The sequence below is a fragment of the Lolium perenne genome, chromosome 4 (assembly GCF_019359855.2).
Source record: "Lolium perenne isolate Kyuss_39 chromosome 4, Kyuss_2.0, whole genome shotgun sequence".
Classification (NCBI taxonomy): domain Eukaryota; kingdom Viridiplantae; phylum Streptophyta; class Magnoliopsida; order Poales; family Poaceae; genus Lolium; species Lolium perenne.
In genome coordinates this window covers 394598101-394670189 of record NC_067247.2, presented here as the reverse complement: position 1 = coordinate 394670189, position 72089 = coordinate 394598101, and positions in this window count along the sequence as shown.

Genomic DNA, 72089 nt, shown 5'->3' with positions numbered 1-72089 from the left:
AGATGCCGGAATCTATATAGAAACAAGTTTCCCAAAGTCTAGCCTTGCGTGAAGATCTACGAGTAAGAGGAAAAGCAAAAGAAAAGAGAAAGTAAATACACTACCGGCCCAAGAACAGAAAAGCGAAAAAGAAGGGGGAAAATAGGCATTGGAGCTCACCTGAGGTGGCAGAAGATGTGAAGAAGAAGGTCGCCGGAGACGCAGCAGGCTCGCAGTCGTTGACGAAGGCCGGCGGCGAAGAGGAGCAGAGGTAGCCGTCGAGAGCCCGATGCAGCGACGTCGGAGGTGCTTTGGAGGCTCTCTGCGCGGCGGAAAGTCTCGGCGCAGCGCGAGAAGCGGCTGGAGTTTGTCGGAGCAGCACTCTGGCGGAGACCGGCGGCGACGGGAGCGCGAGGGGGCGAGAAGCTCTGTGCGCAGGAAAGGGAGCAAATGCGGAGAAGAAGATGAAGTGGAACCGCACCCCAGTTATATAGGAAGAAGGAGAAGTGGGCCGGCAACCGCTGGGCCACGGCGGTTCGGTTCGTGGGCCACCACGTGGCATGCGGATACACGCGCCAAAAATACGAGGACACAGGGAGGCCACACGGATCCGGAACGGCAGCGCGGGTCCGGTGCGGTGCCATAAATGCTGGCACAGAAGACGAACCGAAGTGACCACTGACACTGACGCGCGCCAGGCACAGTGCGCATGTCACTGACAGGCGCGGTACCCGAGATATTCTCGACTTCGTCGAGGAGAGGTTTAATGACAGAGATACCGGAGAAAATCGGTACAAAGACATAAGTTCGGCAAAAACGCCGAAGAGTTTGATTCGGATTCCGGAAGGGTTAAACCGGTACCTTGAGAAAAGAGAACCTGGCATGGTCCGTTGGATAGGATCCACCGGACTATACCAGCTTCGGGGACTAATGTTGGGGGGATGACCCAAGGTATGTCAAAGGCATGCCAAACCGATGGTTTGAGCCATCAAAGTACCGGTTTAAAGGTTGTTCCGGATAACGAAGGTTGATTCAGAGAATCATACCGGTATCCCAGGAAGGGGGATGCCGGAACTGGCTAAGAACGTACCGGAATACCGGAACAGGCTACACTGTAGCACGTCGGCAAGACTGGTCAAAGATGCTCTCCAGAGCTAGAAGACAAAGATGAGCGAAGCACTTCAGCTTTAATCGAAGCCCTGACGCCAAAGGCGAACGATGACGTAAAAGGTGCCGGAGGATTGCACAACTCCTGATTAAAGGCATACCGGCATCACCGGTAGCTAAAGTAGCTTTGTAAAGTAGTTTGTCTAGTCAAAGATCCCATTAGGGTTTCTTCCCCTGTAAGCCACCCTCTCCCCTATATAAGGAGAGGGGGCACAACCCTTCGCGGGCATGCTCGATAGGCTCACTTGTAACCAGAAACTTGAAAGCACTTGTGATCAAGAAATAGAGAGATCTTGTGCAGTCTTTGTTCTTGAGTTCATCATCTTCTACCTTCGGCCAAGGCCAAGTTCTTGAGGAATCCATCCGGAAACCTCTCCATCTATACCAAAAACCCTCCCCCGAATCCTCTAGCGTCCATTCGGCCCCAAGATAAGCCATCCCATGGCATCTGTCTGTTCACCACGACATCAACTTTGCACTTGCAAGAATATTAGCTTGCCTTGAGTGGGGTAGTGATCAAAGTTTTCTTCCTCCTCTTCTTGGTAGAAGCTTTCCTCCTCTTGGTATTCTCTGGTACTAGCGTCTAGAAACGAATACGAGGATACAATCACCAAACAACACTTAGTAGACTTAATTAGCCTTAATGGCTCACTCAAAATGATCTAGCATCATCACTTAACATTGCTACCTGAAATTTATACTAGGGTTTTCTTACTTAGGGTTAGAGAAATAATTTCCTCTCATTGAAATGTGGATTAGGGTTTCTCTTTAAGTCTTTGGGGGAAATAATTGCCTCTCATTGAATCTTGTTAGAGCATCCCCACTCGTTGGCGCTCCCCACGCCCAAATCCGGCGAAATTTTCGTCCGGATTGGAGGAAGATTTGGCGTGGGGAGTAGTAGTTTCCCAGCCGCGTGCCCAGGCGAAGTCGACGATGCGAATTTAAAAAACGGAAACTTGACAAACTACGGCTAAAAACGGGTGAATATAGACTAAATTTAATGATATTTATTACATTACGGGAGGAGTTCATACATAGAGGCCGAATTCGACTATATTTCGAATTCGGCTAGGGGAATTCAAACGCTAATTTTAAAACACGGCGCTCTACATGCCGAAATGGCGGTAGAACACCGTGTAGTCGCCGCCATCGTCGTCGGAGCCGTCGTCGTTGGCCTTCGCCGCGCGGCCTGGCTGCCGCTGCCCTGGCCGGCGTCTCCCCACCCCGGGATGGCTTGTACCCGCCGTCGTCGGAGGACTCGAGGTCGACGACGGGGACAGCGACGCCGGATGGAGGTGTCGCAGGACGGCGGTACCGCACGACATCGTCGTTGGCGGTTGGAGCGGCGCGGGCGGCGAGTTGGCGTGCGGCGGCCAGGTCCAGCAGCCGCCGCTGCTGCTCCGCCTCCTGGCGCTCCCAGTCGCGCCTGGCCCAGTCCAGTGCGGCGTCGTCCGCGCGCTTCTCCTCCTCCATGTCGTGCAGCGACCTGGCGATCGCCTCCGCCATCGCGGCGTCCTCCGCGCGCTTCGCCTCCTCCTCGGCGAGCTGGCTTGCGGCGGCCTCTTTCTTCGTCTTCTTCCGCCGCTCTGCGGCGCGGAAGGCTGTTCTCGGATGACGAGGGCGCCGCTGCTGCGCCCTCTGGTCGCCGGCGGAGACGCCGGCTCCTTCTTGACGCGCACCGGCGTCGAAGGCGACGTCGCCTCCTCCCTCTTCACCGGCGCCAAGGATGACCTTGACGCCGATCCGGAAGACGACGAGCTGGCAGCCATGCGCCGTGGCTGCCAGACGCTTCCCCGACGGCGGCTCGCCGATGCCCTCGATGCCGATAGAGGGGGCATCGTGAGCACCGGGGAGTTGCCGCCCTCGATGTGCGCGATGACGTTCGCCAACGTCCTTTCCGGCGCGCTCCACCACCGTCGGCGGCCCGCGGCGTTGTTGCGCGCAGGCGGAGGCGGCGGGCCGTCGTAGGCCGCCAGCTCCCGCTCCCACCGCTGGAGGAAGTAGGAGTTCCACCGCGTGTAGTTCTCGGGGTGGTGGCGCGGGTCGGCGCGCTCCTCGTCGGTCATCGTCATCCTCGCCTCCTCGATGGCGACGTCGAGGGCATGGCCCCGCGGCGGCGGCGGGATTGGAACGCCGCGCACACTTAGCCGCCAGCCGCCTCCGGGAGGCCTCGTGTCCGGCGGGCAGGGGTACCCCGCCTGGTGGAGGAGGTGCCCCTCCCACGCGTGGAGCGACCGGCGGGGGAAGCCGTTGTTGGCTGCGCCGTCGTCGTCGTAGAACGCCATCTTGAGAGTAGAGGGAGAGTGGAGGGAGAGTGGAGCACGGGGGTACGCTTCGCGGCGAGTGGACCGGCGTATATAGGCGTGGCTGGCGCGGGGATTAAATGCCGCGTGGATTGCGACGCGTCCGCGGCGAGCTGACCGGCGGCAGCCTTTAGTGCGCGCGGAAGACGATGCATGCGCGGAAGACGACGACATTAACTCGCCGCGTGGCCGGCGAATGCAGACCGGCGGCAGGCCTTTACAGCGCGCGGAAGACGATGCGATGAGGACGACGATCGGTTTCTCTCGCCGACAAGTTGGGGCCACCAGACGCGCGGGAAGTTTCCTCGCCGTTTCGCGTGCTTTCGTTTCGTCCGGAGTCCCCGAGAGCTCCCCGGGGGGCCGGGGATGTCGTGGGATCGCCGGATGAATTTAGGCCCAAATCCGGACGAAAACGAGGAACCGGGGGCGCGACTGGGCCGAATTACGCCGTCCGGATGGAAAAAACGCTCGCCGGGGGCCTGTTCGGGGGGACGAGTGGAGATGCTCTTAAGATTTAATCTCCTCAAATGAATAACCTATGAATCCATGTTGACCAAGGTCAACCCTTCCTAATCATCATTTGAGAAAATGATTTAAATGAGGTAGAGCACCTCATGCAATTTCACACTACCATCATTATGATTTAATATCACCAATTAACCCAATATGAGATTATGTAAACCATGGTTACTACCTCATATAAAGTTACTTGGGACAAGATTTAAATGAGGGCAAACACCTCATGGGATTTATTATATAGTTTTGGACAATATCACTTGACTAGAAATAGCCCTATAGTCCTTTATTTACTTTAGGCCATGATCACTCAAAGTAACCCTACCATATTTTTGCATAATCAATTAAATCATGTGAAATGTGATCTATGACAGTTGAAATCAACTCAATAGCATTTTTGGTTGATTTTTAATAATTGTTTGAAGTTGTAAAAGTCTCTGACTTGTTGTTTTTGTCACATTTATTCTACAAAGAGATTAAATGTGAGACCAGTGGGGTTGTTTAGATAATTTCATAGACTTTCCAAAGATATAAAATTTGTTGAATTTGGTGCAGTAGATTTGAAACCATTTGAATTTGAATTAGACACCAGTTTGCATTTTAAAAGATTTGATTTAAACCAATTTTGAATTAACAGGCCACGCGGGAAAATTAATGGGCCAGCGAGGGAGAGAGAAGTGGGCCGGCCCAGCAGTGCGTCTCGCACACACGGGCCTCCTGATAGGTGTGGCACGCCTGTCAGTGGGTTTTAAAACCCGAAGAGGTACGGGATGATGTGGGCCGTTGGATTAAAAGGCGATCGGACGAGCGAGGCGCGTCGTCTTCTCCGGCGAGAGGGACTTACGGGCGCGGCGAGGCTAGGGGGTTGACGGCGATCAGGGGCTCCGGCGATCAACACCGTCGATGCTGCTGGTCGTTGTCGACGACGGCGAGCTCAACGGTGGTCGTGGGAGCTCCGGGGATGGACTAAATCGTTGGCTTGATCTGCAACAGCGCACGGGCGGCGATGGTGCAATTAGGCGGCTGTGGTGAGTAATGTGGAGCGGAGAGGGTGCGAGGAGAGGCAGAAGAGAGAGGGGAGTGGAATGGCGTGCTCAATTTGTCCAGGGGCGTGCGCCTTTTATAGTTGCGCGAGGTGGCCGTGGGGTGCGGCAAGGTCGACGGTGGCGATGGCGTTCCAGGGCGCCAAAGGGCAAGGCGACGTGCGCAGCAGCTTCCTGGTCTCCAGGCGGTTATGGGGAGCATGCTGGCGAATCTAGGCGGCGTCTACCCGTGTCGGGTGCTTGTGAGGCTGTGGCGGAAGGGCGGCGATGTTGTCGTCGGCGACAGTACACGCGCGTGCAGGGGAGCTTGTCTGGCGGGCGGCGGTCGTCCAGTGGAGCTCGCTGGAGAAGGGAGAGGGCGAGAGGGGGCCCGGGTCGACGGCACTCGTCGTCGCTCTGTGGCGTCAAGGGCATCTCGTTCCCGGCGGTGGCGGGTTCCTCTTTGATCATGGAGGGCACAGGCGTGTTTAGGGGAGCCAGGGGGAGCAGAATGGCAGGGTTGGCCGAGCTAGAGAGGGGAGGAGCTAGGGTTGGCTAGGGCTAGATGCTCCATGGCCGGCATGGCATGGCTATGCCATGTTTGGCCTCCATCTAGGGTTGCTATGCCAGGGTTGGGTGTAGAGGGGACCAGGGAACATGTAGAGGCAAGGTGGTGCACTAGGTTGGCAAGAACACTATTGCAAATAGTGTTTTGGGATTTGTGCCTATTTGCAATTTCAAGTTTTTGCCAATTTTGTTCTATGTAATGTAGTTCGAAAATTTGAAAATAGGTTGGTTGGATTGGTTGCAAATGACCAGAGACTCACAATGGTGGTGGTGGAATTTCAAAAATAAAAGAAATGCAAAATTTGCAAAGTGGGGTGATGTTGATGTTGTTAAAAAGTCTCAACTTTGCTTGAGCATAGTTTTTGAATAGTTTTTGATCCAAGCTGAATTTGATATGGTGGTCTTTACAAAAGTTGTTCACCTCTATGTGTACTTGGATGAGGTGCAAAGAATTGGATTTGTTTGGTTTGAAAATCTCAAAATACAGGGGCTCAAAGTAGTGACCAAACTGAAATTGGCAGATTTGACCATCATTTCATGTGATCATAATTTGAGTTCAAATTTGATTTGATTTGAGTTTCTTTGATTTCAAAAGTGTTAATAAGTGTTTAGTAACATAATCTATACCTAATACTCCCTCCGTTCCTTTCTATAGTGCCTATTGTTTTTTGGCACAGAAATTAGCGCGAGCCATTTTTTTACACAAAACCCCCTAGCGATATCACACACAAAATAGGAAACTGAAAATAGATCTCAGAAATACATGGCCAGATCAGTTTCCAGATTTTCTGGACTTGACCTGATCGGTGGAAGGAGTTCTTTGCAAAAAAAACATAGCTTTACTCTTATATTCTGGAACAAATGTGAAAAAACAATAAGCATTATAGAAAGGAACGAAGGGAGTAATAAAGAGCCTAACATTTCCATAGTTTGGTCCGTTGCTTTGCGCTTTAGTCCGTCGCAAAGTACGTTTTCGTCCGTTCAGTTTCCCTCCTATACACGTACACGTACAAACTACAGACTCCTATCCGAACTACAAACTGCCTAGCTAGCCAGGTCTTGCCCTCCATCAAGTTTCTATTTAGTTGCCCCGCGTACTGTCCCTAATCTGCTCGATTAATTAGGTTTTCGGCCCAAATAGCTATTTGGCGGAATCGATTAATTAGGTTTTGAGCACAAGACCAACTCTCGATGCGTCAAACAATGGCGGTACCGGCGGGAGCCGACATGGCCGAGGCCGGCACGGACGTGCGCAGGTTCGCGGAGAGGGTAAACTGCGTGGACGTGATCCTCACTGTGCACGGCGCCGGGATGACGAAGAACCAGATCTTCCTGCCGACGGGGCCATGCTGGTGCAGATCTGAGTTCGTGACGCGCAACCGGTGCCGGACATGCAGATCCGGTATGTCGAGTACTACGTGGTTGAGGAGGAGACGATTGATCTAGGAATCTAGCCAGCAGTGTGGATTACGTTCCGGCCATAAATTAAGCCTCCCGAATATTTCTCCAATTGATTCATGTTACAGGCGTGTGGTGACTGGTGAGGACTAGCATGGCCGGGTGCGAGGTCGCTGCCTTGCGCTTTCTTCCTCCGGCGCCGCCTCTCACACCCCACAGCCGGCCGCGCCACGTCGAAGCTTCTCGCGTTGGTCGCCCAGCGGCGGCGGCTCTCGCCCGCATGTTAGGCCCAGCGAGCTCCCTCTCCGCCAGTAGACTGAAGCCCCCTCGCCGCCACAGTCTATGCACCGACCTCCAGGACTTGTACCTGTCCATCGGGCGAGACATAAATTTTGTTATGAGCTATATAAAAGGTCTAGCTGAAAGTTGCAATGAGATGTGTTAGCTTAACTAAGTACCCCTGCTCAGAATTTAAGTATCTTCTACAATGAAGAATTTGGGCCTCTGTTCCGGAGTAAAACATGTGATGGCAACGAGAAAATCGTTGAAATTTATCCTGCAAACTTCAGTTGCTAAGCTTAATCTGAAGCACCGATGGGTGGAGTATGGTATGTGCAGAAGATCTATTGCTGACAATACGAATTGGAGTATCTACGAGAAAGAATTGTCACCAATAGATTATTTAAATCTGCAGATGAAGTCGTTGACGCGCACCATGTTGTGAAGTATACAAGTAGATTGTCTAGCCCTTTCCATCAGTTCGGACTTTTGGTTCAAGTGGCTAGTGCATGAAGCTTAACATGGTATCAGAGCCCTAGGTCTCGAGTTCAAATCCTGGTTTTTACATGGTTTTCGCAATTAAGCCTAAAAATTGTTGTTGCCCCCCTCTTTAGCCACCGCTGTTTCGGTGTGATCTTCTTCTTTCACGTGTTGACTTTCTCTTCTCTCGTCACACGCGTGTGGGGGTATTGTGAAGTGTATATGTGGATTGCCTAGCCCTTTCCATCAGTTCGGACTTTTGGTTCAAGTGGCTAGTGCATGAAGCTTAACATGGTATCAGAGCCCCAGGTCTCGAGTTCAAATCCTGGTTTTTACATGGTTTTCGCAATGAAGCCTAAAAATTGATGTTGCTCCCCTCTTTAGCCACCGCTGATGCCCTGTTTTCACGTGTTGACTCTCTTCTCCCGTCACACGCGAGTGGGGGTGTTGTCAGACCAAATTGACGCGCTATATGGATGTATTCTCATCTTTATTTTGATCAATCCCTGCATCAAACATTATGCATATGTGCAATATGTATACTTTTCGACCGTCTAAGGGTGGTCTATGGAAAGAGACGCATCAGCGGGATGATGCGAGTATGGTCGCTTCCTTGACATGGTGCAATTTAAGATGTTAATTAGGCTTATTCATGCATCATCAAATTGTAGTTTGCCATGGAAGACCGTACATATGTAGCTCAATTTGGATAAAGAAGTTGGGGTGCGCTAGAGATAGAACAAGAGATCAAATATAAATCGCCAATACCGCTTATCTCAGATGGACACGGGCATTAGGACTGCACGGTAGAATAAGGATGTATTTTAACAGAGGATGTCACTACGCAAAAAGATAGTTTTAATGCTATATCACTCAAACGGTTGTAGGATGAAGCTGTTGACCACCAAAACCCACCGGCGAGCAGCGACGGGCAACACGTAGAGCCGGGAGGCTCCCAGAACTGCGGTAGGCCCTGGTCCCTCGAGCGACGGCCCGCAATGCTCCGGCACGCACGTCCGATGCTGATGCAAGGGCGTGCCACCTGACCTATACCTGGTCAGGAAGGTGATAGATTGCTTCGCTTAGTTTCTGCATGGCGTACACGTAAACATTAAATACGAGCCTCGATCGGCTCTCAAAGTTGTCTGTGAATCGGCTCAAGGAGCCGATCCACCCATGATTCGTATGAGATCTACGATAACATGGTGGTCATGCTTGATCAATACTAAGTTAAAACGATCTACGATGATTTAGGGTTTTCACCACATAATCGGAACGTCCTACACGTGATTGAGCCTGGCAGCCACGCAAGATGACAATAAACCAGCCCTAGATAAGGCCTAAAAACCAACATGGAGTTGATTCCCGGAACATCTTCTCTAGGGCTAGCAAACTACACCCTACGTACTACTGGATCCTTCAACCCGTTTGCAAGGCCTAACTATGTAGATATTAAACTAATCCTTGAAGAACAAGGAGCAATCACAACAGATCGGATCTACTAAACAAGGATCAAGCAAGCTGCTGCCCTTACACCTAAGATAGGTGTAAAGGCAGCTAGACGTCTAGGGATAGCATAGATAAAAGCATGTATAAAGGTAAAACAATGCTAACCCTAACACATCTACGATAATTACGTTGCTCGCCATCAACAAGGCTTCAGCACGAGCAACGCATGAACAACGAATAAACTCGATCCTGCCTAGATCACGAGATGCGATCTAGGCAGCATGGTGCTTACCCGGAAGAAACCCTCGAAACAAGGGGTGGCGATGCGCCTAGATTGGTTTGTTGTGAACGTGATCGTCCTCTTTCTCAATAACCCTAGATACATATTTATAGTCCGTAGACTTTCTAACGTGGGAATAATCCCAACCGTGCACGAGCTAAACTCCTTTAATCCTAACCGACACGTATCCTACTATATTTACAGATACACGGGCAACTTAGCCCAAACTCTTGTACAAGGCCGATTCATGCATATTTTCCGTGTATATTATCCAAGCCCATCTTAATCACGGCCCACCTCTGATCCGTTTAAATTCTGGTGATAACACATGCCCCCCTGGTTTTGGTAATGATAATTCCAAAACCACTCTGCCTTTTCTTCGTCGGGTCACGTCGTGGCAGAGCAAAACCGTCGCAGTATCCTTCATCATGATGCCTTGCCTTCTCAACTTCTCCGCGTGATTTGACAGTTTTTTTCTTTTCTCTTTTGGCACCACTTCCTCGGAAACTGCTGTGGCATTAAATCCACTATATCCCCTTTTATTTAACCGCGCCTAACAGTTCGCCTCTTCATCCCCTTGCTCTGTTCTAGCCATCGGCACCAGAAATCCCCCTTCTCCTGTAGCAATGTCGTCCTCTTCCTCCTCCTCCGCCTCGTCGGATCTTTCCTCCCAATCCTTCTCTTCCTCATCTTCCTCCTCCCGCGAGCCCACGCCGGAGTGGGATCTGACGGCGGCGCACAACCAGCGCGCCCCAGAAGAATGGGACCAGGAGGACCACAACTCCTTCGTCTGGTCTGAGGACGATAAGTCCTTGACCAGCGGAGACGATGACCTCCAGTTCCTTGCCGATGGGGAACTGGAGGCGGGGAGCGAGGACGACTCGTTCTCCTGGGACGACTACACCTCCTCCGAGGAGGAGGAAGAAGAGGAGGACGACGACTCCCTCGAAGATTACCCGCCGGCGAAGCGCTTCCGCGCCGGGTCAGATGACGATGACGACAACGACGACGAGGAGGAGGGGGCTCCCAATGAGGGCTATGGGAGCAGCGACGAGGAGCCCGCCGGCAGCAGCGCCGACGGCAGCTTCAACGACGACGACGAGGGCAGCGACGGCCCGTAGAGTAGCATCTACTAGTATAGGTCTAGTAGTAGTATCAGATTGGTCAATAGACCTTTCTTTTGTTCTTCCTCCCTTGAGCAATCGGCTCTTCTTTGTAAGAAATCTCCTTTATTATTAATGAAGAAAATATTCCTCTGCCGATCTTGCTTTCTCACCAACTTTGCCGATTGCCAAAGTAAGTCAACGCGCAAAGAGCCGATGGCAGGGCATCGGCCTTCACCAATGAAACGCGATTAAGGCCAAATTAGTTGCCTATTTACACGGTCATCTGCAAACTTCATTTGAGAGAATAAGATCAAATCTCCAAATTGCCGTCCAAATAGGTCCATTCTGTGTCCGCATCAATCTTAAGTCTCAAACGCACAGATTCAACTCCTCAGCGAATCCAATGGGAGAATCATCCCAAATACCACGGTCTCTCCTGAACTGATCCGTTAACTGCTCAATTGAGCTTGTTCCTCTAGAGTCGATGACCATGCATCGGCTTTTTTTATTATTCTGAAGTCGATGTCCGTGCATCGGCTGTTCTGATATCCATATTTCTAAAGTCGATGTCTGTGCATCGGCTGTGAGTTGTACATAAATTTTTTTTTACTTGCCGATTTTATGCATCGGCCCCCATATTTCACGGTTCGTCATCCCACATGCTTGGGAAATATTTCTTGAGATGTTGACCATTGACAGCTACTGGGAATTTAACACCGTTCAGCTGCACAAGCATGTATGCATTACCCTTCAAAACCTGGTCGACTCTGTACGGACCGTGCCAATTAGGAGACCATTTGCCATATGCTTTATCCTTAGTTCCTAACGGCAACACAGCTTCCCATACCAGATCACCAACCTGAAACTCCTTTGGTCTCACCTTCTTATTGTATGCGCGAGCTACCTTGGCTTTGTTCTCTTTAATCTTTTCCAACGACCAAAGTCTGAGTTCCATTGCATCCTCAATAGTATCACTCATCAGGGCTGCATATTCTTCAGCTGTTAGATCATTCTGAAACGTAACACGTCTCGATCCAGCCGTAATTTCCCAAGGCAATACGGCTTCCTGCACATAGACCAACTGGTATGGCGAAGTTTTTATAGCTCCATGGCATGACATGCGATAGACCCACAAAGCTTCCGACAATACCTCATGCCAACCTCTAGGGTTCTCGTCAATTTTCCTCTTAATCAGCTTTATAAGGCTCTGGTTGGACGCTTCAGCTTGCCCGTTGGCTTCAGCATAGTATGGAGATGATCGGATCAGCTTAATTCCCATATCGTCGCAGAACTTTCTGAATTCTTTAGAAGTGAAGACCGAACCTCCATCGGTCGTGATGGTTTGGGGAATCCCGAACCTATGAATGACGTGTTCCTTCACAAATTTGATAACATCTTCCGATTTTACTTTCTTCATAGGGACGGCCTCCACCCACTTAGTGAAGTAATCGGTAATGGCCAAAATCCACTCGTGGCCTTTGCTCGATGCAGGATGGATTTTACCGATCATATCCATGCCCCAACCTCGAAATGGCCAAGGCTTGATGATGGGATTCATTGCTGATGCGGGTACCATCTGAAACGTCCCGAACATCTGACACGCTTGGCATCCTTTGTAGTAATTGAAGCAGTCCTCAAGCATGGTGGGCCAGTAAAACCCTGATCGCCTGATCAGCCACTTCATCTTATGAGCCGATTGGTGAGTTCCACAGGCGCCTTCATGCACCTCGTGTAAGAGCCGATTAGACTCGGTTGGTCCCAGGCACTTGAGCAGTAACCCTTCCAACGTCCTGTAGAACATGTCATCTCCTATGAGGACATACTTCATGGCCTTGTACCTTATCCGTTTAGGTGCCCCCCGAGCCGGATCCTTCAAGTAATTGAAGATATCGGCTCCCCAATCATCCTGTTCCAAGAACTGCACCTGAACTTCTGACCCGTCTGGTATGTCCTTGTAGCCCGACGCCATTTGTGCGAGATCGTTGGCCTCGGTATTTTGAGATCTTGGGACCCAATTGAAGTTGATGTACCGAAATTTTGCCATCAGCTCGCGGCATTCCATCCAATATGGGAAGAGTGACTCACTCTCGCACTTGTATTCGTCCGTGAGCTGGGAGATCACTAACTTCGAGTCCCCAAAAAGTTCCACCGCTTCTGCCCCGGCTTCCAAAAGCAACTCCATTCCCTTGCGTATCGCCTCATACTCAGCGACATTGTTGGTGCAAGGGGTAGATAGCCTGATGGAGAAGGAATATGTTGCCCCCCGAGGCGACACGAGCAGAATGCCGATGCCACAACCATCATCACAAGCCGATCTGTTGAAGAACATAGCCCATGCACGTACAGATAGTGCTGCTATATTAGTATTGATCCGTGCAGCTATCAGATCGGCCAACGCTTGTCCCTTTACTGCTTTCGCAGGCTGATACCGGAGATCAAATTCCGATAACGCAAACATCCACTTACCAAGTCGGCCTTTCAAAACAGGAGCCGACAGCATGTGCTTGACAACATCTGACTTGCATATGATGATAATTTCTGCCGTCAAAAAGATGTGACGAAGCTTGGTGCAGGTGAAGAATAGGCAGAGGCATAACTTCTCGATCTCAGGATACCTTGTCTCTGCATCCAACATCCTTCTGCTGAGGTAGAATGCGACCCTTTCTACACCCTCATAAAGTTGCACCACTACTGAAGCAATGGACGTGTCAGCTACTGATAAGTAGATATAGAACGGTCTGTCTTGCTGAGGTGGAACTAACACAGGCGGCGTCATGAGGTACTGTTTAATTTCGTCAAACGCTCGCTGCTGCTCTGCCCCCCAGTGAAACTCGTCATCAGATTTAATCTTCACTAATGCCATAAACAACTCAATTCGTCCTGACAGATTAGAGATGAACCGTCGGACGAAGTTGATCTTGCCGATAAGACATTGGAGTTCCTTCTTCATGGTAGGTGGCTGCATGGTACGTACTGCCTCCTGACTTTTCAGGCCGATCTCAATTCCACGTTCATGAACCAAAAAACCTAGGAACTGACTGGCCGTCACGCCAAAGGCACACTTCTTTGGATTCATTCTTAGCCCGAATTTCCTAGTCCGGTCTAGGATGCGTCGCAAATCATCCAAGTGTCCTTCTATGGAGACAGACTTGACCACCACGTCATCGATGTAGATTTCCACCAGCTTGCCAATCAGATCATGAAAAATGTAATTCATGGCTCTTTGGTATGTTGCACCGGCATTCTTCAGCCCAAAAGTCATGACCACATATTCAAACAAGCCTACTGATCCTGGTACTCTGAATGCAGTCTTGTGTATATCTTCTGGAGCCATGAAAATTTGGTTGTAGCCGGCATTGCCATCCATGAAACTTAACACCTTGTGGCCGACAACTGCATTGATCAATGTTTCTGCCACAGGCATTGGATATTAATCCTTTGGAGTGGCTCTGTTGAGATCTCGGAAATCTATGGCGACACGCCATCGGCCGTCCTTTTTCTCTACAGGCACGATATTGGAAATCCATTCAGCATACCTGCATGGCCTGATGAACCCGGCGGCCAACATTTTCTCGATCTCTTTCTTGACTTCTTCGAGAATTTCGGCCTTCATCTGACGTGCTCGTTGTTGGAATGGCCGAAATCCTTTCTTGAGAGGGAGCCGATGCTCAATGATGCTCCTGTCTAACCCAGGCATCTCTGTGTAATCCCATGCAAAGCAATCTGGGTATTCTTTTAACAGAGCTATCATCTGGCTCCTGAGATGTGGATCTAACTTTTTGCTGATAAAAGTTGGTCGTGGCTTATCCCCAGGACCAATGTCAACCTCTTCTAGCTCATCAGCCAATGTAAACCCATACCCTAGCTTTCCGTCTTCTGTTAGATCGATGCTCAATGCAGGCAAAACGTATGGCGAGGATAATATGGGCCGATTGCTAGAATCGGCCCCCATTTTGATTGCACTGCTCAATGAAGGTTTACATCTTGTTCGTGCTTTACTACTACTACGTGACATGCTTGAGACAAGATCATCACTTTTTATTTTTTGGGGCCGATCGCAGGGATCGGCCTTGCCACGTACGTCCATAGTCTTTGCTCTTGTTACACAGTCAGGCCGGTGGATAAGACCAGCCTCACCCCGTTTTTTGTCACGTCGATACGCTCACAGTCGTCCAAAGTGACTCCGGAGAGTGGCTCTTGGCCTGCCGCCTCCCAAACGTTCATGCCAGCCGTTGAGATCTCGGCCGAGTCATCTGCATGGACGATCTCTACTTCATCTCCATCCCACTGTATTAAGCATTGGTGCATCGTGGATGGAATGCAGCAGTTGGCGTGAATCCAACCTCTCCCTAGCATGACAGTGTAGGTGCTCTTGCTATCGACAATGAAGAATGTCGTAGGGATGGTTTTCCTTCCTACGGTCAAATCCACGTTCGTAACACCTTGTGCCTCGATGCTTGGCCGTTGAAATCGCTCAGTGTGACGTTGGTCTTGATCAGATCCGAGCTAGAGCGTCCCAGACGACGTAGCATGGAGTAGGGCATGATGTTGACTGCCGCTCCAGTATCAACCAGCATCTTGTTGACCGGCTGCCCATTGATATAACCTCGTAAGTACAGGGCCTTCAGGTGTCTGTAACTTCTTTCTCGTGGCTTGATACGTCTCCGACGTATCGATAATTTCTTATGTTCCATGCCACATTATTGATGTTATCTACATGTTTTATGCACACTTTATGTCATATTCGTGCATTTTCTGGAACTAACCTATTAACAAGATGCCGAAGTGCCGCTTGTCGTTTTCTGCTGTTTTTGGTTTCAGAAATCCTAGTAAGGAAATATTCTCGGAATTGGACGAAATCAAAGCCCAGGGGCCTATTTTCTCACGAAGCTTCCAGAAGTCCGAAGGAGAGACGAAGAGGGGCCACGGAGGGGCCACACTATAGGGCGGCGCGGCCCCCCCCTTGGCCGCGCCGGCCTGTAGTGTGGGGCCCCCGTGCCGCCTCTTGACCTGCCCTTCCGCCTACAAATAGCCTCCGTGACGAAACCCCCCAGTACCGAGAACCACGATACGGAAAACCTTCCGCAGACGCCGCCGCCGCCGATCCCATCTCGGGGATCCAGAGATCGCCTCCGGCACCCTGCCGGAGAGGGGAATCATCTCCCGGAGGACTCTACGCCGCCACGGTCGCCTCCGGTGTGATGTGTGAGTAGTCTACCCCTGGACTATGGGTCCATAGCAGTAGCTAGATGGTTGTCTTCTCCCCATTGTGCTATCATTGTCGGATCTTGTGAGCTGCCTAACATGATCAAGATCATCTATCTGTAATTCTATATGTTGCGTTTGTTGGGATCCGATGAATAGAGAATACTTGTTATGTTGATTATCAAAGTTATGCTTATGTGTTGTTTATGATCTTGCATGCTCTCCGTTACTAGTAGATGCTCTGGCCAAGTAGATGCTTGTAACTCCAAGAGGGAGTACTTATGCTCGATAGTGGGTTCATGCCTGCATTGACACCTGGGACAAAGGATGAGAAAGTTCTAAGGTTGTGTTGTGCTGTTGCCACTAGGGATAAAACATTAGTGCTATGTTCAAGGATGTAGTCACTAGTTACATTACGCACCATACTTAATGCAATTGTCTGTTGTTAGCAACTTAATACTGGAGGGGGTTCGGATGATAACCTGAAGGTGGACTTTTTAGGCATAGATGCAGTTGGATGACGGTCTATGTACTTTGTCGTAATGCCCAATTAAATCTCACTATACTCATCATGATATGTATGTGCATGGTCATGCTCTCTTTATTTGTCAATTGCCCAACTGTAATTTGTTCACCCAACATGCTGTTCGTCTTATGGGAGAGACACCTCTAGTGAACTGTGGACCCCGGTCCAATTCTCTTTACTGAAATACAATCTACTGCAATACTTGTTCTATTGTTTTCTGCAAACAATCATCTTCCACACAATATGGTTAACTCTTTGTTACAGCAAGCCGGTGAGATTGACAACCTCACTGTTTCGTTGGGGCAAAGTACTTTGGTTGTGTTGTGCAGGTTCCACGTTGGCGCCGGAATCACTGGTGTTGCGCCGCACTACATCCCGCCGCCATCAACCTTCAACGTGCTTCTTGGCTCCTCCTGGTTCGATAAACCTTGGTTTCTTTCTGAGGGAAAACTTGCTGCTGTGCGCATCATACCTTCCTCTTGGGGTTGCCCAACGAACGTGTGAAATACACGCCATCATGGCTTCTCAAAGATAACTGGCCATGGGCCGCAGTCAAGTTGTGCCACAGGTGCCTCCTCTGTTCCAGGAGCACAAAACTCCGCCGGAAGGACGAACACCATTTTTGTGCCAGCCGATGTCTCATCATCAGCTTTCTTTTGTTTGGGGCGCCACTCTTTCTTCTGTAGTCGACCCTCTTCGTCCAGAGTTCGCTGAATTTTCGCGGCTAGATCAGGCCGCGCTTTCCTCAACGTGTGCAGGTATAACCTTTCGGCTTCCTCCAAGCAACGTAGTCGCTGAACCCTACGTTTTTGGGAGTGGCTGAGTCCATCAGGGCACCACCTTGGACGGTGGTACTTATCTTCTTCTTCTTCTTCGTCTTCCAACTCCTCGAGATCTTCCACCCGAGAGGACTCAGCTTGCTTGTTCCGAGATGGGAGAGGCCCTAGACGCTTGAACACTGACACGTCTCCTGCGTCCCTCTTTTTCTGTCTACATTCTGGGCAGTTGCCGATCGTGGGCAATCGGCTCATTCCTGAATCCCAGCAGTGTTTGAAGAAGGGACAATCCCAGTGCCTATCCACGTCGTCCTGCTCTCTTGACTTTTCCTTGGCATGGCGCTCATATCTTTCATCGTCTCGATCATGCCGACGATATTTCATGTTGTCCCTGCTAGCCCGACGATCTCTTTCGTCATCGTCGTTGTATCGCCGGCGTTGGTCGTACTGACGCTCATATTTGTTGAGGAGATGCTCAGAGAGAGGTCACTGATATCGCACATTCTTCACTTTTCCCTCTGTGATGTAGCGCTTGCCATCGTGTCGGGGCCGGTCGCGCGGAACGGCCTCCTCCTTGTCCTTGCCACGAGAGCGGCTGCCCTCGTCTCTGTCCTTACCAGGGTGGTGCACATGCCCGACCATGTTAATGCTGAACGAGAAACCTGGCTGGCACCTCCCGGGGTAAGTGTACTCCACCATGTTAACGGCGGGGAAGGGGTGCGTGTCGACTTTCATGGCGTACTAGCTAAAAATTAGACGCCCTTGTTCTATCGCCATTTGGATCTGCTGACGCCACACCCTGCAGTCGTTGGTAGTATGGGTGAACGTGTTATGCCACTTGCAATATGGCTTTCCGTTCATCTCTTGCGCCGTAGGGATTTTGTGGCCTTCGGGTAACTTTAGCTGCTTCTCCTTGAGTAAGAGGTCGAAAATCTGCTCAGCTTTGCTTACGTCGAAGTCAAACCCTCTTGGAGGACCTTGTGGCTTAACCCACTTGCAGGACACGGGGCTTGCCCCCCGAGCCCATTCAGCCACCGCTACCTCTTGATCTCCTGCAGAGTCTTCATCTTCCTCTGTCTCAACCAGGACTACCGCGCGCTTGAACTTGTCCTGGTACAACTCTGGGTGGCGCTGTTCATATAATGACAGTTTCTGAACCATATGCGCCAATGAAGCGTACTCTGCTTGGGAAGCCATATCCTTGATCGGCGATGCGAGACCCACCACCGCCAGCTCGACTGCTTCTTTTTCAGTCAAACGAGCCGAATAGCATCGGTTCCTGATGGTCCTGAAGCGCTGGATGTATTCTGACACTGTTTCTCCGCGCTTCTATCGTACTTGTGCTAGATCGGCAATGCCAGCCTCGGAAGCCTCTGAGTGATACTGCATGTGGAACTGCTCTTCCATCTGCTTCCAAGTCCGGATTGAATCTGGTGGCAGCGAGGTGTACCACCCGAAAGCCGATCCTGTGAGGGACTGTGCGAAGAACCTCACACGTAATGGGTCTGATGCTGAGATCGTGCCCAACTGCGCCGAATATCGGCTCACATGCTCGATTGAACTGGAGCGCTCTGACCCACTAAACTTGGAGAATTCAGGGAGCCGATATTTGGGTGGTAGTGGGATCAGATCGTACTTGTTGGGGTACGGCTTGAAATAGCCGATTGTCCTCCTTTTCGGCACCATGCCGAACTGGTCTCTCAAGATTGCACTGATCTGATCCACGGTGCTAGCTGCAGGAGTCGGGCTTTGAAGATTCGCTGGAGTGGCATACTTAGCTAGCCACGCCTGCTTCTCAAGATCTGAGCTAGCTGCAGGAGTCGAGCTTTGAAGGTTTGTTGGAGTGGCATACTTAGCTAGCCACGCCTGCTTCTGAAGATCTGATCCAGAAGCCCCTCCTGCTGTTCCAGAAATCCCTGCTGTTGCAGTCTGGTTCGTGCGTGCCCAGTTACTGCAGTCTGGCACATATGTGCACATGTATCCATGCGGGATCTCCTTAGGCGCTTCATACAAGAACTGGTAATCACTAGGATCGCCACCGATCTTGTAGACGACGTATGCCGGTGAACTCGGCACTTCTGGTGCTGCCAGCGCGAATGGCAGCTGTGGTCGGGTCTGGGGTGGTATCTCTCCTTGGTGAGTCCCTAGAGCAGGTCCTGACGGAGAGTACTGATGCTTCATGATTTCCTGGACCACGCGAAGCGCGACACGCTCCAAAGTGTTCACCAGGCTCTCAGAATGGCGGTGTAGCGAATGAGCTACCATGTGATTCACCTCCTGACGCAGAGACCTGGTGCGTTCTTCTGAAGGAGTAGACAGATCCACTCCATCTAGAGCGCCTTCGGGTGAGAACCCTTTCCACCTGATGCCGTGTGAGCGGGTCCTCTGAAAAGAGCCGATGAGGTCGGCTTCGAAGAGAGCTTTGACGTCATCATACTTCTTCTTGAGCTCCTCAGTCAGATCTTCATACGTGACTGGATCTTCCGCCATCTCTGATGCGGATGATGATGCAGTTGACGTCGAAGACGGTCCCACCGGGCGTGCTAGAATGTGTTGACCACCAAAACCCACCGACGAGCAGCGACGGGCAACACGTAGAGCCGGGAGGCTCCCAGAACTGCGGTAGGCCCTGGTCCCTCGAGCGACGGCGCGCAATGCTCCGGCACGCACGTCCGATGCTGGTGCAAGGGCGTGCCACCTGACCTATACCTGGTCAGGAAGGTGATGGATTGCTTCGCTTAGTTTCCTGCATGGCGTACACGTAAACATTAAATACGAGCCTCGATCGGCTCTCAGGTTGTCCTGTGAATCGGCTCAAGGAGCCGATCCACCCATGATTCGTATGAGATCTACGATAACATGGTGGTCCTGCTTGATCAATACTAAGTTAAAACGATCTACGACGATTTAGGGTTTCACCACATAATCGGAACGTCCTACACGTGATTGAGCCTGGCAGCCACGCAAGATGACAATAAACCAGCCCTAGATAAGGCCTAAAAACCAACATGGAGTTGATTCCCGGAACATCTTCTCTAGGGCTAGCAAACTACACCCTACGTACTACTGGATCCTTCAACCCGTTTGCAAGGCCTAACTATGTAGATATTAAACTAATCCTTGAAGAACAAGGAGCAATCACAACAAATCGGATCTACTAAACAAGGATCAAGCAAGGTGCTGCCCTTACACCTAAGATAGGTGTAAAGGCAGCTAGACGTCTATGGATAGCATAGATAAAAGCATGTATAAAGGTAAAACAATGCTAACCCTAACACATCTACGATAATTACGTTGCTCGCCATCAACAAGGCTTCAGCACGAGCAACGCATGAACAACGAATAAACTTGATACTGCCTAGATCGCGAGATGCGATCTAGGCAAAGCATGGTGCTTACCCGGAAGAAACCCTCGAAACAAGGGGTGGCGATGCGCCTAGATTGGTTTGTTGTGAACGTGATCGTCCTCTTTCTCAATAACCCTAGATACATATTTATAGTCCGTAGACTTTCTAACGTGGGAATAATCCCAACCGTGCACGAGCTAAACTCCTTTAATCCTAACCGACACGTATCCTACTATATTTACAGATACACGGGCAACTTAGCCCAAACTCTTGTACAAGGCCGATTCATGCATATTTTCCGTGTATATTCTCCAAGCCCATCTTAATCACGGCCCACCTCTGATCCGGTTAAATTCTGGTGATAATGTACGAGAACATATTTCTTGGGGTCTCAGTTAGATCTCGGTCACCGTGCTAGATGTTTGTCACGTTGAAGAGGAAGTTGAACAACTTCTTATACATCATGTGTATCGTTGGTAAACAAATAAGGTGTGTCTCTTATGATGTAAAATATAATGTCTCTATTTTTGCTTTTCTATGCAATTTTTTATTATATATGTTTCCTCGTAGCAAGTACACCATAGAATGGTTTGCTGGAGCATTTCAGTGTTTGTTTCTTCGAACCGTGTACACAACGTTTTCTTCGTATACGAAACTCATCCGACAATCTGATCCCACCGTCTTTGCTTGTACCAATTTAATCAAGGGTGATTTTTCACTGTTGAACAAACATCGGATGAAATTTTATCGTACGTGTATCTCTATTCTTGTATATCCCGCTGCAACGCACGGGCAGTTTTACTAGTACAACTAATGGTGAAAGCTAAATTGGTCTAGGTCAAAAATTTGCACAATGTCCATAAGCACATGTGTGTGTTGAATTGGATTTTTCTAAATTTTCCATTTATGTTCTCTTGATCCAATTGGGCATGTGTGAGGATCTATTTAGGGTTAGATTGAGTTTGATAAGAGTTTCAAACCATTTGGGGAAAGTGTGGGTGCATAGGTCAAGAATTGAGTATGATGGCTAAGTGCCACATATGCCTCTATGCATATGTTTAACTTATTTTTGTTTCTCACTTGGATTAGTTGGGGAGTACTAGGTTAGGTTGTTGAGGTATTTCAAATCATCTACACAAGGTAGACATGGCCAAATTGATTATTCACAATTATAGCCATAGGCGTACATAGGCATTTTTCTTATTTAATAACACCTCTTTTTATTTTGTAAATAATGGATGGTGATAAGAGGGGTGAGGTTTAGGGTTTAGTGGGGTTTACAATGGTTCACCACCATTTAGAAAAGTAAGAAGGGTATTGGTCAAGATTTGCATATTAGGGCTATATGCCCACATGTCTTTTTATTTTATTTTAGTTCCTTCATATTTGAATCCACTTTTGTTTTGTTTTGAGATGGTTAGGGTTTTAGGGTTTTGGAAGAATGTTCAAAGTAACAAACAAACAATCATGGGAAAACACAAGCATTAGGTATGAGCAGTATGCATAGCACTTTATTTAATAAAAGTTTTTGTTGGTTTTCATTTTTGGAAACAGGAAAAATCATTTTCTCTTTGTTTTAAAATTTGGGATGTTACAAATTCTACACTACAAATAGTTTTGATGATTTAGTCTGCTCATTTAAGTCTGAAAATTTCAATCCGTGGGAGCTATTGGGTGCTTCAGATAACGAGAGCACGAGTTCAAATTTGCATTTCTGATATTCTAAAATTTTGTAATAGGTAGTAGTAAACTTTCATTTTTGTTGGGATGCCATGGCCCAGGTTGGCCCAGCCGAAGGTCCGCCAGTGCATGATGCGTTCATCGGCCACTTGATCAATGTTGTCCATCATGCGATAATTTTTTTAGTAAATCCATCTTGCGATAATGGCATCCTTTAAAGATAATTTTTAATCCTTTTTTGGCAAGTAAAACAAGAACTTTATTACTCACAACGGGTTACACAACGGCCAGACTCAAACATCTGAATAATAGCTTCAGGCCCTGAACCGCCTCAAACACTAGATCCATCCATACTCGCTGAGTTAGTCCTTCATTTCATCGAGAATTCCCTTTAAAGCATACTTATGTTCTCCGTATCATTATAATCCAATGCATGGATAGATCTTTCACCCATCTGACTAGTGGCTCCAACATAGGTAAATATATATATATCCTTATATTTTGGCATGGCACATCTTACAGTACAAGTAAACATACTCATGTTATCTTTGGAGTACAGTTGTCAGGATCAAGACTCTTTTTAGGTGTTTTAACACTTTTTATATAAATTTTAATGATATTTAGCATGTTAAATAATGTTTCAACTATGTGCAACAAAATAATGTACATTTTCTCAAAGTTCAATGGCCCGTGGAATCTTGATCAGATCTCATTGCTTTTTTTTTGAACAAAGATCTCATTGTCAGATTAACACTTTTCAACTTTGAAAGAGTGACAAGAAAATTATCATATGGATGAGAATCAATAGAAACTGTTTTTTTATCAAAGAAACTTAGAATTCAATTTCACTGACAAACTCATGAATTTGCATAGTCAAGCCAGAATCGACTTGTCTAGTTTATTGAGATTCACCCAATCTTACGGGTACAAACTTTTGATACATGATAATACATAGTATCAACCACTTCCTTGGCATTGTCAATAAATTGCACAACAACAATCATTATCTGAACAAAAGCTCATACCGCCATTGTAACCCTTCTTCTGACAATCCATCTGGCATAGAAAAGTTGAGTATTTTGGTATTGGTCTAATGCTGGTAAAACATTCAAAATCAGGTGCACAAACATAGTTCATGGTAACGTGACCTACAAAAAATGAAATCCCCGTTAGTATTAGCATATGTAGTACAAACTGCATGAGTCACTCAATATTTCTTATTAATAACCAATGTGCTCATATATTTTATAAAATTGGACCAATATAAAAACCAGGCGTACCTTTGTTTCTCCCTGTCGCACCACACAAAAATAATGTGGTAGACATCGTAAAAAGAACTACCAAGCATACAACCCTTGGGTTGTTCTTCATAAGTTCCATGGGTAGTGATTTTCAGTTTCCTTTTGCTTCAATGGCTCTCTTTATGCTTCAATATTTCTGACCTTATGGTCGTATATAAATAGATGCACTCTAAAATCTTCCAAGATCTTTGCTTTAAAAAAAATTATCATAGGATCCTGATTTTATTTCCATGTTAATGTTCATCCTTTATTACTGTGTATTTATGTGATGTATACCATATCACCATTAATATTTAGAGATATAGCAGAATATATTTTGTTGACTTCATATGTAAAATAATATTTTAGAGACAACTTGTTCTTAAATGGCATCTAGATTTCCATATTTGAAATATTAAGTACTCATAAATACCACATGTATATCTTATTAAATTGTGTATGGAATATAAGGTTATTATTGGCTTCATGTATTTGGTACACATAAAATTAATGGTTGTAATTGAAAAATATACTTACCTCTTGAAACGTATCTTTTAGGATTTACTTATTAATAATTTTCTCTTGAGCTATGATATCTTCAAAATAACAATACATGTATTGTGGAATGCAAGTACAAATATTGTGCATACTGTATATCCATCTTCACTGCTCTTTTAAAGGACTAATAGAAACAAGGGATGGCAAACACGTCCTTTTTTTTAGATAAAAGGCTATAAGCCCCACGTTCAATCAATAACATCTTCAACGGCGAAATAGATACAAGATGCTGAGCCTAGCTTACATGATAGCACAACACACAAGACAAGGTTCAACCTAGGCCACAACCGCCAACAACGCGAGCATCCGGCATAATTACTACAGTCTACGAAGAGGAAGAGAAAACACAAGACAAGATACGTTATAGGACCAGTGCCCAGACTAGCATGGGCTAACCGAGAACCGCCACGCCGACGAGACAACACCACCGTCGCAGACACCACCAGAGGCCGACCGCCACTAGGAACCGACCAGCACAACTCACACACCGACGAGGACACCAGGAGAGAACGCTCGATAAACACCGCGGGTGCAGAGCACAAAGGAAGCTTTGCCGAACAGGGCAGACCGAGGATGACCTCCGCCATCCAAACAACGGAGATCTACACGGCCTGAGATATCCAAGATGGTATCTTCAAGAAGAGCACGGCCAAAGGCGTCACTGCCACCCGATCCGGGGATCTTGGGTTTTCACCCGGAGAACGTGAGGAGGACTAAGAACCGCCACAACGACCCCTTCAAGAAGGGAGCAACATCCGCGGACGCCACCTTCGTGGCTCGGAGGGCAAGGGTTTCCCGGAAGGTGAAGTTAACTATCCACACAAGATAGCAGTCGCCGCCCTCAGAACAACCGTACCACCGTCACACCGCGTGGCTCGCCGGCACCACGCCTTCCACACGGCCGAGGGAGCCGGCTAGAATTAGAGTCTGTGGCACGCCCACCAACCACCAAGACTCCCACCGTCCAGGGCTGCTGCCCCGGGATCCCAGCTCTTCGCACTGTCGCACCAAGGCAAACGAGAGACACCACTGCGAGGACACCAAACTCGACCAAGGGCACCGACATGCCACTGCTTCCCTACCATCATAGCAATGCGGGGAAGAATCCACTAGCCGGAACAACCACCAGCAGCCCCTACGGCTGCTGGCACCCCCGTACTCATGCGCCAGACGAAGGACATGGCATGGTACCTAACTAAATTTTGTACGTACTCAAATACCAATTATTTTGTCCACAATCTTACATCTATGGTAATGCAGCCTTAGCATTGAACCGTGGACTACACTGGTACGTATACGTAGCAGTCATAATTCCTGAGGACAGAGATATCTAAATTCTCAACTCAATTCCATCTATGGAACTAGGCGATAAACTCCAACACACGGTCAGTTTACACTCTATCATCCGGATGCCACCCTACCAGGAGGAACCTACTATGAAGTGGCCACCCTACCAGGAGGAACCTACTATGAAAAATTATGTTCTGAACCTCCGGTGGATGTACTTCCCGAGTTTCCGATCCAACTTAAATTGGTACTCTAGGTCCTGGTCGTGGAGTACAGGTGGGCCTTAGTCGCCCGATCAGCTAAATTGGATGGCCTCTGTTTACTTGGGGCACTGTAAAAGTCTTGTATAACAAAGGTCATAATTGTCTGTAGATCGGGAATATGGATCCTAGAGGGCCATCCACGTCGTGCAGGAGCTCGGCCCCAAGGTCCACCGCGACGACCTTGAAGTTGACGCACACCCATCCAAAGGCCATATTGGACATGGCATTTTGGCTCTCGAGCTCAGATGCTCCGTACCATTCAATAGAGCTTCGTGATCTGAGCATAATTCAAATTTGAGGACATACCAGAGTCTATACGCAACACAATACACGTATGTATTGATATGTACCATCTGCCAAAGGCCAACGTGTGTCAGTCTGCTCAGCACCATCAATATCCGCATTAATTGGCGAGCTAGTTGTCTCCGGATTCAACCTCTCCCACCAGCCGGTGCACGTTGGGGTCTTCGTTGGCGAAGCGCATGAGGTGGCTCAACTCGCCGCTCTAACACAGATGAGGAGGATGAATGTTGTATCCGTCGGCATGGCAACCAGGAAGCTCATCTCTTTCTTTGTATGGCTATCCCTCGCACAAACCCGATGACTCTGTATCTGATCAACACCATTGATGCTCTTATTAATTGGTCCTGCAACGATTAGCTTCAACCGCCACCTTGTGCTGTTCCAAATCAGATGAAGCTCCGGCTTGAAAATTCGTGATGTGGTCATATTCTCTGTCGGCTCCGGCTAGCTGACTAAAAATAGTGTTCCTTCTCACATGTCTCCGCCTGTCAATGCCTTCCACTAGATGCAGCCGCAACTTAGAGAACGGGACACCTAACACAAGCGAACATCAGCTAGTGCTCGCCGCCGCAAGCCAAATGAGATCGTGCGTATTCTTATCTAGCTCCAAGCGTCATGCCGGTCCATGCAAAGGAAAAGGATGCAGATGGTGCTAGTGTCTTGTGAAAAGATTCTTGGACCCCGTACGAGGTCAATCCGTCAATGGATTTGGTTGGAGCATGTCAGGACACGGACACTGCCCCATGCAATCAAGGCCACCAACCGTAGAGCGACTCGTCAAGGGATCCGGGAGGCGCACTTGCAAGCGAAGCAGGGCCACCTGTCAGCGTCGCCATCGTCCCAAGTCGACTAGTTAAGCCGCGGATGCGCCCGATCAAAGGCATCAATTGTAGGTGAGTGCTCCGGTGCTTTCTGACTCCTTTTTGCATGCTTCCCAAAGTAGCCTGATGGTTGTGATTAAGGGAGCTAATACACCTGAGTTAAAATATCCACGCCATAGCGCATCCGAAACTGCTGCGTGCAACTGCCCACGTTCCACGACTTAGCAGCACTTCTCATCTAGTACTCGTCCCCATGGCTGCCAAATCAAGTCAAAGCCGATGCCGGTGGCCGGACCTATAGGAGATGAACTCAGTTGGCTGATTAGAATTCATTCGTTGGTCCTCATGCAAACGGATACTGCAGGGGAGAAGCTGTGTCGATGACGGTCTGAGACGGTGGCCAGGCTTCTCATCTGGACGTCACGGCCGGCGAGGGGTGGAACGGGTCTAGACTCTAGTCATCTCCAGAGGATCCGGCCGCTAGCAATGGCCGTACAACTTTGTTCGGCAGTGCGTGGATCGTGGGTACTGGGTAGTTGCACAGATTGCCCATTCGTTAATCAAAGCATGTGGATAAATTCCTCTAATCATAGCCTTTGCTTTTTTGCTTTAAAAATCGTGTAAAAAAACTTTTAGAAAGCACCTGAGCATACCTCTCGATTGTATTGCTATTCCAAACCTGACTCGACCGAGTCTCTTTCTCCTTCCTCTCCGGGGCTTCGGCTTGTCTGGATTCCCGACTCTGCATGATGCAGATGCGTATCGGATCTTGTTGCTCAAATCCTAAACTATAATCGTGAGTAATCCTTTGTGTGAGAGAGCTTGGGAGTTACAGAGTACAGAGCACTTGCCTGGTCATGGAGGAAAATATGTGTCTTTAATCTGATACTTGAGCTGGTCGCGAAACTCATGATTAGTGCGAATGATGATTCTCCAATTGTGCTAAAAACATGCTAAAATCAGGATATTGTTGTACTCTTCTTAATTATTCGCATTTGTTCACATAAACGTCCACCTGCTAGTATTGCTTTTTAACATTCTGCATATCTACTCCTGATGATGTTCTTTGCTTATGCATATGCAATTCTACACTAAAATAGTTTTGATGATTTAGTCTGCTCATTTAAGTCTGAAAATTTCAATCCGTGGGAGCTATTGGGTGCTTCAGATAACGAGAGCACGAGTTCAATTTCGCATTTCTGATATTCTAAAATTTTGTAATAGGTAGCAGTAAACTTTCATTTTTGTTGGGAGGCCATGGCCCATGTTGGCCCAGCCGAAGGTCCGCCAGTGCATGATGCGTTCATCGGCCACTTGATCAATGTTGTCCATCATGCGATAATTTTTTTTAGTAAATCCATCATGCGATAATGGCATCCTTTAGCGATAATTTTTTATCCTTTTTTTGCAAGTAAAACAAGAACTTTATTACTCACAACGGGTTACACAACGGCCAGACTAAAACATCTGAATAATAGCTTCAGGCCCTAAACCGCCTCAAACACTAGATCCATCCATACTCGCTGAGTTAGTCCTTCATTTCATCGAGAACTCCCTTTAAAGAATACTTATGTTCTCCGTATCAATATAATCCAATGCATGGATAGATCTTTCACCCATCTGAATAGTGGCTCCAACATAGGCAAATTTATATATATCCTTATATTTTGGTCTGGCCCATCTTACAGTACAAGTAAACATCTTTGGAGTACAGTTATCAGGATCAAGAATCTTTTTAGGTGTTTTAACACTTTTTATATAAATTTTAATGATATTTAGCATGTTAAATAATGTTTCAACTATGTGCAACAAAATAATGTACATTTTCTCAAAGTTCAATGGCCCGTGGAATCTGGCTCAGATCTCATTGCTTTTTTTTGAACAAAGATCTCATTGTCAGATTAACACTTTTCAACTTTGAAAGAGTGACAAGAAAATTATCATATGGCTGAGAATCAACGGAAACTGTTTTTTTAATCAAAGAAACTTAGAATTCAATTTCACTAACAAACTCATGAATTTGCATAGTCAAGCCAGAATCGATTTGTCTAGTTTATTGAGATTCACCCAATCTTACAGGCACAAACTTTTGATACATGATAATACATAGTATGAACCACTTCCTTGGCATTGTCAAAAAATTGCACAACAGCAATAAATATCTGAACAGTAGCTCCTACCGCCATTGTAACCCTTCTTCTGGCAATCCATCTAGCATAGAAAAGTTGAGTATTTCGGTAATGGTTTAATGGTGGTAAAACATGCGTCATAAGGTGTATAAATATCGTTCATGGTAACGTGACCTACAAAAAATAAAGTATAGCATCCCCGTTAGTATTAGCATATGTAGTACAAACTGCATGAGTCACTCAATATTTCTTATTAATAGCCAATGTGCTCATATATTTTATAAAATTGGACCAATATAAAAACCAGGCATACCTTTGTTTCTCCCTGTCGCACCACACAAAAATAATGTGGTTGTCAACACCCGGATTTTTAAGTCCAGATGCCTATTATTCCATACATCGCAATCCCAGGAAGATTGTTGTTGCGAGACATAACAGTCGATATCATAAGTCATCATTCATTACAAACTATACTTGTCTTACAAATTCAGATCACATGATCCATATTACACAACTAGTTGATCTAATGATCAACGAACACAATACATAGCGGAAGCGTAATAGAAGGGGACTATCTAGTCCACAGGCCAATGCTTGACGTTAGAAGAATCCTAGTTGTCGTAGACGTCCTATTGGTTGTCATCTTGATAGTTCTGCTCCTCTTCATAGTCTGGCCATTTGAATAACCAGGGACACAGCCGTGAGTACTTTAAGTACTCGCGAACTAATACTAGTGTAAGTACCATTAATTCTAGTAAGGGGGTGCTAAGCTCTAGTTTAATTTGCATAAAGCCAGTTTTATTTCACAAATATTTGATAAAGACACTTCATGTGCTAACTAACTCAAGTGGGAACATTATTGTCATTCCCACAACTCAGTTGGTTTTCAAGTCAAGTCACCCTTCAATTCATCAACCATTTTCAAGAAATATCTGACCCCGGAAACAGTATGGCCTTTCCAACCGTCCGTAACCGTGGACACGTCTATTCGAATAGATTTACACTCTGCAGAGGTTGCACACTTGTGCCACAACATTTGATTTCGTCCGTCAGGGGCAACCCTGAATCATCGTAACTCAGTACGCGGATCATCAACCATAACCTTTCACTTACATACCCTAGTATAGGTACCTTTCCCCATGAGCTTGGCCTCCCAGTGAAGACCAACTGTCAACCTGGGAACTGCATAGGGCTTGGGCCGTACATTCACCTCATTTCACATCATTCCTCTTACAATGGAGGCAGCCTCGGCATAACCCCTATGATGCTTGTTCAGAGGGAACCCATACTAAGATGTATAAACTTCCAGTTAAGCCCTACCAATAATCAGGTATTGTGGGGGTACTCAAATTTGGAAAGGTATCGCATCCAAACCAACATCAGTTTTGATCAAAATCCACCATATTATTCAGGTCATATTCACCTTCAAAGACCTTTCAATAGAATAACTCATCATTCCAAAGTTTTCCAATTCATTTCAAATCACAAGTTCCCATCTAGAGTAGTCAATTTTAGTTGTTAGCACTAGCATTAAGCATGAGGGGTGCTATCTTGCTTAGCCATCTTTGAGGCTAACTTTACTACTATTGCAACACTCTAAACTTAGACCAAAGTTCACTATAAAAGCAATCTTTGAGAAAGCAAGTGAAAACTTATAAGGTAAAAACTTGGGATGGGATGGTGGCACATAAAGTAAAAGTAATGTTGCCTTTCTCAAATAGAGCTTTACACTTGCAAGAATATCAGCTTTCCTCGAGTGGTGTACGGGTCAAAGTGGTCTTCCTCCTCTTGATGGTAGACCTCCTCTTCTTGGTACTCCTCGGTACTAGCGTCTAAAAACGAATACGAGATACAATCACCAACCAAGGTTCAAGAGCTACACTAAGCACACCATGGCTTCACACAAACTATTCCAGTATCATGACACACATAACATATTAGTTGAATTTGGTTTCTTTCTTTAAGAAAAATAATTTCCTCTCATTACATATGTAGATTAGAGTTTCCATTTAGTTCTTTGAGGAAATAATTTCCTCTCATTGAATCTGGTTAAGATTTAATTTCCTCAAGTGAGTAATGTATGAACTCATGTTGACCAAGGTCAACCATTCATAATCCTCATTTGGGAAATGATTTAAATGAGGTAGAATACCTCATACCATTTAACAATACCAGTTATGATTTAACATCACCAAGTAATTCAATGTGAGAGTAATTAGACAAGTTCACAACCTCATATGAAGTTACTTGGGACAAGATTTCAATGAGGTAAACCCCTCATAAGATTTAAATAATAGTTTTGGACAATATCATTTGACTAGAATAGCCATAAAGTCCTTTCTTTAAACTAGGCCATGATCAAACAAAGTAACCATGTCATATTTTTCAAATAACAATTAGAGTAAGTGAAATGTGAGCTATGAGAGTTGAAATCAACTCAAAAGCACTTTTTGTTGATTTTTAATAATTGTTTGAATGTGCAAAAGTCCCTGCATGGTTCTTTTTGTCACATTAATTCTACAATGTATCTCAAGATGAGACCAGTGTAGTTAGTTAGGAAATTTCATAAGCTTTCCAACGGTATGTAATCCATTAAATTTGGTTGAGCCAATTTGAATCTATTTAAATTTGAAAAAGCATATGTGAGCTAAATTTAAATTAATCTAAAATATGAATTTGAATCAGTGGGTGATACGTCCAAAACGTATCTACTTTCCCGAACACTTTTGCTATTGTTTTGCCTCTAATTTGTGTATTTTGGATGCAACTAACACGGATTAACGCTGTTTTCAGCAGAACTGTTCTGGTGTCTCGTTTTTGTGCAGAAATCTAACTTTCAGGAAAATCCTCGGAATTTATTCAGAAGGCCCTATTTTCCCAGAATACTGACGGAGCCAGAAGGATAAGTCAGGTGGAGGCCCGAGGGCCCCACACCATAGGGCTGCGCAGCCCAGGGGGGCCCGCGCGGCCCTGTGGTGTGGCCCCCTCGGCCGGCCTCCGACGCCCTCCTTCGGACTATATATTGCCTTCGACCTAAAAACGCACGGGGAGAAGTCGAAGTCGCCAGAAAGCCTCCAGAACGCCGCCACATCGCGAAACTCCGTCTCGGGAGCCAGAAGTCTCCGTTCTGGCACTCCGCCGGGATGGGGAATTGGAGGAGATCATCGCCATCATCACCACCGACGCCTCTCCATCAACCAGCCATGCTTCCCCCATCCATGTGTGAGTAATTCCCCCACTGTAGGCCGAAGGGGATGGTAGGGATTGGATGAGATTGGTCATGTAATAGCATAAGATTGTTAGGGCATAGTGCCTAGTGTCCGTAATTGGTACTTTGATGATATTGTTGCAACTTGTTATGCTTAATGCTTGTCACTAGGGCCCGAGTGCCATGATCTCAGATCTGAACATGTTATTGTTTCATCATGATATTCATTGTTTATGGTCTTACCTGCAAGTTGTATACACATGTCGCTGTCCGGAACCAATGGCCCCGAAGTGACAGAAATCGGGACAACCGGAGGGGATGGTAGTGATGTGAGGATCACATGTGTTCACAGAGTGTTAATGCTTTGCTCCGGTGCTCTATTAAAAGGAGTACCTTAATATCCAGTAGATTCCCTTGAGGCCCGGCTGCCACCGGCTGGTAGGACAAAAGATGTTGTGCAAGTTTCTCATTGCGAGCACGCACGACTATAATTGGAACACATGCCTATTGATTCCTTTGTACTTGGACACCGTTTTATTATTATCTGCAAATGCCCTGCTATGATTGTTACATGAGTTTCTCTCATCCATGCAACGCCCGTCATCCGTCCCCGTGCCTACAGTATTTTAATCCTGTTGTTTACTATAATCACTACTGCTGTCTCTGTTACTCTGCTGCTGTTATTTCACTACTGCTACTGCTATAAAACTGTTACTACTGATAAACCCTTGCGAGCAAGTCTGTTTCCAGGTGCAGCTGAATTGACAACTCCGCTGTTAAGGCCTCCAAGTATTCTTTGTCTCCCCTTGTGTCGAATCAATAAATTGGGTTATACTACCCGCGAAGACTGCTGCGATCCCCTATACTTGTGGGTCATCAGTGGGCTCGCGTGGGAAACTAATTGGGCCGAAAACGATTCAAACAGAGAATTCCAGCCAACCACGCGTCTCGCACGCGTGGGCTGTCTGACGGGTGGGCTCCACCTGTCAGCCTCCTTTTAACACGCAAAGCGGTACGGGGGCTGCGGCGCGTTGGATTAGAACAGGATCGGACGGCTCACACACGTCGTCATCTCCGGCGAGATCGAGCTACTGTCGCGGCGAGCTCACCGTGGCTCCAGTGAGGGTTGGCAGTATGCTTAAGGACGATGTCGACGACGGCGAAGCTCCTGGTACAAGCGGCGCGTCCTGGGGCAGCTCCAATCGACGGCGAGCTTCTGCGGTGGCGCACGGCAGTGATGGAGCAATTGGGCGGCGGTGGTGGCTAATGTCGATGGGCGAGTGGCTGAGGAGGGTCAGTGATGAGAGGGGAAGGCGATGGTGTGGAGAAATCGACGAGGAGAGGTCTCCTTTTATAGGCGAGGAAGGGCACCAAGGTGCTGCGGCAAGGTCGACCACGGCGCGGGCTCTCCGGCGAGCTAGCGAGCTAGGCGAGGGCAGCATCCTGTTCAGCGTGTCCAGGCGGTCCTCTGGGCGGCACTGGCTAGGCTAGGCGGTGCCTAACGTGGTCGGGTGGTCGCGGTGTACTGCGCGGCAATGGCGCGATGCGGTCGTCTTCTCCGGCGGCAGCGGGCGCGGGTCGGTGTCGTGAGCGTGTCCGACGCGTTCCCGGTGGCACGGCGATGCTCAACGTGGAGAAAAGGGGGCCAGGGATGGAGCGAGGTGGCGAGGCGACGTGTGGTCGTGGCGCGCGCCGGCAGACTCGCGATGGCGTGACATGCCGCTCCTATCGCACCAGGGCGTCGCGGGCGCATGCTGGTCTGGCCTCTGCCTTCCACCGTTTGACAAATGGCGCGTATGAGCATGCTCAGGGGACCAAGGGGATGCTGTGAGACATGGTGGCTAGGGCTAGGGTGGTGAGAGAGAGAAAGGGGCATGTGTGCATGCAAGGTGGCCGGCATGGCTAGGGTTTGGCCATGTCTAGCCCCTGCTAGGGTTTTAGTGGCTTGGTTTAGGTGGAGACGGAACCAGGGAACATGTAGGGCATAATTGGTGAGTAGGGTTTGGCCATCACTATTGAGAATAGTGTTTTTGGGATTTGAGTTGGATTTGATCACATGTGTTTGTCAAATTTTGCTTAATGCAAGTGCATTTGGAAATTTTGAATGAGATGAAATGGACTTGCTTCAGATGATCCACAACACATATTGGTGGTGGTGGTATTTAAAAATAAAAAGAATTAAGAATTTTCAAATTGGGTAAGAACTAGAATCTGTTAAAAAGTCTCAACTTTGCTTGAGCATAACTTTTGATTTAGGATGAATTTGTACTGGTGGTATTTACCAAAAAATTTCACCTTGATGTGTACTTGGATGAGGTGCAAAGAGTTGGAATTGTTTGGTTTGAAAATCTCTAAATACAGAGGCTCAAAGTGGTGACCAGATTGAAATTGGTAGATTTGACCATTAGTGCATGTGAGCTCAAATTGATTTCAAATTTGGTTTGATTTGAGTTTCTTTGATTCCAAAAGTGTTAATAAGTGTTTAGTAACAAAATACAACTAATGATGCAAGCCAAATTGGTGTAGGTTAAAGATTTGCAAAAATGGCATAAACCATATGTGAGGGTTTTGGGATTTCTCCATTTTATTTCCTTTCTTTTTTCTTGATTTGATTTGTGATCTTCTCATGATCAATTTAGGGTTTTAGGGTGTAGTACATAACCACACAAGTAAACCTCATTGCAATCTCACACAAAATGCACAAATCCTATGCATGGTACTATATGCAATTCAAAGTTTTTGTTGGTTCTAAAATTTGAGTATTTGAAATTCTTCTTATTTATTGATTTGAAATTTGGGATGTTACAAACCCTTCCCCCTTACAAAAGATCTCGTCCCGAGATCTTAAAGAAAATTAGGTACTAAAGAGATCTGGGTACTCCTTCTTCATATAGTCTTCTCGCTCCCAGGTGGCTTCGTCTTCAGTATGGTTGCTCCACTGAATCTTCAGAAACTTGATACTCCAGGTACGGGTGGTTCTGAAAGCTTCTTCTAGGATGCAAATAGGCACTTCACGATATGTCAAGTCCTTGTTGATATCCACCGATCGGTGATAGATATTCTTGAAAACCTCGGTCTTCTCGGGCACTTCTAGACACTTCCGGAGTAGTGAGATGTGAAACACATCGTGCACGGCTGACATTTCTTCTGGCAACTCCAGTTGATAAGATACTTCTCCTCGGCGGCTCAGAACTTTGAAGGGTCCAACATATCAGGGTGCAAGCTTTCCTTTCAGCTGGAATCTCTGCATTCCTTTCAGGGGGATACTTTGAGATAGACAAAATCTCCGATCTCGAAGGTCATCTCTCAGCGTCTCTTGTCGGCGCCCTGCCTTAATCTTTTTATCACATTAATTCTACACAAGATTTTGAAGTGGGACTAGTGGGGTTGGATAGATATTTGCTCTAGCTTTCCAACAATATAAAGTTCATCAATTTTGGTTGGGTAGATTTGAAACTATTTGAAATATAGCACAGACCAGCATTTGAATTTATACCCAATTGATTTAACAGGATTTGAATTTTGGGCGTGGGCGGGAAAGTTAACAGGCCGAAACGGGGAAGAGAGAGGTGGGCCGGCCCAGCCAGCGCTGCGGGCCAACTAACAGCGGGGCCCGCGCGTCAGTGACTGTTAAACGCCGAAGTGGTACCTTTCAATGGTGGCCGTGCTATTAGAGAAAGATCCGACGGCTGGCAGGCTTCGTCTACGTCGATGAGAGGGGAGGTGCTAGCACGGCGGAGTAGGGGGTCGGCGGCGATCCTGGGCTCCGGCGAGGGGCGGCGACGATGCAGAGCGAGGTTGTCATCGACGACGAGTGCACTGGTACCGGTGGCTACTCCGATGGTGGCCGAATTCGACGGGTTCTTCTGCAGCACCGCCGCGAGCTTCAGCCGTCGATTGGCGGTCTACCAGCGACGATGTCGATGGGAGAGAGTTTGAGGAGGATCATGGAGAGGAGGGGAGCAGATTTGGTGTGGAGGAGGAGGTGCGGGAGAGGCTCCATTTATAGTGCGCGAGGTGGCCGTGAGGTGCGCGGTGATACGTCCCCGACGTATCCATAATTTCTGTCGTTCCATGCTTGTTTTATGACAATACTTACATGTTTTGCTTGCACTTTATGATGATTTCATGCATTTTCCGGAACTAACCTATTAACGAGATGCCACAGTGCTAGTTCCTGTTTTCTGCTGTTTTTGGTTCCAGAAAGGCTGTTCGGGCAATATTCTCGGAATTGGACGAAATCAACGCCAAACCTCCTATTTTTCCCGGAAGGCTCCAGAACACCGAAGAAGAGTCGGAGAGGGGCCAGGGGGCCACCACACCACATGGCGGCGCGGGCCAGACCCTGGCCGCGCCGGCCTAGGGTGTGGCGCCCCCAGGTGCCCCCCTGCGCCGCCTCTTCGCCTATAAAAGCCCTTTCGACCTAAAAACACCGTACCAATTGACGAAACTCCAGAAAGACTCCAGGGGCGCCGCCGCCATCGCGAAACTCCAATTCGGGGGACAGAAGTCTCTGTCCCGGCACCCTGCCGGGACGGGGAAGTGCCCCCGGAAGCCATCTCCATCAACGCCACCGCCTCCACCATGCTCCGTGAGTAGTTCCCCCATGGACTACGGGTTCTAGCAGTAGCTATGTCGGTATACTCTCCCCCATGTACTTCAATACAATGGTCTCATGAGCTGCCTTACATGATTGAGATTCATCTGATGTAATCGGTGTTGTGTTTGTTGGGATCCGATGGATGATACATTATGATTAGTCTATCTATAAAGTTTGTGAAGTTATTGTTGCTGCAATCTTGTTATTCTTAATGCTTGTCACTAGGGCCCGAGTGGCATGATCTCAGATTTGAGCTCTATACTTATTGCTTAGATTGTATCTACAAGTTGTATGCACATGTCACTGTCCGGAACCAATGGCCCCGAAGTGACAGAAATCGGGACAACCGGAGGGGATGGTAGTGATGTGAGGATCACATGTTTTCACGGAGTGTTAATGCTTTGCTCCGGTACTCTATTAAAAGGAGTACCTTAATATCCAGTAGTTTCCCTTGAGGCCCGGCTGCCACCGGCTGGTAGGACAAAAGATGTTGTGCAAGTTTCTCATTGCGAGCATGTACGACTATATACGGAAAACATGCCTACATAATTAATAATCTTGATGTTCTTTTTTAATGCTTTGAATCCTATCAATTGCCCAACTGTAATTTGTTCACCCAACACTTGTCACTTATTGGAGAGTTACCACTAGTGTAGATCGCTGGGAACCCCGATCCATCTCTCATCATAATATACTTGTTCTCTATGTCATTGGAAGTAGTATCGACTATTTTCCGGTGCCATTGCTCTCATATTGCTATTACCGCTGCTGTGTTACTGTTACTACTGCTCTCATATTACTGCTACTTTCACATCACCCCTGTTACTAGTGCTTTTCCAGGTGCAGCTGAATTGACAACTCAGTTGTTAAGGCTTATAAGTAATCTTTACCTCCCCTTGTGTCGAATCAATAAATTGGGTTATACTTCCCTCGAAGACTGTTGCGATCCCCTATACTTGTGGGTCATCAAGACTGTTTTCTGGCGCCGTTGCCGGGGAGGCATAGCTCTACTCATAAGTTCACCTGGGGAGTACACTCTACCTCTCTCTCTGTTTTATTTTATTTTGTTTTGCTTAGTTTACTTTTTCCTAGTTTACTTGTGCTTAGTTTATTTCTGTCTAGTATTACTTTGCTTTTGTCTAGTTTATTTCAGTTTTGTTTTATTTTCCTCATATACCCAAAAATCCATAAAAATTTGAAAAACCGAAAAATTAAAAACTGATGTTATGGGAGAACCTACAACCTACTTGGAGCTTATAGAATGTTATAATAGTTATAGAGAATCAAGAACTGGTAAAATAATGAGTGCTATGATAGAAAAATTGAATACAATGGCTAGAATCTTGCTTAGACGCCATGATATAAACTGTTGCTCTCAATAGGATAAACATCTTAAATTTCAATGTGGCTTTAGTGAGGAATTTTTAATTAAGAACTATAATCGGAATTGCTATATTCATTATGGGTTCGAAGAGGTAGAACAATTTGTCTTATTTATGGGAGCCTCTGAGATAGAATCCTTCATGGTTGAGAATTATGAAACTTGTGCTATTTGTAAGGACCTTAAAGATTATGTCTCTACTATCCTTAATTCTTGCATAGAATGCTACATTAGGAATCCTTATATCCTTGATTATAAAGAGAGACACATTAATGCACAAGAATGCACTCACAATTTGCAGGAACCGGTGGAAGAAGAAACTGATGAACCTGAAAGCTCATTGGATGAAAAAGAGGAGGAAGTTGATGAACCTGAAAGCTCATTGGATGAAAAAGAAGAGGAGAGCGACGAACAAAAGGGGGAAGAATGGATTAGCTACCCATGCCAACCTTCTAATGAGAGTAACTCTTTATCTCTTACACTATTTGATTGTCCTCCATGCTTACCGAAAGAGGTTGAATGTTATGTTCCTGTGGATTCTCTTGAAATATTACCTATGAGTAAAACTTGTGAGAATAATTATGCTACTGTTATTTATGATAATCCATGCTACTTTGATAAATCTTATGATAATGCTTTGTTTGTGCCTGATGTCGAAATGCATGGTACTAAAGAATTTTGCTTGGCAAATGTTTATGATAAAGCTCTAGATGATGGTCCTATGTTACTTGAGAATATTAATTGTACTACTAATGAAAATGGGATTGGTGAGTTCTTGACTTTATCTATGAGTCCCATATCTCTTGAGATTGATCATTCATCTTGTTACATTATTGATAAAAGTGTGTTTGAAAGTTTTAATTCCACTATTTTTGAGCTTGATAAAAATTATATGTTTGTGGATCATGAAAAGTATGCTGCATGTGATACCTATATTGTTGAGTTTGTTCATGAAGCTACTGAAAATTATTATGAGAGAGGAAAACATGGCTGTAGAAATTTGCATAGTACTAAAACACCTCTCTATGTGCTCAAAATTTTGAAGTTATTCTTGTTCTATCTTCCTATGCTTGTTACTTTGCTTTTCATGAACTTGTTTATTTACAAGATTCCTTTGCATAGGAATCATGTTAGGCTTAAATTTGTTTTGAATTTGCCTCTTGATGCTCTCTTTTGCTTCAAATACTATTTCTTGCGAGTGCATCATCAAAGCTGCTGAGCCCATCTTAATGGCTATAAAGAAAGCAACTTCTTGGGAGATAACCCATGTGTTATTTTGCTACAGTACTTTGTTTTATATTTGTGTCTTGGAAGTTGTTTACTACTGTAGCAACCTCTCCTTATCTTAGTTTTGTGTTTTGTTGTGCCAAGTGAAGCCTCTAATCGAAAGTTGATACTAGATTTGGATTTCTGCGCAGAAACAGATTTCTATCTGTCACGAATCTGGGCTGTTTTCTCTGTAAAAAAAATCAGAAAAATATGCCAATTTACGTGCGTGTTCCTCAGATATGTACGCAACTTTCATTAGTTTTGAGTTGTCTGATTTGAGCAACGTAAGTATTTTATTAAAATTCGTCTTTACTGGCTGTTCTGTTTTGGCAGATTCTGTCTCTGTTTTTTGCATTGTCTTTTGTGGACTTTAAGCAAGGCTTTCTAGACGTAGAGGGCTGTAGCTAATGTTTTATTGAGTTCTTCCAATGTGCCAGTACAGGACCAAGGTGGATTCAAATTTTTTGAGTACTAACCCCTCTAATGAACTTTATGAGAAGTTTGTTGTGAAGGAAGTTTTCAAGGGTCAAGAGAGGAGGATGATATATGATCAAGAAGAGTGAAAAGTCTAAGCTTGGGGATGCCCCCGTGGTTCATCCCTGCATATTTCAAGAAGACTCAAGCGTCTAAGCTTGGGGATGCCCAAGGCATCCCCTTCTTCATCAACTTATCAGGTTCCTCCCCTGAAACTATATTTTTATTTGGTCACATCATATGTGCTTTACTTGGAGCGTCTGTATGTTTTATTTTTGTTTGTGTTTGAATAAATTCGGATCCTAGCAATCCTTGTTTGGGAGAGACACACGCTCCGCTTTTTCATATGAACACTCGTGTTCTTCGTTTTACTTTTAATGTTCAATGATAAAAGTTGGAAGCTACAATACTTATGGTTATTTGGTCGGGAAAAGAAAATGCCTCATATGTCTTGGATAATTTGAAACTTGGCAATTGTTTTGAGCTCTCAAGTAGATCATTTAAGTTTTTTTTCATGTAGTTTAAACCTATTAGTGGAGAACTACCGTAAAGCTTGTTGAAATTGGTTTGCATAATTGATCTCTCTTAAGGTCTAGATATTTTCTGGTAAAGTGTTTGAGCAACAAGGAAGACAGTGTAGAGTATTATAATGCTTGCGATATGTTCTTATGTAAGTTTTGCTGTACCGGTTCATACTTGTGTTTGCTTCAAACAACCTTGCTAGCCTAAGCTTTGTATCGAGAGGGAATACTTCTCATGCATCCAAAATCCTTGAGCCAACCACTATGCCAATTGTGTCCACCATACCTACCTACTATGTGGTATTTCCTGCCATTCCAAAGTAAATTGCTTGAGTGCTACCTTTAAACAATTCAAAATGCTTCTCAATTTGTGTTAATGTTTTATAGCTCATGAGGAAGTATGTGGTGTTTAGCTTTCAACCTTGTCATTTACTTTTGACGGACTCTCACATGGACTAGTGGCTTCATCCGCTTATCCAATAATTTTGCAAAAAGAGCTGGCAATGGGATTCCCAGTCCCAAATTAATTAAACTAAATAGACACTCCTCCATGGTTTGTGATTGTTGGACGGCACCCGAAGGATTCGGTTAGCCATGGCTTGTGTAAGCAAAGGTTGGGGGGAGTGTCATCATCATAATAAAACTAAAATAAAAAGGCACTCCTTCATGGTATGAGATTGTTGGCAGGCACCCGAGGATTCGGTTAGCCATGGTTTGTGTAAGAAAGGTTGGAAGGAGTGCCACATAAACAAGCAAATAATTCATGGGAGCCGCTCTTGGAAGTCCGGTTGGCGAGGTAGTTAGTGTACCCATTACCATTCGTTGACAACAACATACACCTCTCAAAATTTTACTTTTTATGCTCTCTATATGTTTTCAAAACCAAAGCTCTAGCACAAATATAGCAATCGATGCTTCCCTCTGCGAAGGGCCATTCTTTTACTTTATGTTGAGTCAGTTTACCTACTTCCTTCCACCTTAGAAGCAAACACTTGTGTCAACTGTGCATTGATTCTTACATACTTGCATATTTGCATTCATCATATTACTTTGTGTTGACAATTATCCATGAGATATGCATGTTGAAAGTTGAAAGCAACCGCTGAAACTTATATCTTCCTTTGTGTTGCTTCGATGCCTTTACTTTGAATCTATTGCTTTATGAGTTAACTCTTGTGCAATCTTTTGATGCTTGTCTTGAAAGTACTATTCATGAAAAGTTTTGCTATATGTTATCTACTTGTTAGCAACTATAGATCATTGCCTTGAGTCACTTCATTCATTTCATATGCTTTGTAATAGTATGATCAAGGTTATGTAAGTAGCATGTCACTACAGAAATTATTCTTTTTATCGTTTACCTGCTCGGGACGAGCAGGAACTAAGCTTGGGGATGCTGATACGTCCCCGACGTATCCATAATTTCTGTCGTTCGATGCTTGTTTTATGACAATACTTACATGTTTTGCTTGCACTTTATGATGATTTCATGCATTTTCCGGAACTAACCTATTAACGAGATGCCACAGTGCCAGTTCCTGTTTTCTGCTGTTTTTGGTTCCAGAAAGGCTGTTCGGGCAATATTCTCGGAATTGGACGAAATCAACGCCAAACCTCCTATTTTTCCCGGAAGGCTCCAGAACACCGAAGAAGAGTCGGAGAGGGGCCAGGGGGCCACCACACCACATGGCGGCACGGGCCAGACCCTGGCCGCGCCGGCCTAGGGTGTGGCGCCCTGTGTGCCCCCTGCGCCGCCTCTTCGCCTATAAAAGCCCTTTCGACCTAAAAACACCGTACCAATTGACGAAACTCCAGAAAGACTCCAGGGACGCCGCCGCCATCGCGAAACTCCAATTCGGGGGACAGAAGTCTCTGTCCCGGCACCCTGCCGGGACGGGGAAGTGCCCCCGGAAGCCATCTCCATCAACGCCACCGCCTCCACCATGCTCCGTGAGTAGTTCCCCCATGGACTACGGGTTCTAGCAGTAGCTATGTCGGTATACTCTCCCCCATGTACTTCAATACAATGGTCTCATGAGCTGCCTTACATGATTGAGATTCATCTGATGTAATCGGTGTTGTGTTTGTTGGGATCCGATGGATGATACATTATGATTAGTCTATCTATAAAGTTTGTGAAGTTATTGTTGCTGCAATCTTGTTATTCTTAATGCTTGTCACTAGGGCCCGAGTGGCATGATCTCAGATTTGAGCTCTATACTTATTGCTTAGATTGTATCTACAAGTTGTATGCACATGTCACTGTCCGGAACCAATGGCCCCGAAGTGACAGAAATCGGGACAACCGGAGGGGATGGTAGTGATGTGAGGATCACATGTTTTCACGGAGTGTTAATGCTTTGCTCCGGTACTCTATTAAAAGGAGTACCTTAATATCCAGTAGTTTCCCTTGAGGCCCGGCTGCCACCGGCTGGTAGGACAAAAGATGTTGTGCAAGTTTCTCATTGCGAGCACGTACGACTATATACGGAAAACATGCCTACATAATTAATAATCTTGATGTTCTTTCTTAATGCTTTGAATCCTATCAATTGCCCAACTGTAATTTGTTCACCCAACACTTGTCACTTGTTGGAGAGTTACCACTAGTGTAGATCGCTGGGAACCCCGGTCCATCTCTCATCATAATATACTTGTTCTCTATGTCATTGGAAGTAGTATCAACTATTTTCCGGTGCCATTGCTCTCATATTGCTATTACCGCTGTTGTGTTACTGTTACTACTGCTCTCATATTACTGCTACTTTCACATCACCCCAGTTACTAGTGCTTTTCCAGGTGCAGCTGAATTGACAACTCAGTTGTTAAGGCTTATAAGTATTCTTTACCTCCCCTTGTGTCGAATCAATAAATTGGGTTATACTTCCCTCGAAGACTGTTGCGATCCCCTATACTTGTGGGTCATCACGCGGCGAGGTCGACAGCGGAGCGGCGACTCCGGCGATGGAAGGGGGTCGGTGAGGGCAGGGCGAGGTAGGCGACCTCAAGGCGGTGCTAGCGCGCTTGCTAGCTAGGTGGGGGACAGCCTGGCGAGCGAGTGCGACAACGATGTTCTGGCGGCAGGGTTGCGGGAAATCGGCGAGGTGGTCGACGGCGACAGGTGGCGCGAGGGCACGGGCGCGTGTCTGGGGGTCTTGTGTCGCGGTGGCGAGACTAACGGCGAAGGAAGGGGGCCGGGGGAGGCGCAGAAGGTTGGGGCAGCGCGTGGCCAGTGCTTGCCCGTGGCGCGCGCGTGGTGCGACGCCAGCGGCATGGCTGGTCACCCTGGGTGCGACGCGTTCCCGGCGGTGAAGGGTCGATCTTCGGCCAGGGCTAGGTTAGGCATGCTTAGTAGGGTAGGAGAGAGCAGGGGGACATGGTGGCAGGCGCTGAAGAGGGAAGGAGAGGAGGGGGTGTGCCATGTGTGACATGGCCGGCATGGCCATGTCCATGTTAGGTTTGGCCCCCCTCTTAGGGTTTCTGTGCATGGAGTAGGGTGAAAGGGGACAGGGGAACATGTAGGGTTCAAGTGTTGGTGGTTTGGAGTGGGAAAAACACTATTTCAAATAGTGTTGAAATGATGCCTATTTGCAAAATGCAAATTTTGCCAAAATTTGGTTTGTGCACTATGGTTCCAAAATTTTAAAATGGGGTATTTGGATAAGTTGCAAATGACCAGAGACAAACATGTGTGGTGGTGGAATTTTAAAAACCAAAGAAATGCAAATTTGCTCAAAGTGAGATTGTTGCATAAGTTAAAAAGTCTCAACTTTGCATGAGCATAGTTTTTGATCAAATATGATTTCGGCATGGTGGTCTTTACCAAAGTTGTTCTACTTCATGTGCTCTGGGATGAGGTGCAAAGAATTGGGAAAGTTTAGTTTGAAAAACTTGAGATAGAGGGGCTCAAAGTAGTGACCAGAATATAAATGGCAGATTTGACCATTATCATATGTGATCACAAATTGAGTTTGAATTTGATTTGATTTGTGTTTCTTTGATTCCAAAAGTTGTAGTAAGTGTTTAATAACATATTGCAACTAATGGTGAAGGCCAAAATGGTCTAGGGTAAAGATTTGGAAAAATGGCATAAACCATATGTGAGGGTTTTGTGAATTTCTAGCTTTTATTATTTTCTTTTTCCTTGCTTCACTTTGACAAGGTTGAGGTTTATTTGGTGTTAGAATGAGTTGGGTAAAGGGTTCAAACCATTTTGGGGCAAAGGGGGTGCCTAGGTCAAGGTTTGATATTTGGCTAAGTGCCACATATACCTCTATGCATATGTTTGATTTTATTTTGTTTCTCACTTGAATTGGTTGGTAAGTACTTGGTTGAGTGTGTTGAGGTATTTCCAAACCATCTACCAAGGTAGACAATCAAAGTTTTATCATTTGCAAAAAGTAGCCATAGGCTTGCATATGCCTTTTTCTTATTGAAGATCATTTCTTTTTATTTTGTTTTTCAAAGGTTCGTGACAAGAGGGATGAGGTTTAGGGTTTAGTGGGGTTCACCATGGTTCACCACCATTTAGCAAAATAATAAAAGTAGGGTTCAAGATTTGCATATTAGGGCTATATGCCCACATATGTCTTTTTCTTTATTTTAGGTTTCTCAAAATAGATCCACTTGGTTTTCAGAAGGTTAAGGTTTAGGGTTTTGGAAATGTGTTCAAAGTAATAAACAAACAATCATGGCAAAACACAAGTATTAGGTATGAGCACTATGCATAGCACCCAATGTAAGAAAAGTTTTTGTTGGTTCTCATTTTTGGAAAAAGGAAATTCATTTTCTCTTTGTTTTAAAATTTGGGATGTTACACGAAGCCTCCGCTTGAGCTGGGGCGATACCTTGGGGTATTGCTGGGCCCACTCTGATTCATCATGCGGCGCTTGCGGTTCTCATTGGCTTGATGCAGTTTGCCCTCCATTTGGATGGCGGAGTCTACCAGGGCTTCAAGGTCGGCGAAGGGGATGTTGACTAGCACGGTTTGCATTTCATCATGCAGGCTGTTTAGGAACCTTTCCTTCCTCTTCTCGGTGGTATCAGTCTCATCCGGGGCGTATCTTGACAGAGTCAGAAATCTGTCGCGGTATTCCACCACGGACATCCTGCCTTGTTTCAGTTCACGGAACTCATCCCTCATCTTCTTTATCAGACCCGGGGGTACGTGGTACTTGCTGAACTTGAGCTTGAAATCTGCCCAAGTCATGAATTGTCCAGCGTTCATGGCACAGGTGCTGTTCCACCAAGCTCTTGCAGGTCCTGCTAAGTAATGGGTAGCAAACAAGACTTTTTCCGCGGCTTCAACTCCTGCAACCTCCAGATTGTTCTCTATAGTCTGGAGCCAGTCATCGGCATCGAGGGGTTCCTCTGTCTTGCTGAACATTGGGGGGTTTGTGTTTTGGAAATTCTTGAGTTTAGACCCAGGATGATCATGGTTGCCATGTCCATGGTTGTTGTTGGCAATCTGCTGAAGTGCTGCAATGTTGGCTTGTCGTTCAGCTCGTTCAGCCTCTTTATCTTCCAACATGATTTGCAACATCTGCATCATGGCATCTTGATTGGCGCTACGGGTTGGAGGGGCCATCTGAACATTGAGATAGATCATGAGATAAGAGGGAATTTTCTATGGCTTGTTTTGAGTAAGTTCAAAAAGTTTAAAACTTGAATACTTGTAATGTTGACACAAACAACACATTCATTCATAGCACACAACACACATTACAAGTTAACACACTAATGGTTTTAAGAACCATTTCTCCAAGCTACGATACATGGGGCAGGATACAAACTCACACCTACGCAAGTGAACAGGTGAATATACTCCTCATCTACATCTATGGGGATGTAGTCATCTTCTCCGGCGTCCAGGAACTCGTAGTCCTCCTCGTCAGTGTACTCATCCTCCTCGAAGTCGTCTTCATCACTCATGAAGGCTCCCCTGATGTCTACGGGTGCTTCTATTCTTGTAGACAGTGTTGGGCCTCCAAGAGCAGAGGTTTGTAGAACAGCAGCAAGTTTCCCTTAAGTGGATCACCCAAGGTTTATCGATCTCAGGGAGGAAGAGGTCAAAGATATCCCTCTCATGCAACCCTGCAACCACAAAGCAAGAAGTCTCTTGTGTCCCCAACACACCTAATAGGTGCACTAGTTCGGCGAAGAGATAGTGAAAGACAGGTGGTATAAATAAGTAGTAGCAACGGCACCAGAAAAGTGCTTTGCCCAGGACTGGCGTGATGGATGGTGGTAATATGGCAGGCAGTACAGATACAGTAAAACAGTAAACAAGCAGCGATAGCAGTATTTATGAACAAGGCCTAGGGATCATACTTTCACTAGTGGACACTCTCAACATTGATCACATAAATAAATACATAGATGCTAGACTCTACACCCTCTTGTTGGATGATGAACACCACTAACTGTGTAGGATTACACGAACCCTCAATGCCGGAGTTAACAAGCTCCACAATATTCGATGTTCATATTTAAATAACCTTAGAGTGCACGACAGATCAACACAACTAAACCAAGTACTAACATAGCATGCACACTGTCACCTTCACGCTAGGAAAGGAGGCATAGATCACATCAATACTATCATAGCAATAGTTAACTTCATAATCTACAAGAGATCACAATCATAGCCTACGCCAAGTACTAACACGGTGCACACACTGTCACCATTACACCGTGCAGGAGGAATAAACTACTTTAATAACATCACTAGAGTAGCACACAGATAAATTGTGATACAAAACACATTGCAATCATAAAGAGATATAAATAAGCACTTCACTATGCCATTCATAACAGTGAATAAGTATTCTGTGAAATTGTTATCACCAGAATTTGACTGGATTAGAGGTGGGCCGCAATCAAGATTGGGCTTGAAGAATATACATGGAAGATATACATGAAGCGGCCTTGTACAAGAAAGTTTGGGCTAGTTTGCCCGTGTATCTGTAAATATAGTAGGATACGTGTCGGTTAGGTAGAATCTGGCTCGTGCACGATTGGGATTATTCCCACGTTAGAAAGTCTACGGACTATAAATATGTATCTAGGGTTATTGAGAAAGACAAAAATCACGTTCATCACAAACCAATCTAGGCGCATCGCCAACCCCTTGTTTCGAGGGTTTCTTCCGGGTAAGCATCATGCTGCCTAGATCGCATCTTGCGATCTAGGCAGTATACATTTATTCGTTCTTCATGCGTTGCTCGTGCTGAAGCCTTGTTGATGGCGAGCAACGTAGTTATCATAGATGTGTTAGGGTTAGCATTGTTTTACCACGATACATTCTTTGCTCCATGCTATCCCTATACATCTGGCCGCCTTTACACCTATCATAGGTGTAAGGGCGGCACCTTGCTTGATCCATGTTTAGTAGATCCGATCTGTTATGATTGTTCCTTGTTCTTCAAGGATTAGTTTAATATCTACATAGTTAGGCCTTGCAAACGGGTTGAAGGATCCAGTAGCACGTAGGGTGTAATTTGCTAGCCCTAGATAAGATGTTCCGGGGATCAACTTCATGTTGGTTTTTAGGCCTTGTCTAGGGTTGGTTTATTATCACCGTGCGTGGCTGCCAGGCTCAATCACGCGTAGGATGTTCCGATTATGTGGTGAAAACCCTAAATCGTCGTAGGTCGCTTTAGCTCTATATCGATCAAGCAGGACCACCATGTGATCGTAGACCTCATACGAACCATGGGTGGATCGGCTCCTTGAGCCGATTCACAGGACAACCTAAGAGCCGATCGAGGCTCGTATTTAATGTTTACGTGTATGCCATGCAGGAAACTAAGCGAAGCAAATCCATCACCTTCCTGACCAGGTATAGGTCAGGTGGCACGCCCTTGCACCAGCATCGGGACGTGCGTACCAGGAGCTTTGCGGGCCGTCGCTCGGAGGGACCAGGGCCAGCCGCAGTTCTGGGAGCCTCCCGGCTCTTCGTGTCGCCAGCCGCAGCTCGCCGGTGGGTTTCGGACGCCAACAGAAATATAGCCTAAGAGACCCACACGGTGCACACACTGTCACCTTTACACACGTGGGACAAGGAGTCTCCGGAGATCACATAAGTAAAATTCACTTGACTAGCATAATGACATCTAGATTACAAGCATCATCATATGAATCTCAATCATGTAAGGCAGCTCATGAGATTATTGTATTGAAGTACATAGGAGAGAGATGAACCACATAGCTACCGGTACAGCCCCGAGCCTCGATGGAGAACTACTCCCTCCTCATGGGAGACAGCAGCGGCGATGAAGATGGCGGTGGTGTTGATGGAGGAGCCTTCCGGGGGCACTTCCCCGTCCCGGCGGCGTGCCGGAACAGAGACTCCTGTCCCCCAGATCTTGGCTTCGCGATGGCGGCGGCTCTGGAAGGTTTCTCGTACCGTGGCTTTTCCGTATCGAGGTTTTAGGTCGAGGACCTTTATATAGGTGAAGAGGCGGAGTCGGAGGGTCGAAGAGGCGGCGAGGGGGTAAGGCGGCGCGGCCAGGGCCTGGGCCACGCCGGCCACCCTCCTGGGCCCACCAGGCCTCCCCTCTGGCGACTCTCGGGTGTTCTGGAAGCTTCGTGGAAAAATAGGATGCTGGGCGTTGATTTCGTCCGATTCCGAGAATATTTCCTTACTAGGATTTCTGAAACCAAAAACAGCAGAAAACAGGAACTGGCCCTTCGGCATCTTGTTAATAGGTTAGTTCCGGAAAACGCATAAATATGACATAAAGTGTGCATAAAACATGTAGATATCATCAATAATGTGGCATGGAACATAAGAAATTATCGATACGTCGGAGACGTATCAGCATCCCCAAGCTTAGTTTCTGCTCGTCCCGAGCAGGTAAACGATAAACAAAGATAATTTCTGGAGTGACATGCCATCATAACCTTGATCATACTATTGTAAGCATATGTAATGAATGCAGCGATCAAAACAATGGTAAATGACATGAGTAAACAAATGAATCATATAGCAAAGACTTTTCATGAATAGTACTTCAAGACAAGCATCAATAAGTCTTGCATAAAAGTTAACTCATAAAGCAATAATTGAAAGTAAAGGCATTGAAGCAACACAATGGAAGATTAAGTTTCAGCGGTTGCTTTCAACTTGTAACATGTATATCTCATGGATAATTGTCAATGCAAAGTAATATAACAAGTGCAATATGCAAATATGTAGGAATCAATGCACAGTTCACACAAGTGTTTGCTTCTTGAGGTGGAGAGAAATAGGTGAACTGACTCAACATGAAAGTAAAAGAATGGTCCTTCAAAGAGGAAAGCATCGATTGCTATATTTGTGCTAGAGCTTTGGTTTTGAAAACATATAGAGAGCATAAAAGTAAATTTTTGAGAGGTGTTTGTTGTTGTCAACGAATGGTAGTGGGCACTCTAACCCCCTTGCCAGACAAACCTTCAAAGAGCGGCTCCCATGAATTACTTTTATTTTTGGGTGGCACTCCTTCCAACCTTTCTTTCACAAACCATGGCTAACCGAATCCTCGGGTGCCTGCCAACAATCTCATACCATGAAGGAGTGCCTTTTTATTTGAGTTTTATTATGATGACACTCCTCCCCACCTTTGCTTTCTCAAGCCATGGCTAACCGAATCCTTCGGGTGCCGTCCAACAATCACATACCATGGAGGAGTGTCTATTTAAGTTAATTAATTTGGGACTGGGAATCCCATTGCCAGCTCTTTTTGCAAAATTATTGGATAAGCGGATGAAGCCACTAGTCCATTGGTGAAAGTTGCCCAACAAGATTGAAAGATAAACACCACATACTTCCTCATGAGCCATAAAACATTTACACAAATCAGAGGCGATAAATTTTGAATTGTTTAAAGGTAGCACTCAAGCAATTTACTTTGGAATGGCGGAGAAATACCATGTAGTAGGTAGGTATGGTGGACACAAATGGCATAGTGGTTGGCTCAAGGATTTTGGATGCATGAGAAGTATTCCCTCTCGATACAAGGTTTAGGCTAGCAAGGCTATTTGAAACAAACACAAGGATGAAGCGGTGCAGCAAAACTTACATAAAAGACATATTGTAAACATTATAAGACTCTACACCGTCTTCCTTGTTGTTCTTACTCAATACTAGAAATTATCTAGACTTTAGAGAGACCAAATATGCAAACCAAATTTTAGCATGCTCTATGTATTTCTTCATTAATAGGTGCAAAGTATATGATGCAAGAGCTTAAACATGAGCACAACAATTGCCAAGTATCACATTATCCAAGATATTTTACAAATTACTACATGTAGCATTTCCCGATTCCAACCATATAACAAATTAACGAAGCAGTTTCAACCTTCGCCATGAAAATTAAAGGCTAAGAACACATGTGTTCCTATGAACCAGAGGAGCGTGTCTCTCTCCCACACAAGCATTTATTCAAACAAAAACAAAAACAAGAAACATACAGACGCTCCAAGTAAAGTACATAAGATGTGACCGAATAAAAATATAGTTTCAAGAGAAGGAACCTGATAATTTGTCGATGAAGAAGGGGATGCCTTGGGCATCCCCAAGCTTAGATGCTTGAGTCTTCTTGAAATATGCAGGGATGAACCACCGGGGCATCCCCAAGCTTAGACTTTTCACTCTTCTTGATCATAGTATATCATCCTCCTCTCTTGACCCTTGAAAACTTCCTTCACACCAAAATCGAAACAAACTCATTAGAGGGTTAGTGCATAATAAAAAAACTCACATGTTCAGAGGTGACACAATCATTCTTAACACTTCTGGACATTGCTCAAAGCTACTGGAAGTCAATGGAACAAAGAAATCCATCCCACATAGCAAAAGAAACAATGCGAAATAAAAGGCAGAATCTGTCAAAACAGAAAAGTCCGTAAAGACGAATTTTAAAGGGGCACCATACTTGCTCAAATAAAAATGCTCAAATTGAATGAAAGTTGCGTACTTATCTGAGGATCACTCACGTAAATTGGCATAATTTTTTGAGTTACCTACATTGATTTTTGCCCAGATTCGTGACAGCAAAGAAATCTGTTTCTGCGCAGTAATCCAAATCTAGTATCAACCTTACTATCAACGACTTTACTTGGCACAACAAAACACAAAACTAAGATAAGGAGAGGTTGCTACAGTAGTAAACAACTTCCAAGACTCAAATATAAAACAAAGTACTGTAGTAAAATAAACACATGGGTTATCTCCCAAGAAGTTCTTTCTTTATAGCCATTAAGATGGGCTCAGCAGATTTAATGATGCACTCGCAAGAAATAGTATTTGAAGCAAAAGAGAGCATCAAGAAGCAAATCCAAAACACATTTAAGTCTAACATGCTTCCTATGCATAGGAATCTTGTAAATAAACAAGTTCATGAAGAGCAAAGCAGCAAGCATAGGAAGATAAAACAAGTGTAGCTTCAAAAATTTCAGCACATAGAGAGGTGTTTTAGTAACATGAAAATTTCTACAACCATATTTTACTCTCTCATAATAACTTTCAGTAGCATCATGAGCAAACTCAACAATATAACTATCACATAAAGCATTCTTATCATGAGTCTCATGCATAAAATTATTACTCTCCACATAAGCATAGTCAATAGCGGGAGCAAATTCAACAAAGTAGTTATCATCAAATATAGGAGGCATATTGTAATCATAATCAAATTTATCCTCCATAACAGGTGGTACCAAAAGACTATCATCATTATAATCATCATAAATAGGAGGCAAAGTATCATCAAAGTAAATTTCCTCCTCAATGCCCGGGGGACTAAAAAGATCATGCTCATCAAAGGCAGCTTCCCCAAGCTTAGAATTTTCCATAGCATTAGCAACAATAGTGTTCAAAGCATTCATATTAATAACATTCCCATTAGCATGCATATAAAGTTCCATGGGTTTTTTAATTCTCTCTTCAAACACATCATGTCCTAATTCAAGATAAAGTTCATAAAGATCTCTCATATTTTTTTTGTTTTCCATTATGCCTAACTAGTGTAAACAAGAAACAAAAAGTTGCAATTGCAGGATCTAAAGGAAATAGCTTCGAGCACACACACAATGGCGCCAGAAAAGTACTGTTACCTGGAACCGGAGTATGAGTGCCTTTTACCTTTCCTCCCCGGCAACGGCGCCAGAAAAGTGCTAGTTGCCGGGGTCCAGTGTGTGTGTGCCGTTTACCTTTCCTCCCCGGCAACGGCGCCAGAAAAGTGCTTGATGTCTACGCGTGCTTCTATTCTTGTAGACAGTGTTGGGCCTCCAAGAGCAGAGGTTTGTAGAACAGCAGCAAGTTTCCCTTAGGTGGATCACCCAAGGTTTATCGATCTCAGGGAGGAAGAGGTCAAAGATATCCCTCTCATGCAACCCTGCAACCACAAAGCAAGAAGTCTCTTGTGTCCCCAACACACCTAATAGGTGCACTAGTTCGGCGAAGAGATAGTGAAATACAGGTGGTATAAATAAGTAGTAGCAACGGCACCAGAAAAGTGCGTTGCCCAGGACTGGCGTGATGGATGGTGGTAATATGGCAGGCAGTACAGATACAGTAAAACAGTAAACAAGCAGCGATAGCAGTATTTAGGAACAAGGCCTAGGGATCATACTTTCACTAGTGGACACTCTCAACATTGATCACATAAATAAATAGATAGATGCTAGACTCTACACCCTCTTGTTGGATGATGAACACCACTAACTGTGTAGGATTACACGAACCCTCAATGCCGGAGTTAACAAGCTCCACAATATTCGATGTTCATATTTAAATAACCTTAGAGTGCACGACAGATCAACACAACTAAACCAAGTACAAACATAGCATGCACACTGTCACCTTCACGCTACGAAAGGAGGCATAGATCACATCAATACTATCATAGCAATAGTTAACTTCATAATCTACAAGAGATCACAATCATAGCCTACGCCAAGTACTAACACGGTGCACACACTGTCACCATTACACCTTGCAGGAGGAATAAACTACTTTAATAACATCACTAGAGTAGCACACAGATAAATTGTGATACAAAACACATTGCAATCATAAACAGATATAAATAAGCACTTCACTATGCCATTCATAACAGTGAATAAGTATTCTGTGAAATATAGCCTAAGAGACCCACACGGTGCACACACTGTCACCTTTACGCACGTGGGACAAGGAGTCTCCGGAGATCACATAAGTAAAATTCACTTGACTAGCGTAATGACATCTAGATTACAAGCATCATCATATGAATCTCAATCATGTAAGGCAGCTCATGAGATTATTGTATTGAAGTACATAGGAGAGAGATGAACCACATAGCTACCGGTACAGCCCCGAGCCTCGATGGAGAACTACTCCCTCCTCATGGGAGACAGCAGCGGCGATGAAGATGATGGTGGTGTTGATGGAGGAGCCTTCCGGGGGCACTTCCCCGTCCCGGCGGCGTGCCGGAATAGAGACTCCTGTCCCCCAGATCTTGGCTTCGCGATGGCGGCGGCTCTGGAAGGTTTCTCGTACCGTGGCTTTTCCGTATCGAGGTTTTAGGTCGAGGACCTTTATATAGGCGAAGAGGCGGAGTCGGAGGGTCGAAGAGGCGGCGAGGGGGTAAGGCGGCGCGGCCAGGGCCTGGGCCGCGCCGGCCACCCTCCTGGGCCCACCAGGCCTCCCCTCTGGCGACTCTCGGGTGTTCTGGAAGCTTCGTGGAAAAATAGGATGATGGGCGTTGATTTCATCCGATTCCGAGAATATTTCCTTACTAGGATTTCTGAAACCAAAAACAGCAGAAAACAGGAACTGGCCCTTCGGCATCTTGTTAATAGGTTAGTTCCGGAAAACGCATAAATATGACATAAAGTGTGCATAAAACATGTAGATATCATCAATAATGTGGCATGGAACATAAGAAATTATCGATACGTCGGAGACGTATCATCCCCCTCCCTGAATGTGTTCTCCATCTTCTTCCATCTTCTTCATCTGGTCCTCTTGGGCCTTGACAGTGGCCTCCAAGGATACTATCTTTGCGCGGAGACACGTAATGGTAGCGTCCTTCTTGGCACGCTGCTGGCGGAGTGTCTTGCGGTCCTTGGCGAGCATCTTGATGGTGTCGCCCTGCCGAGTTATGTGGGCGTGAGTCTGGTTGGCGTACTCACGAGCGTTGTCTAGCTCCTTCTGTGTCTGGTACAGCATGAAGTCTAGATGCTCCACGTGGTGCTTCAGCTTGGGGTGAGGCTGCATGTCCATGGGTTCTCCAGCGGAGTTACACCTTGCAAGGTGAGCAAAGCGAGGGTCCTGGAGTGCTTCCCCACTCATCCCGCACAAGCGTGCAAGTCCTTCCTGCAGAGCACGTGTGAGTCCGTCCAGCCAGTTGCTTTCCCTGAATGAGAAGAGGATCCTCTCAGAAGTAGGAGGCTCCATCTTGCCCCTTAGGTCAGCGGTGATGATCCACTGCAGCTCTCCTCCGGGCTGGTCGTTGACCTCGACTCCGTGGAACTCCGGGTGAGGGCGGTCAAGGTGACCCGACAGGGCGTTGAGGTCCCTCTCGAAGATCAAACTCCCGCCATTCCCCAGTTGGTAGAACTTGGTGTTGAGGGGCTCCATCTGAAAGTGAATTGGATGAGTAAGTTAGAGAAGTGAACAAGTGTGGCAAAATTTTATGTATATTTCTAAGGAAGAGCATGACTTCTTATTTTTAAGAGATCTCAAGGAGAAGAAAAAGACTTAGTTTTTCAGAAATACTCACTTCATTTGTTTGTGAAACTAAATTTTTCAGAACGTCCATTCTAACTAGGGTCTCCTAAGGTCAAACAATGGCTCTGATACCAACTTGTCAACACCCGGATTTTAAGTCCAGATGCCTATTATGCCATACATCGCAATCCCAGGAAGATTGTTTTTGCGAGACATAATAGTTGAATATCATAGAGTCATCATTCATTGCAATACCAACATAGTCATTACATAAAAAGGATCACATGATCCAGTCTCATTACAACACTTGATCTAATGATCATTACACAAATACGTAGCGGAAGCGAAGTAGTAGTGGACTATCTATTCCACATGCAACGCTTGATATTAGAATAAGCTCCTAGTTGTCATAGACGTCCTGTTGGCCGCCATCTTCATATTTGTCGGGGGGAAGACCCCGGATAGGGCAATGGACGCGGAGCAGCCGGCTGACCACTGGCCGGCTCGCGGGAAAGGCCGGCTGAGGAGCAGCCGGCTGGCGCCGTGGCCGGCTGGTCTGGAAGCCGGCTGGCTCTAGGTCCTAGTCGGCCTGGCTACGGCCACCAATGCTGTGGTTGGGCCGGCTTCTACAAGCCATATCCGACTGGGGTTTGTACCTCAGACCGACTCGAGGCTGGCGAGTCTTGCACTGGAAGGAACCGGGTTGGTGATCCGGGTTCCCAAAGTCCACGCTGACTCCATCTTCCGTAAAACGCGGGGCACTGTGGAGCAATAGTGCCACGCGCCGGACAGGCCGTCAGGGCTTACGACGATCCGTACTGGCTACAGTGGCTGACGGCGACAGGGACACCTCCTCCATACCGCTGACCGTGGCAGCCGGATGGGACAGGCCACGATGCCTCAACCACTCCTGACGTCACCGCCTCGGGAAGGAGCGGAAGCCGGAGCCGGCCAAGCCGGCCAGTAAACTATAGGGTCTTATATGTAAAGTGCCGGTGCCTATATAAGCCGCACTACCCCCTCTCGTGCAGGGGATCGATCATTTATTGCTTGCACCCACCTACAGAGCTGCCCTGTGAGAGAGACCATCGTCTCCCTTAGCCTCTCAGGAGCAGCCGGACACAGCTCTAGGAGCACCATTGTATTGTGTGATCATCATATACACTCATAGCAGGAGTAGAGGTTTTACCTCCATCGGAGGGCCTCGAACCTGGGTACGTCGCCGTGTCGCTCGTGCCCATACCCGCATCCGGATACCGCCGTGAGATCCCTCAGGAACCACTTCGATTAGCCACCCTATGGCATATGCCGTGACGATACCACGACATTTGGCGCCCACCGTGGGACCTTCAGCATCCTCGGCCGGTGTCTTCATCCGGACGGGCCTCACCACCACCACCGGCGAGCGAGTCGCTTCAGGCCTGATCTGGAGATTCGACTCCCTCGACTGCGTCAGCGACAACGCTGGTTGCTTCGCTGACCGGCCGTTCCCAGCCGGCGGCAGCGTCATCTCCTTCGGCGGCTTCGACGTCTACGTCGCCACCGTCGCACCGCCGCGCTACCCGCGGCAGGTGCTGCGCTGCGCTAGCCCTCCTCCGCGAGCCGGCAGCAGCGCTCCCGCCAGCCCCGCCGTCGTGCAAGTCATGATGGCTGGCGACGAGCTCCCCACCAAGAACCCGCGCACCCGTGGCCCCGGCCTTGAGCGCAACATCGACCCCAACGCCTCCGGCTCGGGCCCGAAAGCGCCACCACCACCGTCCCGGCTGGATGCAGTCCGGGCAAAGCTGAGCACCCCGCTCACGCCTGGTGCCGACCCCACCGCCATCGAGGCGGACTTGGAGGCGCACCGCCAGCTCCTCCTCAAGCAAACCGAAGAACTGGCTGCTGCTAAGCGCCAGATGGAGATCACCCAGCGCGAGTACAACCGCGCCCACGGCCTCACTCCAGGCGGCGACGAGCCAAGCCGAGCCGGCCACATCCGCCGTAGGGGCCGCGACCTTGGTGCTGAGATCGCCCGCGACGGCGCTCCTTCGCTGGCTCCGTCCGCGGAGCTCCCCGTCTACAACACCCCCGACAAGAACATGCGCGCGGCAGAAGCCGCCGCAGAAGAGCTGAACCGCCTCGAAGGCGAAGAGTTACGCCGCCAGACCTGGCGGGTGACTGAGCTGCTCAACGCAGCCAACAGGCAGATCGCCGACCCCAGGTATGTCAATGCCCCCAGAGCTTCTCACGCTCGTGGAGCTGCAGGCAACGACAGGGAAGGCGCCAGGGACACGGCCGAGTCCTCCTCCCCAGCACCAAGCCGGCGCCATGATTCCCGGGCCACGCACAGCTCGGGCCGGCCAAGCCACCAGCCGAGCGGCAGCAGCCGCAGCCGGGCCCCTCCAAGCCGGAACCAGGAGCAAGACTCCGGGCCCCGCCGTCATCACCGGCCGGCTCCAGAAGCAAGCGGCGCACGCCAGCCGGCACACTCCCGGCTGGGCCCGCGCATCGAGCCCGCTGACGCCCGAGACCGCCTCGACCGGCTGGTTCAATCCCGCATCGCGGAAGAAGAGGGGCCAGCCGGCCCAAAGTGCTTCGGGCCGCGGATCCTCAACGAGCCCATGGTCGATGGCTTCCAGCTCCCGCGCGACACCCCCAAGTACGACGGCACCGCCAAACCGGAAGACTGGCTGCTGGACTACTCCACGGCAGTCGGCATCGCCAAGGGCAACAAGCGCTGGGCTGTGCGCTACTCCCCCCTCATGCTACTCGGCTCCGCCCGCACGTGGCTCAACAACCTGCCAGCCGGCAGCATAAACGGCTGGCTGGACTTCGAAGCCGCCTTCATCAGCAACTTCACCGGCACTTATCGCCGGCCGGGTCGCCCTCAACAGCTTGAGATGTGCAAGCAGGGCCCGGACGAGACGGATCGCGCGTACCTGACGCGCTGGTGCGAGATGCGCAACTCTTGCGAGGGCGTGCACGAGATGCAAGCCATCAGCTTCTTCATGGGCGGCTGCCGACCCAACACCATGCTGTGGCACAAGCTACGCCGCAGCGAGCCCAAGACGATGGCCGCCTTGATGGTCATCGCAGACAAGTACGCGCTGGCAGAGGAAGCCGGCAAGGCGCCGGCTGATGTTTCACCGGCCCCAGCAAGACGGGACAACAACAAGCCGGCCGAGGGCGCCTCGCACGGCAGCCGGCGGGACAACTACCGCGGCAAGCGTCACAGCGACCAGCCGGACCGCCGGTACGGCTCCGCCCACGTGGCCGCCGTGGCAGACAACGCGGCAGGCGGCAGCCGCCGCCAGAAGCAAGACCGGCAGTGGAAGCCGAAGTACACCTTCGAGCAGATGCTCGACTCGCCGTGCAAGTACCACAGCGGCAAGAACCCCTCCAACCACACCACCCGCGACTGCCACTTCATGAAGCGGCTGACAAGCGGTGAACCCCTCCCGCCTCCCCCCCCCGCCTCCACCAGCCGGCGGGCCGGGTGGCCAAGCCGGCGCAGAGAACGCCAACCTCGAGCACCACGAGGCTAACCAAGTGCACCATGCCGGCCGATATCTGGCCGAAGACGCCACCTACATCATCTTCACCTCCGAGCCCGAGGACAGGACGAGCCAAGAGCGCCGTTCCCTCGAGGTCAACGCGGTCATACCGCCGGTCCCCCAGTACCTAAACTGGTCAGAGCAGGCCATCACTTTTGATCGCCGCGACACACCGGCTGTCCTACCGAAGCCGGGCAGCTACGCCATGGTCCTCGACCCCACCATCGGCACAACCCGGCGCAGCGTGCGTTTCTCGCGCGTCCTCATCGACGGCGGCAGCAGCATCAACATCCTCTACCGCGACACCGCCCGCAAGCTGGGCATCCAGAGGCCGAGTTGCGCCCCACCCCACCGTCTTCCATGGCATCGTGCCAGGCCATTGCTGCCAGCCGATCGGCCGGATCACGCTGGAGGTGATGTTCGGGAAGCCGGACCACTTCCGCACCGAGAGAATCGAGTTCGAGGTGGTGGACCTCGTGAGTCCCTACCACGCGCTCCTGGGCAGGCCGGCCCTGACCAAGTTCATGGCGGTGCCCCACTATGGGTACCTGAAGATGAAGCTGCCTGGCCCCAAGGGGGTCATTACCGTAGCCGGCGATTATCGCCGCTCCATGGACTGCGCCACGCAGAGCTCCAAGATGGCCCAGACGCTGGTCATCGCCACCGAGAAGCAGCTCATCCACGACGCCGTCGCCCTCGCCAAAGCCGCACAGACAGACATGCCGGCTGCGGGCAACCCGGCTGGGACGACTCACTTCCAGCCGGCCGACAACACCAAGAAGATCCTGCTGGACCCGGCGCAGCCGGACAAGTTCGTCACCATCGGTGCCGGCTTGAACAAGAAATAGGAAAGCGAGCTCACCAGCTTCCTCCGTGAGAATCGGGACATCTTCGCATGGACTCCAAGAGACATGCCGGGTGTGCCGAGGGAGTTGGCTGAGCACCACCTCCACGTCCGGCCTGAAGCCAAGCCGGTGAAGCAGCCTCTCAGGCGCTTCGCCGAAGAACGAAGGAAGGCCATCGGTGAAGAAATCGCCCGGCTCCTAGCTGCCGGCTTCATCATGGAAGTGCTGCACCCGGACTGGTTGGCGAACCCGGTCCTGGTTTTGAAGAAGAACGGCTCCTGGCGCATGTGTATCGACTACACCAGCCTGAACAAGGCGTGCCCAAAGGATCCCTTCCCCCTGCCGCGCATAGATCAAGTCATAGACTCGACTGCCGGCTGTGAACTGTTGTCTTTCCTAGACGCCTATTCAGGCTACCACCAGATTCCTTTGAATCCGGCTGATCAAATAAAGACTTCGTTCATTACCCCGTATGGGGCTTATTGCTACACGACTATGCCGTTCGGCTTGAAAAACGCAGGCGCCACTTACCAAAGGTGCATGCAAAAATGCTTGCAGGATCAAATCGGCAGAAACGTTCACGCATATGTCGATGATGTCGTTGTAAAGACCAAGGAGACGACTACCCTCCTTGATGACCTGAGAGAAACCTTCACCAATCTGAGAAGATTCCGGATGAAGCTCAACCCGGCCAAGTGCACATTCGGCGTGCCGTCTGGCCAGCTCCTTGGCTACCTCGTCTCTCAGCGAGGGATCGAAGCCAACCCGGACAAGATCAGTGCCCTAGAGAAGATGGAACTGCCGCAGTGCCTCAAGGACGTCCAGAAGTTTGCTGGCTGCCTGGCCTCCTTGAGCCGCTTCGTCAGCCGGCTGGGGGAGAAGGCACTGCCCCTGTATCAACTAATGAGGAAGGCAGACAAGTTCGTCTGGTCACCGCAGGCGGATGAGGCCTTCCGTGACTTGAAGCGCGTGCTCTCAACCGCACCAATCCTTGCAACGCCGGGTTCAATGGAGCCGATGTTGTTGTACATCGCAGCCACCAACCGCGTGGTTAGCGTTGTCCTGGTGGTGGAGCGCAGAGAAGCCGGCAACAGGGAGCAGCTGGTTCAGCGCCCAGTCTATTACCTTAGCGAAGTGCTCTCCCAGTCGAAGCAAAACTACCCCCATTACCAGAAGGTCACCTACGGCGTCTACATGGCGGCCAAGAAGCTCAAGCACTACTTCCAAGAGCACCCCATCAGGGTGGTTGCCACAGCACCCTTGGCGGAAATCATCGGCAGCAAGGATGCCAACGGCCGGGTTGCCAAGTGGGCCCTGGAGCTGGCCGCCCACACCATCCTCTACGAGCCACGCACAGCCATCAAGTCGCAGATCCTCGCGGACTTCTTCGTCGGCCCAGGCTGAGATGCGCACCTGCCGCCTGTGCCGGATTCCACACACTGGAAGATGCACTTCGACGGCTCGAAGATGCGCAACGGCTTGGGAGCCGGCATCGTCATCACTTCTCCCAAGGGGGACCGGCTGGACTACGTCCTGCAGATCCACTTCGCCGCCTCCAACAATGTGGCGGAGTACGAAGCGCTCATTCATGGGCTGAAGCTGGCCAAGGAGATTGGCGTGCGTCGCATACTCTGCTTCGGCGACTCCGACTTGGTCATACAGCAAGCATCTGGCGACTGGGACGCGAAGGACGCCAACATGGCCTCGTACCGCTTCCATGTCTAGCAGCTATCCGGCTTCTTCGACGGCTGCGAATTCCACCATGTGCCACGAGAAAATAACGAAGCGGTTGATGCCTTATCCAAGATTGGCTCAACCCGGCAAGCCATTCCGCCGGGTGTCGCCTTGGCGGTTCTCAAGAAGCCGTCCATCATACCGTCACCGGACTCGGATTCAATATTCGTGCCGGCTGACCCGGGGGCTGCTCAGCCGAACCCGGGGGCTTCATCGCCCAAGTCGGGGGCTAACAAGCCAAACCCGCCGGCTAGCATGCCGAACCCGGGGACTTCTCAGTCCAACCCGGGGGCTTCATCGCCAAACTCGGGGGCTAGCAAGCCGAACCCGCCGGCTAGTAAGCCGAACCCGGCGACCATGCAGTCGAATCCGGAAGCTCCCACGCAGGAGGCCCTGTTGGTCAGCGTATTCGAGATAAGATGCGTACCTTCATGGGCACAAGAATTCCTCTCCTACCTCACCGACGGTGCGCTGCCTGATGATAGAGTCCAGGCCAGGCAGATTGAGAGAAGGGCCAAGGCCTATACCATCATCAACCACCAGCTGTACAAACGCAGCGTAAGTGGGGTGTTCCAGCGGTGCGTTGAGCCGGCTGAAGGGATTGAACTCCTACGGGAAATCCATCAAGGAGAGTGCGGACATCACGCCTCATCCAGAGCCATAGTGGCCAAAGCCTTCCGGCACGGTTTTTGCGGCCGATCGCGCTCGAGAGACGCAGAAGATTTGGTGAAGAAGTGCAACGGCTGTCAGCGCTTCGCAAAGCAAAGACACCAGCCGGCTTCCGCCTTGAAAACCATCCCCATCACATGGCCATTTGCCGTATGGGGCTTGGATATGGTAGGCCCATTCAGAACAGCGCGAGGCGGCATGACACACCTCTTGGTGATGATTGACAAATTCACCAAGTGGATCGAAGCCAAGCCAATCAAGAAACTGGACGGGTCCATAGCCGTCACATTCCTCAAGGAAATCATTGTGAGATTCGGCTACCCCCACACCATCATCACCGACAACGGCACCAACTTCTCCCAAGGCATCTTCTCTCGCTATTGCGGGGAAATGGGGATCCGGATGGCCCTATCTTCTGTGGCACACCCAGAGTCCAACGGACAAGTGGAAAAGGCTAACGGCTTAGTCCTAGCCGGCATCCGGCCCCGGCTGGTGGAGCCGCTCGAGCGAGCAGCCGGCTGCTGGATTGAAGAACTGCCCAATGTGCTGTGGAGCCTGCGCACAACGACAAACCGCTCAGTCGGCTTCACACCATTTTTCCTCGTATACGGGGCCGAAGCCGTCTTGCCGACTGATATCGAGCATGACGCGCCAAGGATCAAGCTCTACACAGAAGCCGAAGCCAAAGAAGCTCGCGAAGATGGAGTTGACCTGGTCGAAGAGGCCCGGCTGTTGGCTGAGTCTAGATCTACTATCTACCAGCAAAGCCTCCGACGCTATCACAGCCGGAAGGTCCAGCCCTTAGCATTCCGAGAAGGAGACCTAGTGCTCCGGCTGATCCAGAGGACAGCCGGACAGCATAAACTGTCATCCCCATGGGAGGGTCCCTTCATCGTGAGCAAGGCAGTAGGCAATGATTCCTACTATCTCATAGATGCCCAAGAGGCTAAGAAAAACAAGCCGGACAAGGCTGACGAGGAGACTAAACGTCCCTGGAATGTCAGGTTACTCCGCCCATTTTACACATGAGAGCAGGAATGTATGTATCCCTTGTATCCCTTTTGTGAGTTATGAAAAAGCTTGCGCCAAGAGCGCTGTTTCCGACAAGTTTTTCGCGTACTTTACCTTGTTTCGCCAATTGGCTTGAACCCTCTCACGCGGTCGGCTCAGTAACGTGATCCGGTTTCCGACAGCCGGCTTCCGATCCAGCTACAGACCGCAACCCGGCTGTCCGGCTGGCGGGAGTAAGGCCTAGGGAGCCGGCACGCGAAAAACGGCTAAGGGAAAGAGTAAAAGCGAGTTGACTTCCAACTTTTCATAAAAGTGCCGGATTGCCGAATTCAGCTCGTTCGACTGAAATACTGTCGGCCTCACCCAGCGGCCCGCTCTTGATCCGGCGACGGATCGCAAGTCGGACGTACGACCGGCAAGGGCACAGCCAAAGAGTGGGGCGGATGGGAAAAAGCGAACGAGTCGAAAGAAAGCAACTCGGCACACAGATGATTAACAAACACATTAAAGCGTGCCTTAATAAGAGGACAATAACATTGTCTTACATATGCACCCGGCATCCCGGGGATTTAACGAATTGTCTTGGCAAAAGCATAAGGAAACAGGTAAAAGCTAAGCGCCGGCTGCATCAGCAGAGCCGGCCGCCGGGTCATCCTCGGGCACATCGTCCGCCTCCTCGTCCTCAGCCGCCTCCTCCTCGTCGTCAGACGGCGGATTCGGGTCCGCGATGAAGAGGGACTTGTCGACGAAGTCGGCAATGGCGCAGGCGCGGGCAAGCCGAGCAGTCTTGTTCTCCGCCGGGAGCTTGTCCTCCACGCCGGCGCGCCGGAACTCCAACTGGTCGAGGCTAACCTCGTTATACCAGGAGAGCACAAAAGATAGCGCCATATCGGCTCCGGCGCACGTGGCCGACTCCTTCCAATCCAAGAAGCGGTCGGGAGCCCTGTCCAGCCAAGCGATGAGATTGGAGAGATCTTCTGGCAGCGTCTCCGTCGGCCACAGCAGTCGCATCAGCTCCTCCGCCGCCTTCCGCAGCTCCCAGCCAAGCTTGGTGACCGGCTCCACGCGGGCGGCCATGGACGCCAGATAGTCGTCCATGGTGAAGCAGTCGGAGCTCTGCTCCCCAGTGGCCTGCCGGCGATCCTCCCGCGCCCTGCCAACAGCCGCTAACGCCTCCTCCTGCGCCTCAGGGAAGGCCGCTGCAAAGAAGAAAAGCATGTCAGAAGCCATCAAAGCCGAAATAAGCTGAAAAATGCAAATTTTCGAAGTCCTAAAGTAAGCCTGGCGGCAGCCGGCAAGATCCGACTGCCCCCAGCCTGAAGATGGAGATTCCAAAGCTCTAAAGTAAGCCTGGCGACAGCCGGCAAGAACCGACTGCCCCCAGCCCGAAGACGGAGATATCGAAAAAATCAAGTTTCTGCCGCCGGTTGCCAACCTAAGCCGGCAGCCGACGGCTGAAAGCCGGCAAAGGGGAAGGCATAAGACAAAAGACTCACCCGCCAAGCCGCGATCGAGCGCGCTAAGTTCCCCCAACCACCGCTTGGCGGTGGCCGACAGCTCGTTGGACTTGGTGGTCACCTCTTGCTGAAGCGAAAGCCGTTGCCGTTCCACCTCCTCCAACCGCTTGCTCAGACCCTCCAGCTTTTCCTCCTGTTCCTTCTTGAGGGCGGCAAGTTCCTTGAGTTGGTTAACCTCAAGAAGGCGCAGCCGTTTCAGCTCCCCGTCAGCCACCTTCAGCTTGGCGGCAGCAGTCCGGTTCGCCTCCTCACTCGTGGCGCATTGAGCGCGGGCAACTCGGAGGTCCGACTCAAGCTGCGGGACCCGGGCGGCCTCAGCTGCAAGCCAGCAAAAACAAGCCGTCAGTAAAACAGAAGCGTAAAAAAGAGTAAAGGCAAAGAAGAGAGCCTCACCCTTGACGACCTCCAGCTCACGAGCCAAGGCGGCCCGCTCGATCTTGGCCTTGTGGTAGCTAGTCACCACCTTGTTGTACAAGACGGCGCGTCGCTCCGTAACCGCCTGAAAGAAACAATCAGATATCCAGACGAAACCCGGACCGGCTCCAAGCAGCCGGACCATGCCTCGGAGGGCTACCAGGATAATAACAAAATTGCAAAAACAAGAAGACACCTACCTTGTCAGCATCCTCCAGCGTTGCCAGCTGGGCAAGGGCCTCGGCGGCCTTGTTCTTAAGGGCGGCCCGGTAGCCGGAGAAGACCATCTTCATGGGCGCCGTACCAGGCTGCCCCTCCCGGTTGAACACCTCGCAAGAATCCGCCGTATGCCACGCGGCCTCCATGGTGCCAGCCGAGCCAAGGCTGGAGTCAGAGGCAGACGGCACATGCAGCAGCCGGGCCCCCTTGGCCACGTGAAGGCCCTCAGTTGGGCCCGGCGGGCCCCTCGTCCTCACCAGAGCCCGGGAGTCGGCGTCCTTTGAGCGCGCTGGCTCCCCCCTCGCCGGCTCCTTCCCGGTCGGCTCCCTCCTCGTCGGCTCCGAAGCTGGAGGCGGCGCGGTCGGCGATCGGCCCGGTGGGAGCCGTCGCATCCGGCGCTTGAGGCGCTCCTTTCGGAGAACTCTCCAGCACCACGACGTTGGGCGCGGGCCCGCCGACTCCGGTCGAAGGCGGCGCAGCCCCACCAGCTCCAGCTCCGGCCGCAGATGGCATGCCCCTGCCAGCTCCGGCTGCCCGCTCCACAAACGGGGCGCGGCGCGGAAACATGTCGTCTAAGGTCGGCCAGCGCGCCGACTGACCCTGGTCTCCGCCGCCAGGCGCCGCAGAAGAAGACGCCCCCGCAGAAGGTGGCGTGGCCACAGGCGGCACGTTAGCAGCCGGCGGCGTGCGCGCGCGTGCTGAAGGTTGCGGGGTTGGCTCCCTCCTTTGCCGCTGAAGCGGCGACGTGACGGGAGGAGCCTGCCGAGAGCCGCCTCCCTGGGTAAACTTAATCGCGGCCCTAGTCGAACAAGCAAGAAAGATAAGTACAGAGAGGAAGAAAAAAAAAAGGAATCAAACAACAGAGGAAAAAGAACTCACCCGGCTTTCTCCGGGACCTTCTTGGGCGCCAGCCGGCGCTGTTTCTTGGCCCTCGCCTCCGAAGCGGCCGTGGACCCGACGCCGGCCCGCTTCCTCCCCTTCGGCGCAGAAGTCGCCGTGCTAGTAGGCGGCGCCGCGCGCAGAGGCACCGCCGGGATGGCCCCCGTGCCGGATTGGGCCGGCTCCGCCTGCAGCTGCTCCTGCTCCTGCTCCTGCTCATGCTCAGGCGAAGGCGGCGGGTTATGCTCCCCCTGGCCGCCCTGATCCTGCGCCACCGGCAGATCGTCGTCGCCAGCTTGGTCGCCGGCTAAGTCAGCCGGGTCAACGAGATCTGGCGTCCAGACCTTCGTCGCCAAGTCGCCATCCTCGATGCCTTGGCGGGTGAAAAGCTGAAAACAAGACGAGATAAATATCGAGTCGGCCACGCTGCCGCAAGTCGGAAGACGGAAAAACATCAAACTTACCAGTTCAGGCGGCTGCTCCCGATCGTAAGGCGCCAGCCCCCAGTCCCAGTTGTCCGGCATGTTGGCCTTGGTGATGTTGTTCACCCGGTGAGCCACCTGGGCCTTGGAGAGCTCCAACTTCGACGTCCGTGTCGGGTCGAGCAGGCCGGACATGTGGCCGATCTTGTGGACGCGCCACTGGAGCAGTATGACCCGGCGCGAGATGTAGGTGCAGAGGAGGTCCTCGGCACTCAGCCGGCCCCCCGTGACGCATTCTCCCAGGAAGTCCCACAGGAGGTTCACCTCCGCGTCTGGGTCCGAGGACTTGGGGTTGTAGCCCCAGTTGATCCGGCCGACTGGCGGGGCCGGGTTGAATTCCGGCAGGTTGAGCCGATCGAAGGCCGGGCTCTCGTTCCGCACATAAAAGAAAGACATCTGCCAATTCTTTACAGAATCGACAGTCGGGATCCGCGGGAAGGACGTACCCGTACGGGGATAGATGGAGGCGGCGCCGCAGGTCCTCAGGCGGCCTTCGGTCGTCTGCGCCTTGATGTAGAAGAGCCGGCTCCAAAACTCCACGTCCGGCCACAAGCCGGCGTAGCCTTCCATGAAGGCCACGTAGCAGCTGAGGAGGATCATGGCATTGGCCGGCAGGTGGTGCGGCTGCAGGCCGAAGTGATCGAGGAACCGGCGGAAGAAGTTCGAAGCCGGCAGACCCAATCCGCGGTCGAGATGCGCGCCGAAGACCACGCGTTCGCCGGGCTCCGGCCGAGGCTCCTCCTCCGCCCGGCGCCACAGTAATCACCCCCGCCGGGATGCGGCGGAGGCGCACGAGCCGGGCAATGTCGTCGTCCTGCATATAGGAACCCTTCCAGGAGCCGCTCGGCTGAGCCATCGAGGACGAAGAAGAAGAGGAGGTCCAAGAGAGGCGGAAGGGCGAAGAAGAGCCGCTCCTCGCCGGAGGAGATCGCGGTGGAGAAGTGCGCGCCGTCGATGCGCGTGGCCCCGTGGCGCCGGATTGGCGGGTTTGCGGCGGTAGCTCGGCGGAGGATCGTCGGGGCGACCGCTCGTTGAGGTTCGCCAGAAGAGCGGAAGAGGAATGGCGTCGGAGCAGCGCAGAGCTCGAGTGAAGAGGAGGAGCGAGGCAGGAGCGCGAGGAGGAAGAAAGGGGCAAGTGCCGCCTCGGTACCGCCCCCGCGGCATTTATAGCCGACCGCGGCGGGCGGTTGGCCTCCAAGTGGCCGACGTGGGCCACGTCTCCGGATTTACTGCGCCGTAACTCCTCCCACGACCGCTACCGTTACCAGAAACGGCCACACCACGTCGCCCACTACCGCACCGGATCCGGAGGGACATTGATGTGACCAGACGAACCGGCGGCAGAGCCCTGGCGTCAGGCCAGTCAAGTCGGGCACAGGGCCCGAGGCGGCGGAGACTCCGGCGTGCAGCGAGCCGGAGCCGGACAAGAAGTTCCACTCGAGCCAAAATTCATCAGCAAGGCGGAAGCGCCATCAGATCTTGCGAGAAAGCAAAAACTGTACAAGTATAAAAGGCGGCCAGCTAGAAGCAGCCGGCAGGAACGAGCCGGATGAGGGCGCAGCCGGCTGAATGGAAATTCTCAGTCGGCCCCTCCAAGTGCCGTCTAATATATTCGAGAAGCCAGGAAAACCTGCCTAGGTCCTTCTAAAACGCAGGACCTTGCCAGCTTCGGGGGCTAATGTCGGGGGGAAGACCCCGGATAGGGCAATGGACGCGGAGCAGCCGGCTGACCACTGGCCGGCTCGCGGCAAAGGCCGGCTGAGGAGCAGCCGGCTGGCGCCGTGGCCGGCTGGTCTGGAAGCCGGCTGGCTCTAGGTCCTAGTCGGCCTGGCTACGGCCACCAATGCTGTGGTTGGGCTGGCTTCTACAAGCCATATCCGACTAGGGTTTGTACCTCAGACCGACTCGAGGCTGGCGAGTCTTGCACTGGAAGGAACCGGGTTGGTGATCCGGGTTCCCAAAGTCCACGCTGACTCCATCTTCCGTAAAACGCGGGGCACTGTGGAGCAATAGTGCCACGCGCCGGACAGGCCGTCAGGGCTTACGACGATCCGTACTGGCTACAGTGGCTGACGGCGACAGGGACACCTCCTCCATACCGCTGACCGTGGCAGCCGGATGGGACAGGCCACGATGCCTCAACCACTCCTGACGTCACCGCCTCGGGAAGGAGCGGAAGCCGGAGCCGGCCAAGCCGGCCAGTAAACTATAGGGTCTTATATGTAAAGTGCCGGTGCCTATATAAGCCGCACTACCCCCTCTCGTGCAGGGGATCGATCATTTATTGCTTTCACCCACCTACAGAGCTGCCCTGTGAGAGAGACCATCGTCTCCCTTAGCCTCTCAGGAGCAGCCGGACACAGCTCTAGGAGCACCATTGTATTGTGTGATCATCATATACACTCATAGCAGGAGTAGAGGTTTTACCTCCATCGGAGGGCCTCGAACCTGGGTACGTCGCCGTGTCGCTCGTGCCCATACCCGCATCCGGATACCGCCGTGAGATCCCTCAGGAACCACTTCGATTAGCCACCCTATGGCATATGCCGTGACGATACCACGACAATATTGCTGTTCAGCTTCATAGTCTGGCCATTTGAATAGCCAGGGACACAGCCGTGAGTACTTTCAAGTACTCGCAATCTAATACTAGTGTAAGCACTAACATTTCTATTGAGAGTGTTCTAAGCTCTAGGATTATTTGCATAAAGCCAATTTTAGTTCATAAACATTTTAGTAAAAGACTCCTCATGTGCTAACTAACTCCAGTAGGAACATTAGTGTCATTCCCACAACTCGGTTGTGATTCAATTCAAAGACACCTTTCAAGTTCAATCACAAGTCATATTTGATATAAATTTCTGATGACAGAACAGTATGGCCTTTCCAACTGTCCATGACCGCGGACGCGGCTATTCGAATAGGTTTACACTCTGCAGAGGTTTCACACTTGTGCCACAACATTTGATTTCATCCGTCAAGGATAACTTCCAATAATCGTAACTCGGTACGCAGATCATCAACCATTAACCTTTCACTTACACACCCTAGTATAGGCACCTCTCCCCATGAGCTTGGCCTCCCGGTGATAGCCAACTGTTATCCCAGGAACTGCACAGGGCTTGGGTCGTACATTCACCTCATTTCATGTCATTTCACTTTCAACGGAGGCAGCCTCGGCATAACCTCTATGACGCTTGTTCAGATGGAACCCATACTACGACACATAAATTTCCAGCTAAGCCTTACCCATAATCAGGTATTGTGGGGGTACTCAAGAATTGGAATGGTATCGCATCCAACTCAACCATCAGTTTTTTATCAAATTCACCAAGTCAAAAACATGTAACATTATGCGCCGTTGGTCGAGCATTGGACGACAGAGGCCAGGCCAGCACGCACCCGCGACGCATTGGTGCGACAGGAGCGGCATGGCCACGCCAACCCGTGTCTGCCGGTGATGTCTACGCACGCTTCTATTCCCGTAGACAGTGTTGGGCCTCCAAGAGCAGAGATTTGTAGAACAGCAGCAAGTTTCCCTTAAGTGAATCACCCAAGGTTTATCGAACTCAGGGAGGTAGAGGTCAAAGATATCCCTCTCAAGCAACCCTGCAATTACGATACAAGAAGTCTCTTGTGTCCCCAACACACCTAATACACTTGTCAGATGTATAGGTGCACTAGTTCGGCGAAGAGATAGTAAGATGCAAGTGATATGGATGAATATGAGTGGTAATAACAATCTGAAATAAATATGGCAGCAAGTAAACATGCAGTAGAACAGTAAATAACGGTGATTCGATATTTGGAAACAAGGCCTAGGGATCCTACTTTCACTAATGGACACTCTCAACAATGATCACATAATAAAACTACTCTACACTCTCTTGTTGGATAACAAACACCATTCATTGTGTAGGGCTATAAAAGCACACCTCAAGCCGGAGTAAACAAGCTCCACAACATCCGGAGTTCATATTAAAGTAACCTCTAGAGTGCATAATAGACCGTTGCAATTTAGACCGAGTACTAACATAGCATACACACTGTCAACAATAGCTATGAAAGGGGGAATAGGACGCATCAATACTATCATAGTAATAGTTAACTTCATAATCTACAAGAGATTACAATCATAACCTATGCCAAGTACTACATGATGCACACACTGTCAACATTACATCATGGAGGAGGAATAGACTACTTTAATAACATCACTAGAGTAGCACATAGATTAATAGTGACACAAAAAGCTCATGACCACATAAAGATCACACCATGGGAGAGAGAGAGATGAACCACATAGATACTGGTAGAGCCCTCAGCCTCGGGGGAGAACTACTCCCTCCTCATCATGGGAGACAGCAATGGCGATGAAGATGACGGTGGTGTCGATGGAGATGGCTCCGGGGTCAATTCCCCGTCCCGGCGGCGTGCCGGAACAGAGACTTCTGTCCCCTGAAACAAAGTTTCGCGATGGCGGCGGCGTCCCTGGAGTCTTTCTGGAGTTTCGCCAATTGGTATCGAAGTTTTAGGTCACGAGGGGTTAAATAGGCGAAGAGGCGGAGTCGGAAGGGCGCCAGGGCTCCCTCCCCATAGGCCCACGCGGCCCTGTGGTGTGGGCCCCCCTGGCCCATCTTCGTCTCCCCTTCGGACTTCTGGAACCTTCCAGGAAAAATAAGATATTTGGTCTTTGTTTCATCGAATTCCGAGAATATTGCCCGAACAGCCTTTCTGGAACCAAAAACAGCAGAAAACAGGAACTAGCACTGTGGCATCTTGTTAATAGGTTAGTTCCGGAAAATGCATAATAATGACATAAAGTGTGTATAAAACATGTGAGTATCATCATAAAAGTAGCATGGAACATAAGAAATTATAGATACGTTTGAGACGTATCAAGCATCCCCAAGCTTAGTTCCTACTCGACCTCAAGTAGGTAAACGATTACAAGGATAATTTCTGAAGTGACATGCTACTTACATCATCTTGATCATACTATTGTAAAGCATATGAGATGAATGAAGTGATTCGAAGCAATAGTAAAGACAAGTATTTAAACAACTGAATCATATAGCAAAGACTTTTCATGAATACTACTTTCAAGACAAGTATCAATAAGACTTGCATAAGAGTTAACTCATAAAGAAATAAATTCTTAGTAGAAGCATTGAAGCAACACAAAGGAAGATATAAGTTTCAGCGGTTGCTTTCAACTTCAACATGTTTATCTCATGGATAATTGTCAACACAAAGTAATATGATGAATGCAAATAAGCAAGTATGTAAGAATCAATGCACAGTTAACACAAGTGTTTGCTTCTAAGATGGAAGGAAGTAGGTAAACTGACTCAACATAAAAGTAGAAGAAAGGCCCTTCGCAGAGGGAAGCATGGATTACTATTTTTGTGCTAGAGCTTTTATTTTGAAAACATAGAAACAATTTTGTCAATGGTAGTAATAAAGCATTTGTGTTATGTATAAGACATCCTATAAGTTGCAAGCCTCATGCATAGATTACCAATAGTGCCCACACCTTGTCCTAATTAGCTTGGATTTACATGGATTATCATTGCATAACATTTGTTTCAACCAAGTGTCACAAAGGGGTACCTCTATGCCGCCTGTACAAAGGTCTAAGGAGAAAGCTCGCATTGGATTTCTCGCTTTTGATTATTCTCAACTTAGACATCCATACCGGGACAACATAGACAACAGATAATGGACTCCTCTTTAATGCATAAGCATTCAACAACAGATAATATTCTCATAAGAGATTGAGGATTGTTGTCCAAACTGAAACTTCCACCATGGATCATGGCTTTAGTTAGCGGCCCAATGTTCTTCTCTAACAATATGCATACTCAAACCATTCAACTCATGATAAATCACCCTTACTTTAGACAAGATG